The sequence below is a fragment of the Lygodium microphyllum genome, chromosome 18 (assembly GCF_053477565.2).
Source record: "Lygodium microphyllum isolate KBCC chromosome 18, Lygodium_microphyllum_v1.1.10, whole genome shotgun sequence".
Taxonomy (NCBI): domain Eukaryota; kingdom Viridiplantae; phylum Streptophyta; class Polypodiopsida; order Schizaeales; family Lygodiaceae; genus Lygodium; species Lygodium microphyllum.
The window spans coordinates 42,768,634-42,840,722 of NC_141152.1; the positions used below are offsets into that span (position 1 = coordinate 42,768,634).

General features: G+C 40.2%; 1 protein-coding gene across 1 annotated transcript; it reads right to left on the reverse strand.

Annotated features, from left to right (window-relative positions):
- Nucleotides 1–5,974: 5,974 nt before the first annotated feature.
- On the reverse strand, nt 5,975–22,987 carry LOC148020801 (uncharacterized). The gene is made up of 6 exons (XM_087698611.1): nt 20,785–22,987; nt 20,193–20,294; nt 19,702–19,980; nt 9,021–9,626; nt 6,729–8,921; nt 5,975–6,433 (listed from the first exon to the last, which is right to left on the reverse strand). Exons 1-6 carry the CDS (start codon nt 22,897–22,899, stop codon nt 6,386–6,388), a joined length of 5,343 nt encoding a protein of 1,780 aa, XP_087554737.1. The 5' UTR covers nt 22,900–22,987; the 3' UTR covers nt 5,975–6,385.
- Between the last annotated feature and the right edge of the window lie 49,102 nt (nt 22,988–72,089).

The window sequence follows — 72,089 nt, forward strand, 5'->3', positions numbered from 1 at the left end:
TTGGAAGATTTGAAGTTTTAGGTTCCAAACATAGCTCTCTATGCATAAACACAATATGCACCAATACCTCTTTTATGCTATTCTTATTTATTCCAAGCTTAAAATCTCGGATTCTACCCTTCCAACTAAAAGAGATGAACAAGCTCTCACATCTTCGTCTTTTCCCACATTTTGTTTGTTGCTACATGGTGATCCAATTGCCTTTGCTAATGATAATAGGAGTCCATCTTTCATTTATTTGCTAATGATAGTAGGAATCCATCTTCCATCTCTTTGGAATGAGTTAAACACTAATATGGATGTGATTTGGGAGCTTTGATGCCTTGTTGAAGGTTGAATTTCTATATCCATGGCATATATATATATATATATATATATATATATATATATATATATATATATATATATATATATATATATATATATATATATAGAGAGAGAGAGAGAGAGGGAGGGAGGGAGGGAGGGAGGGAGGGGGGACTAGGCTATCACAAAGAAGCAAAAAACACGAGAGATAAAAGAAAGCAGAGAAAAAAACGAGTGTCGAGCCTTTTACTAATTTGAATTTAGATTAAATTGGTCATTATTATTAATTCAAATATATCATTAAATAAAAGTGACCGAGACGATATGCCATTAATGCAAAGAATATCATAATCACAAATATAAGGGGCTAAAAATAGATATAATATAAATTCATAATATTATTATGTATATATCTTTTTGTAAAGTGATTTTTTACGTTTTTTTTAATAGAAGTTCCGTTATGGAGGCTTGCTCTTATTGGTCTAGATCACTTTCTCTATATCTCCTAAAAGATATTTTAGAGACCTCAAAACTCCCCTAATGTCCACCAGTGCATATATGACCATGTCCTTTTAGAAGTTCCAACATCCCGAAAAAGAAAGTCCTTAAAAATAAGGTCCTCAGGAAACAATTGTTTTGCTTGACTTGTACGAGGACAAGTGGATTACCCTTGATAGAGGCAACTTGAAGGCCAAAACAAGATCACTGAATGCCCAGTGCAACACCGACTTTTCAAAGACACAATGTAAGAATAACCGAGAGAGTTTGAAGAAAACTTTCATAAAAGAGCATCAAAAGGAGGCATTCGTAGGAGTAGAACCATCAAGATGGGAGCACTTTTGCAAAATGTCTAACTTGCTAAATGACACATCTAAGGTCTCAGGCCTATAGAAAGGCTTCACTGAGAACAACTTTGTATCTCCAAAGATTGTGTCCCTAACTAAGGACGAGGAATTGGTAGTGGAGGAGGAGGCAAGTGAAGCAGTAGAAACAAATGCAATTTCGAATGTGATCGCTCCTGTGGCATACTCCACCCCTTCTAGAGCTACTGACAATAATTTGGAAGATAATGCACCTAGTGTTGTAGCGGTCCAACAAGTTTGAGGCCAAAGGACCAAGAAGCACAATTTAGCAACAACTCTAGAGGGGCTAGGTGCATCTCTGGAGTGCAGTGTGTAGTCGTTTACAACAAGCATCAAGGAGGTGGAGCTGAAATGCATGGAGATACAACTAGCTCCTCGCTCCAACAAGGGAAACCCCTTGATAGCATAAATAGGTTCATGATGTTTATTCACCTTTCAAAACTTTGTTTGCAATTGATTTTTGTATACATTTAGTCTTTATTATTTTAGTATTATTGTTGTACTTCGCTCATAAGCAATTCTTCCCATCATGTTAATGCTTTCTAGTATCTTTGCCGTGTTGTTGTCCTAGAATAACACTTCATATTTTGGATACAACCCCAATGAGTTTGCATGTTCTTTTGGATTGAAGATGGTTGCTTTTTTTGTCATGAAGTCGATTGTACATTCACGATGCATACCCTCAACTTTCAACACATATCTCTATTCTTTCGATCCAATGTGTACCTTTAATGTCCAATCATATTTTCAATGTAAGCTTTGAATTTTCAATACACATTTCCAATCTATTGATGCAGTGTGCACCTTCAATGTCCAACTAAAATTTCATTGCAAGCTTTAAAATTTCACTCTGAAGTCCATTGTATATTCCTAATACATACCTTAAACTTTCATTACATATTTTGAGTGACTCAATCCAGTGTGTATCATGTTAGTCCAACCATATTTTCACTTTAGAGGAGTGGGAAATCAGTTTTAAAGCATGGAGTATAGAATGGTGTTAAAGTTCTTGAAATTCGGCAATGTATTATCATATCAACAAATGAAGATTTCAATGTAATAATGTACGATAGAGTCTACAAATGAACGTATCAATACATAAACATACAAAGCTATAAACATAACAACATAGCAGTGTTAAGTAAAGGATATCGTTGTGGAAAGAGAAAAGAGCAGGTGACATACTTATTATGAAAGTAACCATGACAAATACATAAAAACAAGAACAAGATTTGTATATTCAAAGATTTACACATGTGGACCATTCTTCAAAGATTGCTCGACAAAGGGCTTGGCCCTCTACACATTCTAACATTGTGACATTGCACACAACATTTGCATTGTTCAAGTGGGCATCAAAGTTGTCCTCTCTAAAGTCATCGCTTGTGTTCTCCAAAAGAAAATTGTGGAGAACACACCAAGCGATAATGTGCATGGGAACATGATCGAGATTGACACTAATGTCTTTGAGAATTTGCCAACAATTCTTCAACATACCAAACACATTCTCAATGTGCACACGATCTCTAGAGAGAGGCCATCAAAAAGCTTCCAATCACTCCTTGTTGGAGGATGGGACTCTCTAAATGGGGTGACAAGGTGCCGATAGGTCCCATAACTAAAGGCGTGATATGCACTCCCCATATATGAAGAGCAGGCTCTTGCAAGACTTCCCATTGCTTGAAATGCTTGTAGATGGATGAAGCTTTCCAATGCCCCGCATCATTGGCCACCCTAAGCACCACAACACAAATATCCCATATGCATCTATGTGCATCGCATATTTATTGCAAAAGAATGGAGAGGAAGTGGTGTCTACACCAATACTGGGCGGGTATGTCCTCAATGTTGACCTTCCTTGTAAGCTTAATATGGCTACTATTGATTGCCCCACATACACTTGGGAGCAAAGTGAGTCCGCAATGTTGAACTTCCTTACAAGTTTATTATGGTTACCATTGATTGCCCCACAACATACACTAGGGAACAAAGTGAGTGGTTGGAAGTCAGAATATATGTTTCTTAGGTGCTCACCAAATGGAACAGAGATGATTGGAGGCGGCAGCTTCATAGCAAGGATTTCCATAACTAGATGGCAATACTTCCTGACAATAGACTCGCCGATTGCAAAGGTGTGTTCAATAGGTAGGCAAACCTTATCACCATCACCTTCTGGAGGCTAGTAAGGCACCATAAGGCGAAGAATATGTTTGAAAGGATACAAAAGCCATCCTGAGCTGCCTATGAAAGAGGTCATTGCATGCATCAATTTCGTGAAGTTGAATGTTTTGCTGCAGCTCGAACCAGGAAGTGCGCTGCGGAGGGAATATCCACCAATCTTGAGAGTATGTTCGAGCACCAAACACGGCGAGTCTCTCTCTCTCTCTCTCTCTCTCTCTCTCTCTCTCTCTCTCTCTCTACTGTGACCTATTGTCTACGGAAGAGAAGACTCCCACCTATTGTCTAGAGCCACATCGCATAACTTGCTTGAGTACATGATGAAGTATCACTATCTTTTGAGACACTCCATGAACCACACCAAGTTCCTATTTTCTAGGGGTCCAAGTTAAAAGCGTCGTTGCCTCACACACTCTAACTTTGATTTAGTCAACTCATCTCAATCATTTTAACTTGCACGTGACTTGGCTCTAACATTGAAAATGTAACGTAACTAGAACTTCAACTTCAATGCTTGCATCTGCACATGGAGCCTTTTGGTTGCCAATAATGGTCTACCCTTTCCATGAAGTTGCACCCCCCTAACATCCTTTATTCCGTGATTAAAAAACATTATCTAACAAGAAAGTTGGCTCCATTGGCCTCGTGGATATTCTTTTTTCAAGTTTAACTGGGTGGATATTATTTCCTCAAGAGTTTGACTTCACTTACTGGCTTGGTCAATACTCTCTCTTAAAGAATTTGACTTTACAATGATTCATTCTCCTAGCTTTAAGCATTCCACTGTTAATTACTTTTCCACTTTAAGTCTGGAAAAATCTCAACTGCATTAAATGATACCTAATCCTAGATTTGCCTAAAGGTTTTCCTATTTTATGGCCATGGATTGAGTAGATGGTGTCGCTTTTTATGTGGGGTGTGATACCCAATCTTAGTCCTTCAACAAAGATAGCATCCATGAGCCTAGGACTAAATCTTAGTCCCAAGCTTGCAAGCCTATGTCTAAATGACCAATAGATGATCCTATACTCCCTCTACAAGAGACCCACCTACCCAGATTATGATTAAGAGGACTCTTTATCGCATAGCATTCTATAGAATTTTCAAATCAAAAGCTGAAATATTGTTATTCAGCCCCATCTCTTGACAATATATGTTATAGCCTTAATTTATTAAGGCCACATTTTTGGGAGCTTTCTTATTTCTTTCACATGAGCTTAATATGGGAATACAACCAAGTTGGATTGATGAAACCTTCAAAAATTTACCAACACTTTAGCATAGCTGCCTCAAATCTCCATAATACCTACACCTTATTTTACCCCCTACCTAACATGGATTGACAAATATGGTGGTCAAGTTATTTAAATGTTTCTTAACCATCCATTGTCTTGCACTTCTCCTTATCAATTCCATGGAAATGGAGGTAAGCGAGGATCTCCACTCCCTAATTTTGTCTTTAGCTCGTGTATTGCCTCTCTAGATTTCACTTCTTCACTACCTATTGGCATCTATGATTACATAAGTATCAACTCCTGAGCATCGAGGAGTAGTCTCATGAATTGGAGAGGGAAAGAAGAAAGTGGCCTTTCAAATATACCCAACACTGGAAGTGATGAGCAATAGGTACACTCAATTATGTGAAAGACAAGCGAGCCTAGACATCTTACCATAACATGAATTAACATACTGGAAACCTTCCATCACAATTTAAATTTGCTACTCATATACTAAGGGTAAGAGTTCAAAAACCAATACCCACTATTTCGCACTAAAATCATATCCAGATGTGTTCATCAGCCAGGGCTAATTGGAGTTCTTTCTCAACACTTGCACCTACTCCCCTACTGTGCCCTGATAAAGCCCCTCCAACAAACCCAACCAAATAAAAAAACAATAATCCATCCTTAAGAGACACCTCATTTACTTGTCCCTCAGTAAAGTTGCAGAAACTTAAAGCATGACGAGACATCTTTCAGCATGATCAACGTCAAAAACCCTGTTAACATTCTTGCAATTTGAAAGAATCATATGCAGGGTTCTTTTGTACCACCTTTTACTGGGGTGAAGCATAGGCTTCTAAAACATTGATAAGATGCTCCGCACAGTCACAACCAACCATGTGGCACATACAAAAAGAACGCATCGCCTCAGAATACTCAACGCTCAAAACTAATAACACTAAATGTAATTGGCATTGCTAGTGCTTAAGATAGTGACTTCACAAAGCACATTACAAACCAGTTGATTTGTGTTGCCAAGCTTAAATCAAATATCAACATAATATCATTCCTAGCGCATATTATAGCATTACAACACAATCGAGCATTACAAACAGCAGACATCCAGGGAAAATCATAACACACACTGCACATAATAGCACAGTATCCACATACAACTTGTCGCAGACGAAACGTCCTTGTTTTGTTCACCTGATGATAACAATGTAAAGGTGCTGACCAACCAAGCTCTCTAGCACAACCTGACTTCAACACTCCCTACTCACAAGATCTAGTATCAGCCCTCAAAAATTCAGCAGCCAATCAGAGAGCTACTACAAGAAAGCACATTCGACTTGTGCGAAGAAAACACAAACAAGCATGGGACTCCTGAATGGGAAAATGAAGGAATGAAACCAACACGAGTTGTGCAGCAGAAATGGCTGCATGATCATTAAATAACACACAAGGCAATGCCATTACATAATGGGCACTGAGTTAATCATAAGACCCAAGGTTTTGAGCGAGCAAGTATGAGCGATTGCCACAAAAGGAAGGGGCTAAGGTAGGTCATAGCAGCCAGTAACGGAATGATCAGAGGTAAACCAGTGCCCTTTCGGGACAAAAAAAAAAGCCCCAGCAAAAGGCACTTCAATAGGCCAATCTTCCTTTAAGCCTTCAAGTGTTCTTGACTTTGGACACTTACTTGAAACTATTTCACTCCGAAGTGCACCTTTTGCTTGCTGATAAAGAGGGGAGTGTTTTGCACTCTCTCAGAACTAGCATGTACAAAATGCTTCCCTGATGAGGTCATATTACTTAAAACCGTTGCCGCTTCTGTGCGTTGCCCATACTGACTTCATCGTCCTGTTTTGAAAACAAGCAGAGAATGAGTTTCTCTGGAAAAAAGAAGAATTAAAGCTACAACCACTCCTTTGAATAGGCCAGTGAATCTTATCTCACGTGTAAAACTGGCATACTTGTACCCTAGACAAAGCTCCTACATGGGGATAGTCCCTTCCCCCAGACTGCCAATCAACCAGGTTTAAATCTAGCCATATAGCTCACCAAGAAAACATGGTCCAAACAACTAACACTCTGCACAGTATTGACATCTTAAACTATAATTGACAGTAAGCAGACAAAGGTTTGAAAGACTTACCAAGCCAGAATCTTGGATCGAATCAGCTGCAGTATTACTTGGGACAGACTCTGAACGGCATTTTGCATGCACAATGGGACCCAGAGCTGCAGTATCTAGGCCTTCATACGACACACCTGAAGGAGCATTCATGTAGACTGCTCCTTTATACATCCATTCTTCTGTCTCGTCACTATAGAAGTCTTCAAATGGTTCGCCACACAAAGCACAAGCATTTTGATTCTCATCTGCCAAAACAGCTAGAACTTCATCGTGCTCCTCTGGATTTACAGTCACATCTTCAGAAAGGAAAGAAGGATCCACTTCTGAACCAGCCAACCCTGTACCAGTAAGCCATTCCTTTGCACTGACAAACCATTTCCTTGATATTTTCCTAAGAGACTTCTGCCTGCGATTTCTGGAAACGTGCCAATCCATGTGTTTTCCATGCTCCTCTTGGTGCTTAAACCGCAGTCCACATGTTTTACACTGACGAGGAAAGTCATTGTACAAAGCATTGATGACAAACTCATTTCTTTCCCGTAAAAAATCCTGTTTGAACTCATAATCAACTGAGCTGGCAGTTTCATTGGTTGCAATAGAAGTCATTGAGGTGGAAACTGCTGCAGAAGATACCCCCCCACCACCCAAGTTTCCTTTAGGAGGCAAAATGTTCATCGAAGGCAAGCTAGGAAGTAATCCAGCTGATTGAGGTGGGGAAGAAGGTGAGGCAGAAGCCACTGGAGCCATAGAAATAACTCCCTGTGCCATAAGAGATGACAAAAGACCGGTGAGATCAGCACCTGATGTGGGTGCTGGCCCAACAGAGGACTGAGACGTTGAACTTCCAACTTGTGAAGCCATAGGTGGTGGTCCTGGCGGAAGGGGAGGCTGCAAAACCTTTGTAGCCATGAAGGGTTGTGAGGCAGACAAAGGCAAAATCCCAGACATTGAGCTAGAGTTAACTGATTGAGATTGTGCAACAGGTGGAACTGGTGCCACATTTGCCCCTCCAGACGAATACAAAAGAGGGGGCGGGCCACTTGGTAGAGGTGGTTGGACCTGCACCGGTTGAGAAACATTGGCTTCAGATGGCCCTGATGAAATAGGCTGATGAGTCTGACCAGGTTGAAGAATTTGAGCAACATGCGATGACGGCATTAAACCTGTCTGTAAAAATGCTGCCAGAAAGCTGTTAGCAGTTCCATCAATAGGCAGTCCCAATGAAGTTGCTGTGGAACTATCAGTAGCATCGGACCCTCCTAAAGTGTTTGTTGTGGTTAACTGTTGCTCCTGTGTGGTTGGGACAGAGCTCTGTATCACCATTGGCTGCTGGGGTGTCTGAACAGGTTGAATGATTGTAGATGGCTGCTGAAGAGGCTCGATAGCTGTAAAAGGAGCTCCTGAAATAGCTGGCAAATGACGCTGCAACTGCTGAAGCGACTGTAGTAATTTGGCTGGCAACTGCGGCAACGTCGAAATATTTACTTGTTTACCAGCCGGTTGTTCCCCTCCTGGTTGAGGAGCTTGCAAAGCAGATTTCTGAATGCCAACAGATGGTCGAGGTCCAGGATGCTGGTTGAGGGGTGGTCGATGTGGTGGCTGCAGAACTGGTGGAAGCTCTACAGGGGGCTGCACCTGAAGAAGAGCCTGTCCAGATAATGGATGTTGTGGAGATGGCTGCATTACTGGACCCTGACTTGGGGACTGTGAAGGGTGCTGGTAAGGTGACAACTTCTGTTGGTCTTGTCCAAGGGAGTGGGAAGGAGGCACCGGAATATGTAAATTAGCTGTAGTGGTGAAGGAAGGTGGTGAATATGGCCTCTTGAGCTGCTGTCTTTGATGAAACGGTGAGACGGGTGTGACAGGAGACAAAGGGCCAAAATTAGGAACTCCGTGGCTTACAGAAGGACCAGCATTTGGATGTGATATTGGTGGTGCAGGACTGATCATCGACGGATTTGACACCTGAGAGCCCTGAATTGAAGAGCTAACAGCAGATGACTGAAAGTTTCGAACCACTTGCAAAGGTCGAGGCCTGGATTGCAAACCAGGGCCACTCTGTGGTGGAAAAGGGTGGTTCATACGGGCACCAAATGGACGATGTGCAGTCATACTACTTTGTCCCATCATTGGACCTTCCAGGATAGTATCTGCAATTGGCCTGGACCTGTTATCTTGCTGAATTGACAAGGGAAGCACTTCATCCAACTCCTGTGAGTAAGACCCATCACGAAAAGTGTGTCAATGAGAGTGGGGGGGAAAAGGTCCTACACAAACAAATATGACTGGAATACACAAATCAGATCTTACTCTTCCAACTCTAGTTTCTGAGGATGCAGGCCGATCTAACACAGACGCAATCATGTGCTTTCGCCAGTTTGAACCATCATTAAGTGGTTCCATGCCAAACTTCCCTGCACTTGGAATTCCAGAAGTTAAACTCCTCTCAGCATCTCCAAATAGCCTTTCGCTACACCCTTTCCGAAGGCTATCTTCGAGAGGTGAAACGTCTCGCAATCTTGGACTTGCATCTGACCATGTATAATCTTCTTCCACAATGTTTGACCAACTTCTAACGGCAGTTCTATTCCTGCTTTCTAACTCTTGTACAAGAGAGGCTGGAGCCATCCTGGGAGCTCTTATGCCCCTGATGTTTCCATAAGCATCTACAAGGGCCTCAGGAGAGAGCTGCTGCAGCTCATGTCCAATTCTGACTCCATGAGTAAGTGCAGTACTTTTCAGTGGTTCAAAAGGAACTTCTTCTCTGGACCATTTCTTACCCCATGGTTTCTCTGGTTCAACTGCACTATTGTCATCTGCTTCACTTGCTTGATCAATGACATGATCAGGAAAACTTGGACCAGACTTGTGGACATGAGTCACTTCAAGAGGCCCTTTCTGAATCTGCACCGGATGCTGGAACATCAACCATCAGAAGTCAAGCCAGAGGTAAGAAAAGCAATTATATGATTTTCTATGCTATGCTTATGTAAGTTTTCATGTGCACACATGCATGAGCAAAAGAGCACTTCTTTTGAGGAAAGCTATTGTATTAAATATCAACATATGGAGTACCTCGACAGACACTTTTTTTGTTAATACTGACTGGCTACATGCCTTTTTTGTGGGGAGCTAGTGTGTCAAAAATTTAATGTGCAAAGTGGCTAAACAGCAAACACTCTGAATGACTGCAGCCTTTAAAAACTCAGACATGCTGATGAACAAAACCACATGGACATCAACCCAATCCTCAAGTGACAAGGCAATACTGGCTACACATATGGTCTTCTTTTTATGTGCTATTTACTTTTATGGCTCGGCCAATAAGGTTGAATGTTAAAATGTGAAGAATGATGCTAACCAAGAAACATCAAGTAATGTTGATCGATAAAGAATCTTATAAAATGATTCAGACCTATACCAGCCACTTTACATACAAGATATACTAATCCATGTACCTGCATATTGTAAAACCATTGACCTCCTTTTCTTCAAAACATAGAGTCTAATTATATGGAGACTGAAATATAAGTAGATGCTGTCCAAATTAACACCATCCACTTTTATACAAGAATTATCAATCCATGTTCACCTTGCAAACCAGGAAAATATCTTCAAGAAATTGTACTTCCAAGTGAACAGACTTAGGCATAGTTGGATGTCTTCCAATGGAGGGCAACCATTTAGAAGCAAACGGTTTCTTGAAAGGGCAACTGAGCTAGAATGGAAAAGACAAGAAACCCTGCATCCTAGCTTTTATGGTCAAATTAAGGACAACTACAAGTTAAAGGGTGAAACGAAGAGAAACTTCAGAGAGCACCTTGAAGAGAAGTTTCCCAGAGAAGGATTCTGAAGAAAGTTCTGCAAATATAGAAATCTTGTTCCATATAAAATAAGGAACTTGAAAAACTGTGCAGATAACAATTTTACAAGAGCACGCACAGAGAGAGAGAGAGAGAGAGAGAATACATGCCATGATATTTCTCTGTTGTGCAAACTATAGTCACACAACTTTCTATAAAATTGATTATAAAGGCATGGATTCATAACTGCACAATGTAGTGTAATACTGATATTAAGAATCTGCAATCCTGTAAAGGTTCTAGATGATCCTGTGGTCGATAAGCGTAAACTACGTAAAAAAAAGCTATTTAAAAATTGGCATGATCTTGTTAAAAATGGATTGAGAAAATTACATCAAGTAATATAAATCGGGAGAATGCAAGTTTCAAAAAATGTGCCAGAACAAAGCTATTGAAGTGAGGATTCCCAAGTTGTTTCGTTTGGGGAATCATAAATGTATTCCAGCTGTTCCTAAGGGCTGAAATAGACATTCTGAATCATAATACTTCAGCAGTTTAAGGTCATCTATTTTCACCTACCTTAAAGGTGTTGGGCATGGGGAAGTTTGTTGAGCTAAAACATGCTTTACAACTGATTAGCATTTTTAAACAGCCCCAAAACATGCTCGATTGATGGAAAACGTAAATTTGGTGTGCAGTTCAAAAAGTTTCCGTAGTCTCCCAAAACCCTACTTTTTTGGAGCACCCTTCAACATCTATAAATAGACCAGCTGCCCACCATTCAACCTCATCCTTTGGTGCAGGTTCTCACCCTACCGTGCAAATTTCAGCCATCAGCCTCCTAACATCTGCTGTCCAGCCATCACCAAGTACAACCCATCACTATCCGGCCCTAGGCAGCCTGTTTTCAGCCATCACCCTGCTATTTGGAGGTCTCCATCTACTGCATCATTATAGCACTTGATAAGCCTGCGTTTTCAGCATCTAGTGCTGGGCAACAAGCTGCTGCCATCTCTCCCACCAGGCAACTACTACAGTACTTGCGTTTTTGTTGTCTCTCTCTCTCAACTTGGAGGGATTATAACATTCAACACATCTGGCAATCCGTCTCCTTTTATCTCCGTCAAGCCTTGTGTCAGGTTTGTATAACCATTTTGAGTTGTATGAGCCAAAACCCTCTTCTATTTCTCCTTTTGGTGTGCAAGATCCAAATGGTTTTCAGTATGTTAACTTTAATAGAGGAGCCTCTCAAAGCAAATACCCTTCATCAGGTATATCTCAGCCATCTGTTTCATTTGAGCAAGTAAACCACACTTCTCAACTTGCTCCCATCCCACCACTATCTTCTCCACATTCTAATCTACTTACATCCTCATTCCAAAAGCTTGGATTACATTCCACTTCCGCTCAAAGCACACTAGGGATTGGATCTTCCATCACCCCTAACACTTTCTCTTTCTCAATCCCACCATCTACCCACCCTCCAATCACTCCACCTCTTGGCGCATCATTAGGGGGAATGCCACCCTTTAACACCATACCTTCCACATACCCCCACTTTACCACATCCTTCCACTCTAGGATAGTTGTGATGGGAATCCCCCTCACAACCTTGCAAACACAAGGATATCCATCCTCTGCTTATGAACTGTCATCCCACATCCCTTGGGTCACTTCTATGTAGGGATTTTCATCCTCTGCTCCCCGTGTCCCTATCCCTCCACCATGGACTCCACAAGCCGTTACCATGCCCATACCCAATCCGCCCTTGCGCACATTTGGATCTAAAGTGCACACTTCTCGTATGCATGGTAGGTACTCTAGGATTCCTTCCCAAGACTACATGCCCCCACCCTATTCACCCTACCCCCATTACACACCTCCATCTCCTAGCACTACCAATCCTGTTGTGACACCCAAAAACACTTTCACGAATAAGACTCGTTTTAACGGTTTGAATTTCACCACTTGATTGAACTTCATGCAACAAGTGCTTGAATCTCACGGACTTTGAAACCCCTTTGTTGATACCGAGCCTATGATGGACCCTCGATTAGCTTACCCTGATCACATCCGTCAATAGTGAGCCCACAATGCCACAGCCAACGTTGAGGTAACGCAAGGGTTGCTTCTTGAGCTCCAAGCTCAATCACCATTTTCTCCTTGCATCTAAGCGTTGAAATCATCTCATTAACCACTATGTAGCACGAGATCGCACTCGACATATCAATCTCAATTTTGAGCTTCAAGAGTTTTCCATTGAGGAAGGGGATGATCTGAAAATAAAGTTGCCTGAATATCAACATTTACTAGCTAAGTTTGCCACTATTGGCTCCGCAAAGTCAGATGACAATTAGGCCATGTTCTTCTTGAACAAGTTGCCTAACAAATACTTCCATTTTATCCAACGCATTATCTCATTACCTAGATTGCTGACCTTCTACAAGTTTGAGTACCAATTCTTACGTTATCTAGATTAGTCTTGCGTTATCTAAGTAACCAACCAATCTAGGTAATGAGATTAGTCTGCTAGTGGCTCACATATTACACTTTACGTATCCATTCCTAGGACATCCACTACACCTTCAAGGACCACTTTCCTACCTCATTGTATGCAATGGTAGCCACACACTTGGCCTTTTCCTTTTTAGACTTCCACTGCATACTTACATTCTCATTGCATTGCACTTAGCTTTGCTTTCCTTTATTTTCAGCTTTGTTTTTGAAGCACCTCACTACTCGCCTCTATGCTTACAGATTTTTTCTCTCTTTTGCAAGGTTTTTTGTATTTCAATTAAGGGCTAACCTACAGGTTTGCACCAATCCTTTCTAAGCTGGAGAGAGGAGATGTGTGCCGTTCCTTTCATGGTTCCATCTACTCGCCTCTATGCTTGCAAATTTTCTCTCTTTTGCAAGGTTTTGTATTTCAATGAAGGGCTAACCTACAAACTTGCACTAGTCCTTCCTGAGCTAGAGAGAGGAGATGCACACCATTTCTTTTATGGTTCCATCTACTTGGAGTTTTGCTCTTCTACCAGTATGGAGGCTTCCCCTCCCACGACAGATCATGTAGCATCTCTCTTGATGCTATCATGGTGGTGACTTCTATCATTGCTCTTCCAATAGGGCTACTTCGCCATCTTCATTCACATGGTTCTCGACACCACATGAAGATCGACATCCTCAAGCTCCTCTTCCTTCTTCGGCATTGACATCCAAGTTGAGAGGAGATTCCTACCCTTCTTGGTATTCTATAGGTTTCGACACTTATCTTCGACATTGGCCTCCCTCCCCCCCTATTGTATCTTCCCTATGCATTGCATGATTTCATCATCTTTATTATCACGCGCTTGGGCAAGTGAACAATTTCCCCACGAGAGACACTATCTAAGTGGCACTTACTGCATGAGCATTCTTCACCATATAGCATACTATGCATCCCATTGTACAAAGCACCACTAAATGGATCCTAAGTTGTTTCCATCGGTGAATTACACTACCATTCTCTCTTCCCATGATACTTCATCACCTTTCCCTCATCATCGACATCCTTGAGTGGTTGGGTAAGCTTATACTCATTTGTGATGTGTTGGATGTACCATCCCTACTCCCATCTCCTGAGTCATTGTTACTTAATCGACCACCATCCCTAAAATTAACTTTTCATCCAAAAAAAAAAGTTCAATGCAGTTCCATCTGTCTTTGTAGGGCTTGGTAGACCACTAGGCAACTAACGAGCAACCTTTATTTAATGCCCTTCCCTCTCTGGGGTGACTACTTGGACTCCCTTGGTAAGATAACCATCACCTCTATAGCCTTGGTAGACCACTAAACAACCAACATGCACCCTTTGTCCAATGCCCTCACTACTTTGGGGTGGGACACCTTGGGGTAAACATTGTCAGCCTTCCCTTTTAGGCTTAGTTTTAAGCTTGAGAGGGGATGTTGAGTTAAAACACACTTTACAGCTGATTAGCATTTTTAAACAACTCCAAAACACGCTTAATCAATGAAAAACACAAATTTGGTACAAAGTTCGAGAGAGTTCAAGCGGTCCCCCAAAACCCTAATTTTTGGGGCACCCTTCAATATATATAAATAGATAGGCTACTCACCATTCAGCCTTATCCTTTGGTGCAACTTTCTCACTCTACCGTACAAATTTCAACCATCAGCCTCCTACCATCTGTTTGTTTTCTACCATTTCAGCCATCAGCCTCCTACTGTTTGCGTTTTACATTTAGGTTTTGGTTTTTGCTTGTCTCTGTCTTAGTCTTTGTGTTTCAATCTTGGTCATACATGTTGTATTTCCTCAGTACAAACTCTAGCACATCTTCACAAAGTTTTCATGGGTGTCCTTTGCAAACAATCAGTGTCCTGCCAGATATATATTACCTATGTTCCAGTAAATTTTGCGCTGAGCAAATATAGGCACACTCTTACTTCTGATCTCCTACATAACAATGAGAGCGTCTTCTATATTTTTAACTTGTGCTTAACAACCATTCAAGCATTTCCATAAAATATGAACATAACCTTCTTCAATTCTACAAGGCCTATATTCATATGCAGTGTCATGGATTCTATTTATGAGTCAATTAAAATTTTAAATATCTTTAAATCATAGTCCACCACTTACACACAAATTTACAATCTTAAACTCAAGACGACTTCTTAAATGCATAGGGTCATGCCCCTTTGTTTTGTACAACCATTGTTTGCTAAACAGCAATCTACAAAGGAATAGTCCTCTGTAATGCACCCTAGGCACCAACCATGTCCAGATGGTCATACACAAGGTGGGCACTGTGCTGCCACAGGTTGCAGGCAACAAAGCAGTCAAGCAAGGGCAACAATCATCTTGCTAAGCAACAAGCAGGTCGGCCAACAAATGAAGGGATATACTTTGATGATGTGGCAAACACATAAGAGTTGTGCCAGTTGGCAGATCTATGGGGAAAAAGGGCTTGCACATGCCTATTAAAGGCAGAGTCAACGTGAATATTAGGGTCACGATGAGAGGTCAGGAAGAAGACCTGTGCATATCTATTGAAGGTAGGAGCTATCGTGAGCATCAGATTGTCATTGAATTGAATTCTGCGCCTTGGTCACCTTCAGCAATTGTCATCTAGATCTAATCGTGATCTTCTCCTAGAGAGTCTACAGCAGAATATGGGCACCAGATGGTGCGAGCATGAGCACATGGTTTGAGGAGCACAAGCAGGAGTGTTCAGGACTGAGCAAGACTATTTAAAAGGCTGATTGTGATTGATCAAGGGACTGTACTTTTGGATTTGGCCAGCATATGCACTCTGACAATACAAGACAGCATGGAGTGCTAGAGACTGAAGTGCAGGGTAAATATGTCATACACATCTTAAATTGTAAACACACATTACTGCTTAATATATGATTAGAGGATTGGTTCTCATAATTCTCTCGGTTATACATCCTCAAAGCAAGGACAATTCAAAAAACATCAAAGTCGAAGGTAAAAGTTCAAACGTGCATGCATACGAGAAACATACATATCACCAACTTAGCAACTGTCATCAAGAAATTGCCAACATCAAAGAAACTATAGAGATCAAAAGACTGCTATTGGAATCATGTGAGATTTTCCGGCATCTCCATATGTGCTTAGGATTTCTTGCATATTTTCATATGATTGATCCCTTGACATTCTTTAGGCACTTGGCCTACTCATTTGGAAGCCCTCGTACAATGTCCCACTCTTGTCTATATATAGACAACCTTGTAGTCCCATACTTCATCCTACCAATACATTGTTTTTGGTACTCAATACGTGCCCATTTCCTCTTTTCTCCATTCTTGTCTCCAAACATCATCATTGCCTTCATCAAAGCAAGTATATTGACCTTTGACATTCGCTTTCACTTTCTCCCCAATCATCAGCTGAAATTTTGCTTTATCTTCTCTCCACCTCCCTCCCCCTCTGATATTTGTCACTATTTGGCTATTTGGCATCCTACTAATGGTGACAACTCGTGATAGCAACAATGCATCCGATGGCAATAGAGGAAATAGTTCACGATTTCGTTGCTAGTGGTTTGGTGTTATCTTACAAGTATGTCATGCAACTCATGTGTAGGTTTCAGCCATCAACTCTCCCTCCAATGCCTATCCAACCCATCACAATACTACCACATCATCAACGGCCCTAGCACCCTATCCACTATTGCCACCTATCGACTCGAGCTACTAGTGACTAGTTTTTGCACCTCCTAACAACTATGTTTACAATTTGAGCAAATTGCCCCGCTGTCCAACCACTTCTAATGCCCATTGCAGATTGCACTAGATACAATGCAAGCCCAGTCAGCATCGTCTTCACCTTCCTCTATTGTTTCCCAACTTCCTACAAACTCTAGTGATCAATTGCCATTATCTTCAACCAGTTACATTGTGCATTTATCGGTTCCAACCCCAAGGACTACTATGCCTTTGTTTCCAACCTGCTCTCCTTCCATTTTCAAGCTCATCTCAACTCCTACCAGTGGCTACAACACTCAAGGTCTATCTCCAGTGGATGCCACTCTCTAGAGGATTCCCTCAATCCACTCTCATGAGAGTCATCGACTATTTGATAGCTATGTCATTGAGCATCTTGTACACTCTTTCCTTTGTTTACAGCATTCATTTGCTCAGTTCAAAGTTCTCTTTCTTCTCTATTTGTGTTTTTGGATTTTACATTTTGTGTTCGTGTTGAGTTCTCTGCATTTTACTTGTGATCATACATTCAGTGTTTTCTTCTACAAACCCTCGCATATCTCCACAGCCACATCAGCATATTGCTGCGTTTTCAGTCAGCAATTGCTATTCAGCCTTCTACCATCATCCGAGAGTTGTCAACCTACCTAGGACACCTAAATTTTGCAACAACCTTGGTCATTTTCATCAAAAGCCTGTGTTTTCAGCACTTAGCAAACCGCCCTACTGCCTATTATCAATTTCAGCCAATCCAAACTCATCATCTGCATCTACAGCAGCTAACCACTTACAGAGAGTACTTGAAACATCCCCCAAGTATCCAAGCAGCACATGAGACACGACACAAGCCATGTCCATGAATAAAAGGAATTGGACATCAGAGTCACCTCCTAACCATAAAGCCAAACGTGCTCACCAGCTAGCAACAATCTAGGTCACAACCACATCCCAAGGGTTGGTGTCCCAAACCATCAGCCCACACCGTCCCCATGTACAAACGCATCGGCCAATAGGCCATGAATCCAAGATTGGTGACCACACAATGAATGTGCACAAGAGGGCCTTGAGTATAAATAGCACTCAACTGCCCTCACCTCAAAGTGCTCTTAGTGCATTCGCACTAAGTCACTTCATGACCACCATGACCAATGCTACTAGTGCCCATCCGAATGTCCAAGATGTAACACTTCCCCCCTTATGAATGATTGTTGTCCTTAGCAATATCCTTAAGCACAAAGTGAGGAAAACAACTATTCAAGGAACGTATCGACTCCCAAGTAGCCTTCGCCTCCGAGCGGTTTTTCCACTTGACCAAATACTCCAATTTCAAAATAAACGATCCTACAATATCATTTAGGACTAAAGTCAAGAACCAAATCAGATTTTAAGTGGAATATATCGAGCAGTATCCTCAAGCCGCAAGACATACAAGAACACATACGAAGGAAAATACTTTGCGAACAGGGCTTTAAATACAAAAGACGGAGATATTGCATTAAAATTGTCTACCACATCAATGCAAAAGGCACAACTATTGGAGGTAAACCATATCAAACACACACCAAAAACTCACACATGGTACTACATGATGCATCAACTACAAGAATTGCTAGCCCACAAGTTTGACACAAGTACAAAGGAAGGCAAAACATCAAAGACAATCAACATCATGTCAATCAATGCAAGCAACCATCTCTTACCCACATGTTACCCAAGAATACACATGAAACAACATACAATAAACACTTGAATACACATTAGTGTGACAATATCAAGTGTAATTTGAATGGCATATGAAACCAGGACCATTGTGTGTATGTCAACACCCACCAAGACATGACAGCCAACATCCATCAGCCATAGCCCAACCCATAGCCAAGAATGCATCAACCAAGACATGATACCACCAAGACATAACAAACATATAATAGCCCATAGCCAAGTATATACTCTCAGTCCTTAGCCTCACACAAGCCAGGCACTAGGCAGCCAAGGGAAAAGGCACTTCACTCCTACATAGACAAGTTACGATGCAACACAACCATATGTTCTAGACACCAACACATCCAAAATGCAACAAGCACACTACCAAAACAAGTGAACACATAACCACAAGCTGCAACATCATTAAACAAGCTTCGTCAACCTAAAAATATTGTCAAAATTGTGTAAAATGCAATAGAACATGAACATAACAAAAGAGACACAACAGAATGGGAAAAGAAGCCTCCCACACATGCAAAGCAATCGTGAAATGCGGTGATTAATATGGCCCATGCCCCCCCATATAGGCACAAACTATTTGGCACCGGCAACCATACACTACCACACAAGTCAAACAAAAGTGAGCACACATGACATCTCAAATAATGGTTGCTAGCACATTGAACTTTGGTGCTCAATGTGCTTACATTTCTTCCTCTTTCCCTCCCTCCATTTCTCCACATTCTCTTAAATTTCCAAACTTGCTTGGTTTGAATCTCTCTCTCTCTCTCTCTCTCTCTCTCTCTCTCTCTCTCTCTCTCTCTCTCTCTCTCTCTCTCTCTCTCTCTCTCAGCCTACAACTCCAGAGATGCCCTCAAAGCAAAGGAAACATATTTACACAAACTTCATTTCAAAACGTAAGTAGTGATGATGTCATTTGGGAGTTGATAGATAAACTGATATGCAGCACACTTAGACTCTTCTATTTCACCATAGGCATTACAAGTCCAAAATTTAATTGTTACCTTTGAGCAATAGTCTTCCAAAATTGGAGACAGTATCTGATCATCATTGATTTCATGCAAAGAGGAGGTGACAATTTCCTTTGAAGGACCAAGAAATGTGATAAAATTTCACAAATATTTGACTACGAGTGTTTGATTTAATAGACATGCTTGTTACGTGAATGCTTAGTATTACAACTAATGAATGTTCAAAAGCGGAGGTCATACTCGAAAGAAAAGGTAGCTTACATCATTAAATTGATTTGTTTGCTGCATTTTCTGCCTTTGAGCTTCAAGATACTTGGGATTAACATGAATGCTAGGGCCTGGTCGTTGAGAAGAAGTATCATCTGGCTTCACAGGTACAGTCGGAGGTGCACTTTGAGAAACAGTTCCCAAGATATTGAGTTCTAACTCCCTCTCTATAATCCTAAGTGGCTCGTCATAAATCCCACGCCATGTTTTGAACAGATGTTGCATGGCAGGGTGCAAAGACGGGTCCATTTGTCTGTATGATTTAATGAATACCTGACATAGATCAAAGCACCTGTCAGCTATGCATGAAAATGTTCAGAAAATGATCAGAACTTGACTGTCAAGTAACAGAGGGCTATGCATGAAAATGTTTAGAAAATGATCAGAATTTGACTGTTACTTTAAGTAACAGAGGGCTATGCATGAAAATGTTCAGAAAATGATCAGAACCTGACTGTCAAGTAACAGAAGCTTGATATTTATACCTCAGGTAGCCTGGCTCCAAATTGGCTGACGTAACTACTGCGAATATTTTTTACAATACTGTCGAGTAAATAAAGACAGGGTAGCTTTTGCTCAACTGGCACCTACAACCAAAACAACCAACTTAATAAGCAATAACAGGAATTCCTAATAAATCCAAATAATATGCAGGATTGATGGAGGTACACTTCCAACCACCTTGCTAGTTGCAGGAGAGAGGCTACAACAGGTTACCTATAGCCACAAGCAATAAAAGTACTACAGAAAAACGTATGTATACAATGATGAAATGAAAATACAACAGTGAAATATGAGTGATGATATATTAAAGCCATATGCATGAATCATTTCTGACACCTGGAGGAGCAGTGTCACATGTTTCAACATAGCAACATGTGCATGTTAGATTCCAAATGACATTTCGCTCACATTGAGGGTTAATAAAAGAAGATTGTAAGTCACCACAGTCTCAGAAACTCTTAGCACTTTCAGCATGACTTCAAACAAGTTATTTACTATCATAACACTTCTGAGACATGCATATTCTGGAACAGAGCTACATAATTACGTTCATAAAGTTTACATACAACTCACCTTCAATATGTGCTCACAAATGATGGAAGCTATTACATTTGAGGCATGCAAATTTTCCCCAGCAATAATTGTTAAATTGGTAATGATGGGTTTTGAGTTGAAGGTGAGCTCTGCCAGAGCATTCTTGTACTGAGAAACAAGTTCTTGTGTTGCTCCATCATCAGTGTCTTTTGACTTGTCATCATCTCTTGGCTTGTCCTTCACCTTATGTTTGTCCAAATCTCGATCCAGAGCTGTTGTCCTCGTTCTTTCGAAATCTGCATTGCGCAAGGGAATCCTGGAAGGTTTTCTTTCATCACCCTCTACAGGAGCAATCGTCTCTGATCTTCTATCTGAAACCCCACTGTCTGATCTACTATCCAATCCAGCTGGGTGTTCTGACCTTCTCTCATTACCAGTCTCTGATCTCCTATCAGATACAACCTTTGAATTACCCAAGCCTTTGCCAACTGCACTTTCTAACCATCTGTTTGCTGGAACCTTGCTGGCTTCAGAATCTCTCTCTACTGGCCCTTCCATTTTAATGTCTGCAATATGATTGGGGTTATCCCTGTCTGGAACTCCCTCGTTTCTTCTGTCACCCCTAGGGCCGAGCAAGCCTCTCTCTGAGGCACCGTCTACCCTCCTATCTGGTAGAAACTTGGGGCTATCCATGACACCATCATTGCCAGCATCCAATATAGCACCCGAATTCAAATTGGGGCTCCTCTCTGAAGACACTTCTTGAGGCCCATCAGCCGAATGCAATTTTCTCACCTGGTTCTGTGGTCTTCTTTCCGAACCAGGAAAGTTGTCAAGATTTGATAGAGCATTGTTACCATCAAACCGCCTCAACCCAATCGCATCAATCCTTCTTAAATTACCATCACTGTCGCTGTTCATTGTGCCATGTCCAGGCATCCGCCGACCAAAATTGTTGCCATCTGACCTTTGCATACCAGGCCCTTCCATCCGCCTAAAATCATTGCCACGATCTGCATTAAAACTGGGGCCTTGTACTCTTCTAAATACATCATCAAGTTCAGGACCGGGAATCCCAGTCCCTTCCATTCTCCTCAGAGTATCATCTTCAGGCTGTGACATACCAGGTCCGTCCATTCTCCTAAGAATGCCATCACCTTCAGGATGGAGCATACCAGCACCTTCCATCCTCCTTGCTACAATATCGTTTTCAGCACGCAGCATTCCACCAGCACCTTCGATTCTTCTCAGCATACTATCACCTTGAGAAGGTAATATTCCAGGTCCTTCCACTCTCCTGAGAGTCTTGTCACTAGCAGGTCGTAGCATTCCATGACTATCTATCCTCCTTAGAGCATTGACATTTTCAGGGTGAGGCACATCAGGGCCTTCTCTTCTGCGCAAACTGTTGTCATCCTCAGGGTGAAGCATACCCGCACCATCAATCATCCTTAAAGTGGGATCCCCTTCAGGGTGCAGTATACCAGGGCCTTGGGGGCGCAGAATGCCAGCACCTTCAGGGTGCAATAAACCAGGGCCTTCCATTCTCTGTAAAGCATGATTGCCCTGCGGGCGTGGCACAACAGGGCCATCCATCCTCCGGGGCTCATCCAAATGCAGCATACCAGGTCTTTCCATTCGGCGGGGCACATTTTCCCCATCCATGGGCGGCAAACCCCGACCATCCATTCTGTCCAGGTGAGGTAAAACTGGACCATCCATCCTTCTAGGCATGTTCTGTCCATCAATATGCAACAATCCAGGTCCATCAATACGCCTCTCAACCCCGATAGGCCTGGGGATGCCCATGGGCCTCTCTGCACCTGGGAGCCGCTGCTCTCTGTCATACATCCTCCCAGCAGGGCCAGCAATTCGGTAATGCATCCTGTCGCGCTCTGCAGCAGCAGCCGCAGCCATCATGCGGTCAGGGACCCGGCTGCTGCGTTCCAAAAGGAGGGCTCTTTCACGCTCCGCAGCGTCCTCGTCCATACGCCGCTTCATGGCGAACTCGCGCTGCTGCCACTCCATGGCACGCCGGTGCTCGAGGGAGGCGGCTTCCATTTGGAAGTTGTTGATCGCGAGGGCAGGGTGGTAGGGGAAGTTGTCGCGGGGGGGGTTGGGGGGGCGGGGGTTCAGGCGAGCCGTGCCCGCCATGGCGGAGGGGTAAAACGCAGAAGGACGCGTTCTCAGAAGAGGAGTTTTAGAGAAGAAATGAGAAGAAGAGGGGAGAGAAAGGACGAGAGGAGGGAGGGGGGGAGGGGAGGAGAGAGGAAGGGAAGGGAAAGAGCAGGGGAAAAAACAGAGTTTGCTCAAATCGGCTATATGAAGCCGCCCTTCGTTTTTCTTCCCCTAATTAACCTTTTCTCCTTCTCAATTTTACTGTATTTTTCTAAAATTACAAGCTTTTTAATCTCAGTAAATACCTTTTTTTTCCAAGCTTAAGCTTCCTTTCCTCACTTCTTTCCCCCTCATTGTATTTCATTCTCTTCATCGCGTGTCTCTTGAATTTGACACAACTTTTTTCTCTCTCATTCGCGTCCCATCTCTCTCTCTCTCTCTCTCTCTCTCTCTCTCTCTCTCTCTCTCTCTCTCTCTGTGGGCATTGCCAATATGAATCCGGTCAGTAGGCAAAAAATGGGTGGTATTTTAGGACGACCCTATCAAATTCACTCTCTCCCTATCGCTTACCCATTGGGCACTGGAAGCAACTTGAGGGTCAACAACCTAGACAGGGTAAAAGTCAAGCACAATATCCAATCACATTGGAGGAGGATGGTTGACAAATTTTTGAGCTTGTACACATTCGATAAGCCATCACCTGATCAAAAAAGTGTTAAAACACGATAGAAGTCTCAAAATCATGTGCCTGTGAAGGTGACAAGTCTACATGTCAAACCCTACTTATTGAAAGGCCTATCAAACTTATGCTCTCTCTCTCTCTCTCTCTCTCTCTCTCTCTCTCTCTCTCTCTCTCTCTCTCTCTCTCTCTCTCTCTCTCTCTCTCTCTCTCTCTCTCTCTCTCTCTCTCTCTCTCTCTCACAAGTTGCACCTATCATGACCACCTATACTTGGGCCACATTCTATTGTTGCAGTCATCTTCAGTTGTAGTGGCTATGGCCCACTCAACTTACTTGTTGCACCTACCCATTGCCCTCTTGCCACTAGGGCCTATAGATGTCTTTAGGTGCTTATTTTATTCCATAGAGTGCCTTCTTCAACTTGGACATAGATGTGGGATGCTCCATCTCCTCAAAACCTATTAGTTGCTCCACGGACACCTCTTCTTGTAGGTCATCGTGCAAGAAAGTATCCTTTACATTCATCAAATGTAACATCTGCCTTTTGGCTACTGCAATCACACATTTAACAGTTGCCATTATAGTTACTGGACTACATACTCCTCATAATGTATTCCATATATATTCAAGCATAGACTCTAGTAAGTAGTATTTCCTTATTCTTGTTAATAGAACCCTCTACATTGTGCTTAACCTTGCAGACACCCTTAAAACTAATAGCTATTGAACAACAATCTCTACAAAACATGTGGGCTTTACATCTTCAATAACTTTCATCATGCAAGCATAATGGTGAGTTGCATAACCCTTAAAACTAAATCTCTTAATAAGATATCTAACCTTACTACATTTTTGCAGATGACATCCAAAATGTTGCTGCTTACATTCTTTTTATCTAGACAAGAATGCCATGCTTGCTTACCAAATTGACATGTCTCATAAGTCTTTTGCATTTCTGTTTTCAATATTTGCAAAGCTGCACCTTTGCCCTTAGCATTCATGGTAATATTAAGGGCAGGAATGCTAACATCCAAAGTAACAATGCAATCAAATCTCTCTTTTTGTAAACAATATTTCCTTGTCATTGAAGTATTCTAGATAGTATCCCTTTGGATTATATCTAACTTGGAGTCCTTGTTTAACCATTTGCCCAATAGAAACCACATTCTTTGTGATACTCAATACATGCAAGATATATTGACAAACACTTAGTTTGTCCCATGATTCAAGCACAAGGGAGCTTTGCCAATAAGAGTGACATAGAGGCATAAATATCTCTTTATGCCATTTTGCATGGCTTGTCATATGGTTAGATGCACCTAAATCCATATATCAAACAACAACATTCATCATATGATACATGCCAAATAAAAGATCATTTTATCATCATTTTGCCTAGATAATGATGTACAATTCCCTTGCTACAATTTACAACTTTTAATGTCATCTTTCTTGTCATTGTAGTGTGTTGTAATATGAACTATTCTTCCACAATAATGATACACAATACCAAAGTTACCATAACTTCTATTTTGCCATCCACCTCTTTATTTAGAGCCCTCCCTGCCTCTAAACTTACCACAACCTCCTAGAATCCATATATCACCAGACTATTGACTCGATTTGTTTATTTGGTTACCACCGACACCATTCATATCATGACCTCTTGAAGAGGACTTGCCTCGACCTCTTCCTGGACTAGATCAAAAGGCTTAAAATATGTAGCTTGAACACTTTAAAGCAAACAATACTATTGAGAATGTAGTAGCCTAAAAACTATTGTCCACAACCTTGTGAGACCAAAGCAAGGCTCAAAATGGCCTCAGATGGCCCCAAAAACCAATAGTAGATTGGCATATATACAACATATTTCTTGCACACCAATTCTTACAGCGATTTGGGATTGTACTAGAGCTAAAAAAGAGAAATTGGGAAAGCTTCTTACCCTTTCCTTTCTTGATCAACTCCTTGATCCATCTTTATTTCATCTCCAAAACTATATCTAATAGTAGTGAGGTTTCAATTACCATGACAAAACTTGTGTTGAGAAGTCTTTTTTGAACCACCACACCAAATATTTATAAAGGATGCGAGGAAAGCTCGCTCCAATATACAAGAAGAGAGATGGAGACCAAAATGTTTTCATGCTATTCTTCTTCTTCTTCTTTCTCACCCAATAAAATGTATGCTAAGTGAAGATAAGGTACAACATAAAGAAAAGCATCCTACTAAGTGAAGCAATACATAATTGACTATAGTAATCACTTGGCACTATAAGTATGTAGTTCTAAATAAATGTAACTAGCTAAATACAATAATTGATGAGTTAATGACTATGTGAGGGTCACGATGACCATCGATGTGTTGAGACAATTCTCTTTGGTAGACCATGAAGCCTAAAGATTTCCTTGACAAACAACCTTCCAATATTAGAGGCCTTATAGTTTGTCTTGATCGGAACAAGGTGGAAAACCTTTGCCAACATGTCTAAAATTACCATGATAGAGTTGTATCCTCCTTGAACTAAAGGCAACCCTACTACAAAATCCATGCTAATGAATTCCCACTTTGTTGAAGGGATATCAATAATTTGAAGTTGGTTGGGAATTTTAACACGCTCAGGTTTCACTCTTTGGTAGCTTAGGCACTACTGATAGCTCTTTCTTATTGCATTGAGGATCTTAGCATAGCTAGGATGTCGCAAAAATGGAGAATCATGCATCTCCCAAGGTATATTCTTCTTCAAATCATGGTTAGCAAGTACACATAATCTCTTCTTGAAGTACATAAGCTCTTCCTCAACAAAGAGATCTTAGTACTTAAGTTGTGATTTAGGATCTTGATCCTTTGCCAGCATGTGTTTCCTTAGTTGTTGATACTTAGGATCCATTTTAGCTCCTTCCTTTTATATTTGAATTATGGGATTACTTGGCATTGATATTATAGTAGCTAATGACTTGGCTCTTGTGCATTCTTATGTAATGAGGATATTAAGGAACACCTTGCGGCCTAATGCATCTGCAACCACATTCCCCTTGCTGACATATATTTTATTTCAAAGTTGGATTCTTGTAAGAATTTGATCCTTCTTTGTTGCCTTGTGTTTAGATCTTGCTAGGTAAAGATCCATTTGAGACTTTTGTGAATTGTTATAGTAGGATGAATTTCTTGCCAAGCAGATAATGTCTCCATAGCTTGAGAGCATGGATGATAGTTAGCAACTCAAAGTCATGAGTAGCATAGTTCCTTTCATGACATTTCTGCTTCCTTGGGGAGTAGGTGATGGGATGCCCCTCTTGCATGAGTACACCACCTAATGTGAGAGAACTGGCATCGATCATGACCTCAAACTCTTGTTGTAAGTTTTGAAGCTTCAAGATAGGAGTTGTTACAAGGCTATGCTTGAGTCTCTCAAAACTAGGCTGCTTAATTGAAGTCCACATAATAGAAACTTGCTTCTTGAGTAGATTGGTAAGAGGTGTGGCTTTCAAGGCATAGTTCTTGATAAACACCATGTACCATCTAGTTAAGCCTAGGAAGCTTTGTGCTTCCTTGATTGAGTTTGGTAATCAGGACGATTTTAAGCGGCAAGTCTCGAAAGCGCTAGTGCTTATTTTCATGAAAATCAAACGGTGGGCAGATGGTTGAGCTAGAGTTTTCCTAGATGTAAAATGACGTCAGGAATCCAACGCAAGTCTCGGATCTCCGTTCCGAGGTCGTTTGATCCCCCATTTAATCCCCGCAAGGTTTGGGGTTGTGAAGTAGCTACTGGATCTGGAAGCCGAGCATGACAGGGCCCAGCTTTGTAGATTTCGACGCCACGGAGCCACCCATCCAGACGGAAAGGTATTCTATTTGCCTTTTTAAAGAACATTCATTTGCTATCTTTAGCATAGAGCTTGTGCATTCTTAAGGTTTCTAGCATAATTCTGAGTTGAGCCTCATGGGCTTCTTCTTCTATAGTAAGTTAAGATGTCATTGTAGAATACTAAAACAAACTCATTGAGGTAGGGTCTAAAAATATATTGCACGAACCTATTGAAAGTGTCTAGGGCATTAGTCAACCTAAAAGACATCATGATGAGTTCGTAATGTCCATACCTTATATTGAAGAAGGTAGTCTTTGGGACGTCTTCCTCTTTGATTCTAATCTGATAGTAGCCTAACCTTAGGTCAATTTTTGAGAAGATCTTCACCCCTTGAAGCTTGTCAACAATAAGCTTGTTGATCCTAGGGATTGGGTATTTGTTTTTTACCATCCCTTGGTTTAGGCCATGGTAGTCTATTCAAAGACAAAGGTTACCATCCTTATTTTTCTGAAATAGAATTGGAGCTCCCCATGGTGAATTATTGGGTCTAATGTACCCCTGGTCTAATAGTTTCTTGAGTTATTTCTCTAAATTGATGGCTTTGAGAATTGTCATCTGATAAGGTCACTTTTCCACTAGTCCAGCTCTTCGAATAAGCTCAATCTCATGGTCAACTTCCCTTTTAGGAGGAAGCTCTATTAATTCAAATGGGAAGACATTGGCATATTCCTTCATCTAGGAAGGTTCTTGCTCAACTTCTTTATCCTGATCAATATTATTAAGCTTGATCAAGTAGATTGATGAACCTTTTCTTAAATCTTGGTCAATACACGAGGCTTTTGCTAATTGGATCTTAGGGTTTCTGGCTTTGCCTTGCATAGTTACTTGAATTCCTTTTGCATTTTGAAATGTGTCTTGGCCTTTTCTGCAATAAATGCAGGCATCATTGGGAATGAGCTAGTTCATCCCAAGAAGGCACTTGTAGGCACCAAGATTCATGACACTGTACCTTATATTTGTAGCTTCATTGCCTAGATCAAATTCTACATTTCTAGTTTGATATGATGACATTAGCAAGTCCTACCAACAATTTATGTGCTTAAATAATTCTTATGTTTAATTTCTATGCACACTTGGGAGAAATAAAATAATGAGTACTTCCACAATCTATCAAGTCTTGGAAGGGTTTACCTTGATAGTTTGATGGCGTCTAAATAACCAAGAACAAACGATTGAGTTCCTTCTTGTCAAGAGTAGCATGAATCGTTCATCTTTCCATTTTAGTCTCCATTGATGGTTCTTTCTCTTCTTCTCCTATGGCAATTACTGTGGTAACTCTTTTCCTTACTTTTGCCCCTCTATTTTGACTATGAAGTTGTCCCTCTTGAGTTGGTTGATTTAGTTTATGGTACTATTTTTTGTTGTGGCCCACTTCATTGGTGTAATGGAAACACCTTTGGGCACCATTATTTTGATTTGTGGGAAGGTACCAGTTGTATTAACCTTTGTCTTCTTCTTTGCATCGAATTGCAATTGCCCTTGCACCCTCTTTATAAATGCACGAGGTCGCTTGTTGGGCAAATTTCAGCCCCAATATTTGGTGCTTCTTGATTGTGCTTGAAGGCTAAGAAGATTTGCTCTTATTAAGGCATCTTGCAGATCTATGAATTGAATGGCATCAAGTTGGGTATCTAAAGGAGGATCGAGGCCTCGATAAAACATGGTCACTTGTTGGGTAATAATTATAATTGGAGTGCACTTTGGAAGGATTACAAATTGGGAGTAATATGCTCTAGTTCAAAGAACTCGTTCATCTTTGAGACGTGATAGGAAGGTGGAAGATACCTCCCTTGGATAGGTTTCTTTATGAGTTCTAATGTGGTAGCAGCTTTCAAGACTATAGTGTCTATGCACCATGGTTTCCACCAAAGATGTGCTTGCCCTATTAGCTTTTGGCCAACATGGCATAATTAGGGATACTTGTCCCTATGGCTCAAAAATAGTCTTTCATAGACTCTGTCCTATAGAAATTACATGGCATAGTGGGCAGAATCTGAGTAAGGAGTAGAGAACACACATCAAATATGAGAAGAACAGAGACTGCTTTAATTTCAAATGAATTGATACAAAGATGGCTCTGTCCACCTATTTGCTTCCACTGTGAAGCTTAGATGGTGATCCAAGCAGATAATAGGCGAGGAGCTTAGGGTAGCTGGAAGAACTCTAACAAGGTGAAATATAGATTGACGATGGCTTTAAAGGGGTCCTCCTTTTATAGCCCAAGAAGATAGTCTAGTTGGCATGCCTAACCATATTATGAATCTTCTCTAGTTGGCCAAGGAATATTCCCTTTATTGTTAGGCCAAAGGCATTGCCTCTAGACCCCCATTATGGAGGCCATTGGTCCCCTTGAGACCCCCCAACCATGGGTTGCTTCCATGGCCCCTGGACCCCAAAATAGGGGCCCCTGATAACTCCCACACACTGCAACTCATTGCGTCATGCCTCAAGTTGCTACTAGCATAACTACTCTATCAAGCTCAAAGGCTAGATCCACAAAGATCACCTTTTCACCATTCGATCACGTAGACCTCACCTACATACAAGTCAAGACCCACCTAATATCCATACTTACACATGGCTTCTCCTCATAATGGGTGTGTTACGACTTAGAGAACCCTGGATCATTGGTGGCACCTTATGAGGATGGAGCATTGAACATATGTAACATATCTAAACATCCATATTAGTTTCCATACGAATTTCGGAGGTTTGATATGCTTAAGAAGGGATTTATTCTCTTGCAGTTCAATAGGATCAATGATAGGTGGAATGTCCTGGGATTGAAAATGTATACGAATGCATTCAATATGCGTGTAAAATTTCTCCATATGTTAACTTAAGATTTTCTTTTAGAACTACAATTGATGCATAGGTTGAAGAGAAATAAAACATATTTTATTCAATTTACTTACCAATAGCTAGAGGTGTTATAGCATAGATAGGGTTCTACCGTAAGCTTCAGCCATGAAATTCAGATACATCAATGGTATTGAGAGATGGGGGTTCAACTAATACGTCTAGGATTTTGTACTTGGAGGGAAGGTCAGGATAACTTTCTTTACAATATTTATTTCCATAAGAGTGGCCTAAAACAACAACTTTATTAGCTAGGATTATTTTGGTCACATTCTTAGATGTAACGATTCAAATGTACTTGCTATCCTCTTGTAAAAAGAGTCTCCTAAAAAATGCATATTTTAATGACCTTTAAATTTACCATCCATTGCAATATTTTGAGGTTGGTTTGCATATATGGAAGTTGATTAGCATCAACTAAGCAATACACTCCATTATGCATCCATCACCTTTCCCAATACAATAGGGAAGGGTTATAAAGTTGGTCTAGAATATGCATGAACTGATCTCTCCATCCAAAGTCAGAGGAGTTCAACTACATATAGATTTGAAACACAAGAAAATGATTCCAAGCTTTGTCATTCTAGAAAAAAATTTGTAAGATATTAGTGATAGGATAAATCATGAGAATTTCTTTCTAATTTGATTCTTATGTAACCTTTATAATCTTATAAACAATAATTAGCAACCTCGTTGTGATACCAAGTGTAATGTGCCTACCTAACAAATGTCAAAAGCATGCATTTTTGTAGCCCATTAAGCAGTAATCAAGACTACTATCATGCATAATTTGTTAAAATAATTGGACATTCGTAATCTCATTGAGCTACTTGAGTCTATCCCACAGGGGAAGCTCTACCTCAATCCCACAAGGATCGGCATAAAATCAAGAACATAATCTAATTTCTATAGTCTCCTATTATCAACCATCTAGCATCGACTTAAAGTTGACTGCTTTGCTAACATCCCTTAAGCTAAAGTGAATGATTGTTGCACTTTGTTCAAAGAGAGTGAGAAATGAGGGGGAGTAATGCACATCAACCCCTCTACTTGTAGGTAAAGTCTCAACTCCAGCCCTCTAAAATGGCATTGGTTGAGTTCTAATGATGACACATTATGATAGTTAACGTTCCTAGTCTTGTTTATACTAATGCTCAAATTGTAATGGAAGCCTCTTGAGATGAACCAAGATTCACCCTAACTTTGGCAAGATCTGTCAAGGATCTAGACTTGCTTTCCTCTAGGGTTTTCTTTGGTTTACTAATTATCCTAGCACGATTTATTTAACATATACCAATTGGCTTACTTAATTAGCCTTTTAAAACAATGTTCCTTCATGTGAATTAGGCACCAATAAGAATACGATATTTCTAAAAACAAAATATATAAATTTTTAATTTTATTTCAATAATTTTTTTTGTCAATGCCCGAACTGTGCTCAAAGGCCAAAATAAAACAATCAAGTCTACCCATAGTTAGTGCTAGGCCTTCTAAGAGATGAACTTAGGATTGTAGGGGGTAGGCTAGTCTTAGAACACCTATGGAATTATGAATAGATCCCCCTTGGCTCCTTAGCATCTCCTAGCCTATGATGGCTCCCTACAGAGAGCTCCCTTACATCATTGGCTAGTCCTAGCAATTCAAAGCAAAAAATCCAATACCCTTGGTCTAGAGCCTATGTAATTATCCTTGGGGGAGACATAGTGCATTCAATCATAGGTTTAACATGTATTTAAAGTATTCCTCTTTTAAAAAAATCACAAACATTTGTTCAAACAATCTTTCAATGCAAATTCTCTTGTGCATAAGTGCATGTATAGTTCTTGAGATTTACAAATATAGGTTCCATAGTTACAACTCGTGAATTTTGGGTCATTCTTCTTAGTTCCATCTAGGTAGTAATGATGCCTTGTTTTGAGTATTAGGGTCTAATTCCTAAGGAAAAATCCCTATGCCATTGGACCTAACAAGTTGCTTAACCTTTTATTCTAACATTAATTGAATATTTCATTGTAATTAGATCTCCAATAACCCATCACTTCTAAGGAAGCAAAGAAATTGTCTAAGCTCATAACTCCTTTCTAGAAGAAAATATCAAATTTATTTAAGATAGGGTATGAGGACTAAAATACCATCACGAGAGGATAATTCCATTCGAATTATCTCCTAAGTACCTAGTGTTTATCCTCCTACTTGGCAACTTAGGTATCCACACGAATCTTGGACTACCTAGTAGCTTACATTACTTAACTAAATTATCATTGTATCCATACTTTTTAATTAACAAGATTAACATGAAAAACGAAAGAGTAACCTGATTTGGGGTTGCAAAATGAGGGTAGCATTTGTGTGCGTGCAATCTCACATATGGCTCTGAACTTCTCTATTTAGGGGCCATCATTGTCAACACTTCCTTAAATTCCTCCTTCTATAGTCTTTTTTGGACTTGAACCTTCTTGAATTGGGATTTGTAGAAGCAAGATAACATGTATGAGGGAGGTGTGGATGGGATTTAAGAGATTGGGTTTAGAGAGGTGGGTTGAGTAATGAGATTATGGCGAAATCTTTGAAGGGTTTGAGATGTAATTCCATGGATATGGAATAGGATAGAGCAAGGTGTTGATACTAGGAATTGGTGAGGGATGGTGGAAGTAAGTGGGTTTTTAAAGATAAGTGAACGGGACGAAGAGAATGGTGAAATAATTCAGGTGGGATAGTGGATCTTCATAACATCAAGTGTGAGATGGCACGTAGTCTTTGCAATCCTTGACCTAACTACCCACTCTCTCTATCTCACTAAATCCTCATCTATCTCCCTTCTCACTCTATCTCACCCTATCTCCTCCTCCTCCTCCTCCTCCTCTCTCTCTCTCTCTCTCTCTCTCTCTCTCTCTCTCTCTGTGCATGGGAAAGGGGGGTAATTATTAGCATTTGATGGCTTGAGGCTTGAGACTTAGATATTAACCTCTAACCTATCCCTACACTTGCTAGCCCTTGTGAACACATGCTTGTGCTTTTCAATTGGAGGATCATTGGACAATTGAGTGTGAAGCATTTCCCTTGCTTTGTGGATCCATATGTTGGCTTGGAGCTTGTGTGAGAGGTGACGATTGTGATGATGACCTCAAAGATGACATTGATAACCAAACCTGATGACAACGGCGATTGTAGGCAGTGACAGGTATTTTGTTTGCCTTCCCTTTTAAATTTCTTAAAAAGCATGTTTTAAAACACACGAGTGGGAGTTTATCAACCTTGTTAATAGTTGAACATATCACACCTAAACATAGTCATAGTGGTGGATTGACTCCACCTACTAGCTCTTTGTTCCTATTCAAGTTAATATATCAAGTATGGTACAACCATAACTGTTAATACCTTCATAAGCAATTCAAATTCCAATAAGGACATTGGCTCTACCCATTTTAGGGCATCTATTGCTAATACTTAATGGTGAACCAAATGAAGATGTTGAATTACATATCAAGAACTTCAAAAAGTTGATGTTTAACTATCAATAAATGAGGAAGCCCATCACATGATGTTTTTCAAAATGACACTTAAAGGGAACACAACATAGTGGCACTATCACCTTGTGGCTAATTCCATTACCACTATGCAAGAGTTTTATACATCTTTTCCTAGGGAATTCTTCCCCAGAAAAGGTGGGCAATACAAGCTACATGTACTCATTAAGGCTTACCAAGATAGTAATGAAAGTGCAAATGTATATGCTAAATACATATGTAAGGTGTCTAAGTGCTTAGACACAACCATTCCATTAGCTACTACTGCTAAACTATAGTTTTGCTTAAGGGGGTTGGACTTTAAGATCCAACTTCACTTAAGTAATATTTTGCTCCATGATATAGATGCAACTATAAGCAGAGAGGGTAGAATCTAGAATCCAAGCATCTTATGGAGTGAGAGGAAAAGCCCTCTTGATCCCTATGTAATGCCAAATGTTGTCTAAAAGTTTACAATCCATTGCCTACACTACCTAGTAGTTCTATGAGTCAAACATAAGGACTTTTAAATCAAGGATTTTGACAATTACGTGCCCTTGGGATGCCTAATCTAATTTAGTCTATATCCATGTCATCCATGAGTAGGGAATAGGCCCTCATGGTAAATCAAGGAATTGCATTGTTAGCCAACCCTTTATAAATAGTGAAACCTAAGGTGGGGGTGAGTACTGAAGCTGTTAGATATGAATTTTCTATCTAATATCATAGAAGAAGTGAAAGACATGATGAAAGACTACATTGACATGATCATGGAGCAATGTTGCCAGATCATAGTGGATGTGAACTCTCTTAAGCATTAGCATAACTTGATTGGATACTAGGAAGCTCGATGAAGGGGGTTCATCAAGATTTAGATGAGTGGTGTGGCAATCAACATCTTGCATGCAATTGCCCACATGTAAAATGTGACATATGTGGGAAGTTTGGATTACTTTAACCAGGCACTCAACAAGGTGGGCTAGTCAATCATCAAGCAAATGTTGGAAATACTCGAGGGAAGGGCCCTAATAAAATCTTGCAAAAGGGAGAAAACCACTCTTGAGGAGATGCCCAGTGGGGTTGGTCTGTTTGAGACACTCCTAATCAATGAAAATTTTGCTTCTAATGATGTTAGGGAAATTATTAGGGGGTCAAAAAGTGAAAGAGAATTAGAAGCTAACTATTTTGATTTCCCTAACAATGTTAGGCCAATTACTAGGGGTTAGAACCTAGTACTAGTAAACTTAACAATAAATTGTGTTTTACAAAAAAATCATATATGAAAATATTCAAGAAGGTCCTCTAAAACCTAATGGTGGTGATTTGGAGGAGCCTATGTTTAAGAGCAAGCATAAATCAAAAGCATTATTAAGGCCCTTAAGAGTTCAAAGGAGAAGATGGTATGGAAGGAAAAGAAAGTGATACCTAACTTTCAGGAGTTCAACCTAGCAAATGCTATTTGTAAAGTTGAATGAAATGTAAATCTATTACAATTACTTTGATTGTTACCAAATATTCTTAAGAAGTTTAATAAGATCCTATGAATTGGTTATGTTGTGGAGCATGTAGGGTTTAATCGTGATAGTCTAAGACAATCAAAGGGGATGTTTCCTAAGTATGTGTGATTGTAGCTCATATCAAGTGTATTCTTGACTTTCACGCGATCTGATTTACTAGAAGGCCAAGCTACTAGTTCTTATTGGAATAAGCGTTGAACTTACATTTCAATTGCTTGGTTGATATCTCAACCACTCAATTGAACTTTGGGCATGATTTAAAGAGGACCATTCTAGATGCTTATCTTGAATGCCCAATGAATCAAAGGGCTTGACCTCACAGTGTAGAATGGGAGGCACTCGAGGGAACCTCCATGAATTGAAGTTCTTAGCTCTAACAAATTTGGTGAGGGCTCTACTATGGAGGAAGTCTATCAATTGTGCTTAAATGAGCCACTTGGGAAAAAAGATTGAATTAGCAATCCTAATGTGATAGAACTAGATCTTAGGAGATCCCTACCTAATTAAAGTTGGCACTATGTTACCTGAAGATAAACAAAAGAATTATGTGGAACTCCTACTAGAGTTTAGGGATGTTTTTGCATAGAGCTATGATGAATTGAAGGGGATTCCTCCCACAATTGTTGTGCATATTCCCCTTAAAAGAGGAGAATAAGCTAGTGAGACAAAAGGGTCAATGAATGCACTTTTGTGTACTATGTTATGGCCTTTGATTTGTGTAATGCAGTGAGATCTTGGAAAAGGACAGCCAACAAGACATTTGTAACATTTTGCCAAAGGAGCTTAATATATTTATAGATTATCTAGAAGCTGCCACAACCCATGATCAACAAATTGTTGTGCTTCGTAAAGGCTTTGAGAGGTGTCGAGAGTATTGCATCACACTTTATCCATGGAAGTGTCTTACAATTTATTATTGAGACATGTTATGAGTATGGCTCGCATTGCTATCCACCTTCAAAAGGTAGTTGCCATTGTAGTAATGAGCCCACCCACCAGCCCTAGGGAGGTTCATAGCTTCGCTTCATTAGTGGGGTACTATCAAAGGTTTAACCCTTTGGTTGGGCAATCATTTCCTTTTACGAATCCAAGATGCCAATCCCAAAGGCTATTAGATGAGGCAAAGTTTTCTATATCTTTATGATTGCAGTGATGCCTAGTATCGGTCCAAATGGTTGATCTCCTTGCAAGAATTTGATTATGAAATCTAGTGTAAGCCACCAAAGTTCTAGGGGATTGTTGGAATGCTTAGTGGACTTCAATGAGCCAAAAGAGGAGTGGGTTGATATCAGCGAGATTATGAGGATTTGTACAAGATTGATGTAGTCTCTATTCCCTTGTGGTATGCCTCCATTACACATTATTTATCCATAGGCAACCGAACTAATGATCTCCCTAAAGTTTAAAAAAAAAGGAGAGATTAAGCAACAAACACTTTACTTATCTTTAATACTAAGTGTTTTGTATAGAAGGGGCATGCATGAAGTATATCACTAGCATGTGGTACCTAAAGAGATGCCATTCATTCTAGAAGAATTCCACAACTTAGTATGTGGGGGTCATTTTGCTAGATGGCTTACCATCAAGAAGGCATTGCATGAGTACTAATGGCTGGTAGTCTTCTAGGATTCTTTTGAATATGTATTGTGTTGTGATATTTGCCACAAATATGATGCAAGAAAAAAATGCAAATGGCCACTTGACCCCATCTTAGTGACTTTGCCCTTTGAAAAAATGGACCATTGACTTTGTTGGGTCGATGCATCCTTTGTTGACCATGAGGAAATGATCTATCATCATGGCTCCACAAGGTACTTCACAAAGTGGTCTGAACCTTGTGCTACCATGAAGGATAATGCCAAGGTGACGACCAATTTCATTTTAGAATAGTTGGTATGCCATTTGAGTCCATTGAAGGAGCTTATTTTTGATAGTGTATGCACTCCTTGAATAAGGATATAACTGCTTTGACAAGTGTTAAGGATCATGCATAATAAGACCACTCCTCATAACCCCAAGTGAGTAGCTAAGTAGAGAGAACTAATAAACAACTTGTGGGGATCTTGTCAAAGATTGTGTTAGAAGGTAAGTGCAATTGAGACAATAAATTATGTGGTTGTTTGGGCATATAACATACTTTTAAATAGCAACATGACACACCCCATTCAAGTTAGTGTATGGGGAAGAATGTGTCTTACCCTTTGAAATGAATTAGAAATTAAGTTGCCTATGATAAGATTTACAATCATTCTTTAGGTGAAGAGGAGGTGCTAGAAGAATCATTAACTTCTCTATTGCATCTTGATGAGATCATGTTGCAAGCTTTATTACATTAGAACACAGGGAAGAAGCAGATATATGTGCATTTCACAAATTGTATGCAAATAAGTATAAATTCAAAAAGGGGTAGCTTGTTCTTTATTATGATGCACATTGAGAAATGTTCCCAAGGAAGTTAGAGTCCAAGTGGGATGGGCCCTATAAAATACTGCATATGGGGAATAATGGCTCTATAATCCTTCTTGTGGATTTATAGGGGATAGAGTTTAAAAACAAAGCTCATTTCAATAAACTTAAGCCCCACTATAAATAGCAAGCTATCATGAAGCTTGGTGCCTTTGCAAATGATTAATGTCACATTCCAAACTTGCAAAGAGCACCAAGGTTGTTGGATGGGGTAGCTAATTCCATATCTAGAGTGTCTATACTCAAAATAATGCTATCACCAAGGAGAGTCATTTGATGGAGCAAGGGTTATCAAATTACTGAGTGGCCACACAATCTTTTTGGTTTATATTAGTGAATACAAGCACAAGGGCTACTTAAAAACAAAGGTAGCCTATTTTTGAGAAGCGATCAACGTATTTGAAGAAGTAGGGCCTCACCTTGCTAGAAAATTAAGGGCATGATTGAGTCTATGCAATAGAGAGAGGAAGGATTGAATTTAGTTAGTTTATGGCTTATTTTAGAGAGCTTCAAGCTCAAGTCAATCAAATAGAGCTAGAGGATGTTGCAAGTGCAGGTTTTGTAAGCTTGTGTTGATTTTCATCATTTAGAAAATGGTTGGAACCCCATTTTTCTTGATAAGCCTATAAGTTGTTTACGTAAGGCTTATTAATCATTTATTAAAAAAACCTCTTTCACACTAGATTGAGCTAATTGAAAACCCTTTCCACACTACAAATATTGGATTAGATATTTTGCAAGTTTTGTTCACACAAGAAACTTGCAAGCTAGATATTTTCAAGTTGTTTTCACATTGGATGTGTTTGAACTAGTTTAAATTGAACCTCCTAGGAAAAATAACTATGTTCACACTAGAAGCAATTTAACTAGTTATTTTTTATCCACATGCAAATAACTACTCACATTGTGAATTCAAAAGTTATTGGCATATGCAAAAAACCAATCAAGCAAGAAACTCAACTATTTGCATGCTGAATAGTTCTAAGGATAAGAGGAGAAGCTTGAATCTAATGCACAAAAATGTATATTTATTGTGTATATGGATTAAAGAGAGATGGGATGCTATTATTGAAAAAGAATCCATAAACATCCCATAAACACAAATGATATACATAAGGTGGTATCCCACATGATGTAGGCCTAGGATAGCTAGGAAAAGTTGAGATGGAGTGCCATAGCCAAGTGTACACCATCACATTCAATAGGGTAGATAATTGGGATAGCAAAAGGTTAAATATGCATTGAGACAATCTATGAGATTCTCTAGACCTCCACAAAGATACATCCCATTTCTTAATTGTGGTATGGTGACAAATTGGGAGAGCCTTTATGTTATGAGAATTCTATGTTTAGGGATAATATTTATAAGTGGAAAAAGGCTATGCAATCACAGGTGGATTACTTGATAAAGAATGTAACTTGTGAGTTGGTTTTGTTGCCTAAATGCAATCATGCATTATAATGAAAATGGGTTCATAAGTTGAAAATATCATAATTAGATGCATTGCCTGAAGGCAAGTTTAGTAGCTGAGGGCTTTAACCGAGAGAAGGGGATAGAGTTTGATGAGATCTTCTCACCAATAGTCAAAATGACCACTCTTCATATAATGTTTGCATTGGTTGCCAAGGAGGACATGGATCTTGTCCCAATGGATGCAAAGACAACTTTCTTATATATAGGGATTTGTATGACATGCCAAAGAGCAAGCCACTTTTAACCAGGTTGCCAAGCCAACTCCTAAGAGTTGTTGCACTAGATAGGTAATTTTTTTTGCCACTAACACTACAAGGATTTGAGCTAGTAGCGACGTCGATTAGCGACGGCGGATAGTGGCGTCGCTATTGGCGTTGCTATTTGCGTCGCATTTGCGACGCAAATAGCGACGGGCCGCAGGGAAAAAACGCGGCTGAAACCGAGCGCGGTTTTCATTTCGCGTTTGCTCCATTGTGAGTTTTGAGAGCGAGAGCGAGGGAGAGAGCGACCGTCGTGAGAGAAGGAGAGGAAGAAGACTTGCCGCCGCCGCCGCCGTTGTTCGCGAAGGAGAGGAGGAGCCTTCATCGCAAAGAGGAGCCGCCCCACGCTCGCCATATCTCATCGGTGAGTCTCCCTCTCTCTTTCTTTTGCTTGTTCAAGGTTTAGATCACTCTCTTTTGCTTGTTTAAGAGAGAAAATGAAAGAGAAAGAGAGGGAGAGGGAGAGAGAGGGAGAGAAAGAGAAAGAGAGGGGGAGGGAGAGGGAGAGGGAGAGGGAGAGAAAGAGAAAGAGAGGGAGAGGGAGGGAGAGGGAGAGTGCATTCTCTCTCTCCCTCTCCCTTTTGCTTGTTTAATGTTTAAATCACTTTCTTTTTTGCTTGTTTAGGAGAGGAAATGAGAGAGTAAGAGAGAAAGAGAGGGAGAGGGAGAGGGAGAGGGAGAGGGAGAGGGAGAGAAAGAGAAAGAGAAAGAGAGGGAGAGGGAGAGGGAGAGGGAGAGGGAGAGGGAGGGGGAGGAAATGAGAGAGGGAGAGAAAGAGAAAGAGAGGGAGAGGGAGGGAGAGTGCATTCTCTCTCTCCCTCTCCCTTTTGCTTGTTTAATGTTTACATCACTTTATTTTTTGCTTGTTTAGGAGAGGAAATGAGAGAGAAAGAGAGGGAGAGAAAGAGAGGGAGAGGGAGAGGGAGGGGAAGGAAATGAGAGAGGGAGAGAAAGAGAAAGAGAGGGAGAGTGCATTGTCTCTCTCCCTCTCCCTTTTGCTTGTTTAATGTTTAAATCACTTTATTTTTTGCTTGTTTAGGAAATGAGAGAGAAAGAGAGATAGAGAGGGAGAGAAAGAGAGGGAGAGGGAGAGGGAGAGAAAGAGAAAGAGAGGGAGAGGGAGAGGGTGAGAGAGAGGGAGAGGGAGGGAGAGTGCATTCTCTCTCTCACTCTCCCTCTTGCTTGTTTAATGTTTGAATCACTTTCTTTTTTGCTTGTTTAGGAGAGGAAATGAGAGAGAAAGAGAGAAAGAGAGGGAGAGGGAGGGGAAGGAAATTTAAGATAATAGACTTATCGATAATAGTATGCAATGTGCTTTGCCATGGGCCACGTACATTGGTGACTCTTTAAGATGGCTTAAAATTGGTCACGTCCTTCATAATGTCCAAGTAGGGGATCTAATTGTGATATGCATAATTCATTCTTTTTGTATTAACTTTATAGGCATAACAAATTAGAAATCATGCCAACTAGTCAACGAAAGGACTAAAAGAAAATGATACCCTAGCTAATGGTCATTACGGTACTTCATCAAAATGAACCCAAAAGTATTGTTATAGAAGAAGAATCCCTTAAATTGAGTATAGGATATTTTCTCTCAAGTCTTATGACTATGAGTAGAATTGATTGAAATAAATTTTATTACTATAGTTGATAAATTTCATAGATGGCATTAATTTTAATACGCGATCCTAGGACAAAAAAACCACATTTCTAAGATGCTTTTTGTTGAGACTGATTTATTATTAGACTAAGAGATTCTCAATGATTCTCAAAATGGATTACTTATACTCAAAGCCCTCTAGTGCAGTTTTTTACAATAACAAATAATGATCTACCGGGACAAACAAATCCTTGAGCATGATACAAGGCCGAGATATAACATCGGAAAATCTCTCAACTACTATGTACAATGCAAGATTTATGGTCAACTTGCAACTTGACGTACATCTCTATAAAGCTATCCATTTAAGCCTCGTTTGCTGTAATGTAGATAAGATGGAAAACGAAGAATGTCTTATTGTTCAAGACCGCGAGACGTATCTTAATCAGCGTGTCCCATGTCCTTGCTCTCAATGCAAGTTGGCAATTAGACGAAAATGCCGATTGTCTATAGAACACGTACGACGATTTGGCGAGTTTCAATCTGAGATCATTGATCAGGCGATTGCGGATTTTCAGCAAACGGTAATTTGAAGTTAATATTAATCATGCATTGTACTCCCAGCTAATTGAAGACCATACACAATAAGATTGGGACTTGTTGGCAAATTTTCTATCCAGGGGGTGATGTCTCGACCCAAGGGGGAGTGCACCCTTTGCGGCCAATTAGAAGAGTTCGTGGACGTGCGATGGATGGATTGCAGGAGCCAATCCACCACTCGCAAGGCCCATCTATACCGTCAATGCCAGAGGAGATATACAACCTTCCCGACCTACCTACAATCTTGGAGCCTAAGATGGAGGCAATGATCGATGCATTGATTCCCATGGATGTTGAGACATCTGACCCGCTTAGAGAGGAACCATCCATACCATTATATCATGGGTGCCGAGTATCTCGGTTGAAGACATTGCTTGCACTCTTAAGTGTGCAAGCAAAATACGGTTGGAGCGATACGAGTGTGACTGAGTTATTCAGGTACCTTGCACATAGGCTTCATTGATTTATTTTTTTAACAGTATTATTGCAAACATTTGTGCTTTTTCAAGGTGTTTTATGATTTTTTTCAGGTTATTGAAATATCATATATTACTACCTGCAAATACCATGCCTGAGTCTCGTGATGATGTATGACATGTTTTACGGAAGCTTGGCATGGACTACAATAACATCCATGCATGTATCAACGACTGCATACTGTTTCGAGATGAATACGAGACTATGAAGACATGTCCAAAGTGTGGTGCTTATAGGTATCGACAGGACTTGCAAGGGCAAACCATCCCTCAAAAAGTTCTCAGATACTTTCCACTCATCCCCCACATAAACCACATGTTTCGCACGTCTGGCATGGCAAGCTTGACAACGTGGCATGTGCAGAATAGGTCCACGGATGGAGTTCAACGAATATCAGCAGATTCGCGCGCATGGAGCCACATTGACTCTACCTTCCCAGGCTTTGCACGAGAGCCAAGGAATCTTCGGCTCGGTCTCGCCATGGATGGTGTGAACCCATTCGGTCTGCGGTCGACTTCTTACAGTGTGTGGCCTATAGTGCTTGTCAACTACAACATCCCTCCATGGCTTTCTACGAAGAAAGGACATCTCATCCTTAGCTTGCTCGTCCCGTGCCGCTACAAAGTAAAAAATATGGCCGTGTATCTTCGTCCATTAGTTGATGAGCTTAAGATTTTGTGGGAGAAGGGGGTCACTGTGCAAGATATGAGCAGGCGCGATGGTCGGTAGTCAGCCAACATTCGAGCCATTCTCATGTGGACGATGCATGACTTTCCGGGATTGAGAGAGTGCTCAGGTGAGCAGACCTCCGTTCTCGCTGGTAATATCTATATTTTATTTCATTCAATCAAGTATTCACTAGGTCGTGGCTCACCTTACAGGTCTGGTTACCTCAGGTTATCATGCATGTCCATTGTGTGGGCCACAGTTAGACTCCCGAAGGTCACGAACCATGAAGAAGATGGTATATCAAGGACACGCCGCTTTCTTGCCGGAGGACCATGAACTCAGGGAAGGTTTTCTTGGACAACCTCCAGCACGTATGAACGCTGCAAGCTGGTATGAGCTGAAAATGGTAAACCCGGAATCACATCCAAATGGAATACGACGGTTCTTAGTTTTCTACGAGTTGCCATATTGGACCCACTTACAGGTCAACCACTTGTTGGATTGCTGAAGGGGGAGTGCAGCTTCCTCGCGCTCCCTGGGTTTTGTCTACCAAAGAAGAGCGCATTGTGAAGCAAGTAATCGTCTATCCGCACTCCGACGGGTATGATGCGTTCTCTCAGGTCGGCATTTTCTAAAGATGACCAATTGTCGGGGCTAAAATCCCATGATTGGCATAAGATATGTCAGATTTGTGAACAGAATGGATTGTAATTAGTGTGGGCAGTTTGCAATTTGAAAAGTGGCCATTATTCATAATGCTTTCTCATTTGTGGCAGTTTGTCCTACCGATCGCGATCGCAGGATGCCTTACTCCAGAAATTCGCGGGGCCATTTACAAGTTGTCGACTTTGGTGCAATGGATCTCACAGAAAGAGATTAAGACGTCCTCTATTGAATCCGCAAGGCGGGGAGCAGTTGAGACGGTCTGTCTCTTTGAGAAATACCTGCCCACTAGCATGCTCACGATACAAGTTCACCTTCTTGTGCATCTTGTGGATGAAGTGGAGATTGCTAGACCTGTCCATATGCGATGGATGTTCTTCCTAGAGCGCTTCATGAAAACCCTGAAAGGCTTTGTGCGACAACGAGCTTATCCAGAAGGTAGCATGGCGGAAGGTTGGTTGGTGTCAGAGGCGTTAGTGCATATCTCACAATGGCTACCAACGGTGGAACCAGACAATGAAATGTTATGGACGCTGAAGGACGATGATAGACTGACTGGAGATGTGGTGGTTGGAAATGGGGTAGAAAAAAGAATGGATGCCTCAATGAAAGAGAAGGTGAATCGCTTTTGTATGTTGCACCATGCCTCCATGGAGACGTGGCTCGCCAAGTACCAGATTGCAAGGCAAGATCGAGAGGAAGCGCAAGCTGAATTCCGACGCAATACGCGTCACCGACCGATTCGATATCCCGAAGGCATGGAGGAGATGCCGCGGTTTATGTCAACACGATGGTTGCATAGAGCCTTGACCGTAGCATCCAGCGAAGGGACAGAGGTCTCAATGGAGGAGTGGGAGTTCTCGAGGGGATGTAGTCCAAAGGTGATGAGGGGTTTAGAATGTGTCGTATCTAAATTTGCTTGCTACATCTAATTTGAGTGTTTCAATGTACAGTACAAAATATATAGTGCAGCGTGGTCGCGCGGACGGCATTTTCGCGTGGAGCGTATTGACAAAATGCACTCCACAATGGACTGTGGTATCATGGCAAGGTTTGAGCAAGAGAGTCGGCGACAAGCAACGGATCCGAGTACGGTTGTGGATGAGATGGAGTATTTTGGAAACTTGCAAAATATTATTACAGTGGATTACCGTAGCTTCTCCATGATACTATTCGATGTGTAGTGGTTCAAAATGGTACTTGGAGGAGCTGGAGCAACAGTTCGACGAGGTCCATCTGGATTTCTCGAATTAGATTCCGAAAAAAAATGGACGGATTTGCGCGACACCTTTGTGTTGCCGGCCCATTGTGAACAGGTGCAAAGAGTCATTTGCTTGCTAATTGTAATACGACATGGTTTATGTCACAATGGTTTGAACTCGCTTTGTACGTGTTTGTGAACATGTAATCTTCTATCCAAACCCCCGACAACCTCGATGGTGGTATGTTATACCTTCAACTCGTCGAAGTGCGAGAGTATATGATCAAAGCGATGTTCCAGGCATAGATGAAGAAAATATGCAAATAGAGGGGTCGATATTACAAGGGGTGGAGGCCACCGCAAGTTTAGAGCCTGCATCGGCTAAGAATGATGGAAATACAGAAGTCCAAGAATTTTTTGAGAACGAGGCAGACTCGTTCTTTTGTGGTGACATGTCTATCGACCTTCCAGTGTATGCAGAGTTGTGTCAGGAGATTAACATGGGACCATAGAATACTTCATTCTTGGAGAACTGTATTACTCAATTCGTTGTTTAGATCTTCCATAAAGGTACATAAGATATGCATTTTAAGAGGGATTTTTCAAAAATGATTTATATTACTGTGCTTTATAAGTTTAAATTGATTATTCTAACACCATTTTTTATCTGTGCAGGTGGCATTTTCAGGATGAGTCGAGGAATGAGCGATGAGGAGTTTCAGGACATGATGGCACGCATGTTTCCAGATCAGCTTGCGAGATTTAGAGAGATGGCAGACTAGGAGCTGTCTCGTTCTTCGTTAGGGCGCTCTGCTAGATCTGCTTCAGCGCGATCAGATGCTTCAGCTTCGAGCAGACGATCTCGACGCTCACGACTTGGGCTAGAGGGAGGGACTGCATCGGGATCAGGGGGGTGCTGCTGTGGAGACACGGACGTGGTGTCTCCGTCTCATCGTTCAGCTGGAGCTGTGTCACCTCCAGGATTTGTCACATCTGTGGGGACGTCTACTCCAGTTACTGCGGCTTTTGCGCAGCTGTCAGCAGGTGGCACCCCTTTTGGTGGCACCCCTTTGAGTGGCACTCCGAGAGAGGGTACCCCCGTCGATACACCGGATGTACAGGGGTCTCCTGGATATGCCCAGGAGCGTGAACGGAGATGGGAGAGGACCCATCTTAGGCAGAGTCCTAGGGGTTATGGATACCTAGTTGATAGTAGGTCAGGAGCCATCATCATGAATGATGAGGGGAGGAGGGTGATGGCTCGCATGAGGGAGTTGTGCCAACAAGTTTTTCGGCACAACGTCCTGGATCATTGGAAGAACATACCGGAGGGGAGCAAGGACTACATAGTAGCATCCTTGCACGAGGAGTTTCCGGTGCCAGCCATAGTAGATAGATTCTCTACGGGCTGGATGATGGATTGCATGTGTACATACATGTCACATAGACGATCCGACGTACGCAAGGCAATCAAGAGTGGGGTTGCAAAGCCCGAGTGGTTAGATGCAGACGATTGGCGCCGACTGAGGGAGGAGGCTACAGATTCGCCAGGACGTTGGAGTCAGCAGCGGGAGGCGACGAGGGCACGACTCAAGGCCGGAGTGGTGCATCATCTTGGGAGTGGCGGCCACAGGACATATTTGGAGGACTTTGTAAGTTTCTCTTTTGTTTTGCTTATTTGTTTTTTTGAAATATTCTTTCTACTAACAATCATGTTTCTAACAGTTAGCATTTTGTTTTCTTTGCAGCACTTCATTACAAATCGCGATCCGCAAGGCCTTGAGACTCGATATGCAGAGAGGCATGGTCTCAATGCATTGATCGACCGATTGTATAGACGCGGCGGCCCTGTAAGTCACTCATCTTTCTTGTCCGTAGTTACCATGAGATATTTGAATGCATTATTGTATGGTGGATTGATATGTTGTTTCTTTTTCTGCAGAATCCGTTCGATGCTCCTTTGCGGTCGGACGAGCTTTCAGGGGACGAGGATTTCTAGCTCGCCCTTGGATCCTTGGAGCTCACACACCTTTAGTTTTTAGTCGCCTGATCTATGTAGACATTTTCTATGTATTAGTGATATCCTTTCATGATTGTACCAATCACAAATTATGCGATCATGTATTTATTTCATGTATCAGTTTTATGATTTCAGTATACATTCTTTTTGTTTGCAAACGCTTTGTATGTAGTAGTGCAGAAACTATTTTGTATGGCTCTCTACAACACACAGTGCTATATGTGGCAGGGCAGCTTGCTGCCCTGCCACAAAATTTTTTCCCCTGTTACCGTCACTATTTGCGTCGCAAATTTACTGCTCGCGTCGCTATTGGCCTCGCTATGAGCGTCGCAAATTTACTGGTTGCGTCGCTATATGCATATAGCGACGCAAATAGCGACGCATATAGCGACGTCTATAGTGACGTTTCTATGGCGTCGTCAATAACGACGCTTTTTGCGACGACGGGGGCAAATTTTATTGTTTGTATTTTCGTCGCTTTAAACGTTGGTATAAGGTCTATATCTTGTAGTGTAACTGCGATAACTTTGTATGGCCTTCCCCGATATTTACGACATTCCTCTGTAGTAGTCCAACCAACCTAATGTCTAGAACTCAAGAAGCTTACTTAGTCTTGCACTTCGTTTTTTTAAAACCTTCACAGCTATGTTTCTATACTGGGCACAAGGATACTAAACCTAGGATGTTTATCCCTAAGGGAATTGGTTTTAGGGCATAGATCCAATGGATTTATCTACACATCTCCATTTAAGTTCCTTTTAAGTTATTTCTTCTCCACCTTTATATAATAATTTCATTTTATTACTTACTAATTAGAAAACATTCAAAACAATCAACCAATGTTCCACAAAGCCATAAATTTTAATTCCCCTTTTAAACATCTCCCCTCTCTATATTGTGCAATCCATCGTTGCTATTACTATTTAAATAATTAATTCATTTTTATTTTCCAATGGTAACATCCTTTCTATCCTCTTCTTTAACTAAACATCAAACATGATAAAAACAAATTCTTTTCACACTCTTACATGTCCACATACACAATTCATTTTAATCCTAGTGTCTCCCCTTAATTAACAAATTATCCTAGTGGCCCTCCACTCTTAATTCTCTTGATCGCTCAAGAACTGTTTATAGAAAATAAAATATAGAGTTCCAGTTTAGATGTTGAGGCTTCCCCTCATACAATCATATAAATCAATTGTTAATTTCATTATTGTTTATGATTTTTTATAATTGCAATTATTCCTTGTTAAGTTATTTATTTAATAATTTTCTTTAAAAATTTATCAATCTTAGAAGTAATTGAGAATACCCTTATGTTCCCCTTGTCCCATATGCTATAACTTAACACTTTGCGAACACTTTTAATTTGCGTAAAGTCGAAAACACCATAATTTTTATAAATATTTTCTTTAAAAAATAACATTAAATTAATTTTCCATTTTCTTAAATTCAAGAAAATTTTATAAAAATTTAGAATCCATACTTTCAGCTTTTCTATAAAGAACTTAAAATTTTTATTGAGCTAAAAATATGATTTTTATAAGTAAATAGTGTAATTTTCACTTTAAATAACTATTTTTTATTTTTAAAACATATTAAAAATCTTCCAAAAATTGTGAAATTTTTTAGAAAACTTTCAATAGTATAAAATTTATGAGAAAAATAATATATCTCATAATATGTCAAAAAAATTTATAAAAATTTATTTATGCTATTTTAAAGCAATTTTTACTGCTTTTTTATTTAAAAAAACAAAATAATACATACATAAATACTAACAACCATTTAGAGTGGAAAAAAGTATTCTAAGACATTTAATAAAAAATTGAAACCAATAAAACTATAACATCATACTACTTATTTTTATTAAACGGATCAGGCGCTTACTTAAAAATACGCAAGTCGAGATTTTGTCCTTGGAAGTATGCGTCTTGCAGTCCAACTAGGAAGTGAGGTCCATCCAGTTGTCTCGAACACAAGTTTTCTATTTCCCTTCTTTCGAGATTTCTAGTTTAGTAATTGTTTTATTACAATAAGAATAACATTTATGATGTTTAAAGCTTAAGATTTAATTAGAAGCTTAATGGCTATGGCTTCTTCTCATGAAACATGGCATCAAATGAAGGAGGAGAAGACTAATTCAATAACTTGATGATCTGTCCACCAAACTATGCCCGAAGTAGAGCGATTTGAGGCTGGTAAATCCTTCTACAGGTCTACAATCTCGATTTGCCTCAATGCATTGATGCTCCACATTGATCACAAGGGAGAAATCATGGCGATGGAGGAGAAGAACCACAATTGACATGAGCTTGGAGGTTTAATGGAGTAGTATTGGCTTCCTGATGTTGTCCAGGACCTCATTTTCCCTTAAATGGCATCAATGGGATGGCAATTGATGGCGCCCCCCATCTCTTTCTCTCCTACAAAGGTGTTGCTTGGAGAAGATGGTGTCTTTCATCCTTTTCCTCTCCTTTAGAAGATGCTTTTCCTTAAAAGGATTCTATCTATTTTGCAAATTGTTGTGTTGATTTTATGATATTTGATGTTGATGACAACAATGATTGCAGATAACCCTTTCCAATGCTGTGCCTGCTATCCTTCTGAATGATGGCCGCCATGATGTCATTTATTGGAGCCCCCATGTCTTGGAATTATGTAAATTGATGCCACCTCGATCAATTCAAAGGATACTTCATGGACTTGAGTAGAGGAAAGAAAATGGTGATGTATTACAGCACCAGCCAAAGTCCTTGCGGCTTCTATGTCATTGACTTGCAATAGAGTGGTGGTATATTGTTTGTTGTGGGCAGGTATTACACATCACTAATGAACCACAAGGAGGCAATAATGAAGGCAATGAACTCACTTGCCTTCATTCATGATTGGATTCCCTTCTTACCCAATACTTATTTCAATCTTTATTTCATTTCGGAGTAAATTTCCAATAGATATATGTGTATACCCAAAGTCCCTCATTATTGTTTGCATTGAGTCCCTTTACATGTGCATCTAAAATAAATAAATGAATTTGCATTGTCTGAATGAAATCATGTTTCTTATACACCAAAACACTCTTGGCCTCTAACCAAATATCTCCAAAGACCTCCAATTTTATTATAATGTTCCAACTTTGATCTTCCTAAACCGTCAAGAATGTAAAGCCCTAAGTGTGAAACTACATAAGGATACTCATAAGTAAAAGTATCCAAATGCTTTTGGATAATCTCAAACTTATCATCTACTCTCTCACCTCTTTATATATGATGTAGAAACCTTCCCTCTACTTTCCCTCTAAGGCACTCAAGTTAAACCACTATATCCACTGGCCTAACATCATTCTCAAAAATAATTGCTTGTCAAAATGTCTTAGAATGCCCATCCACTACACCATGGAGTTTTGTTTTTTTGTTAGCTTTCAAGAGACTGAAGGGGATGCCTTTTGAAACCAACTTTCCTTCCTTCACAAATTCTAACACTTGCTTCCCTATAATAGTGTTCTTATTTACTTCTACTCTAAGTAAATCCCCAATGCCTATAAGTAGGGACTCATACTCAGTCTTTCTTTCACATGAGGAAACCTTCCCAGATCCAAAAAATCTAAATTCCACCTACCCCTTGTACAATAACTTCCTTTGAACCAACATTTTTCCTTTTGCCTGGACTGCGAAGACCGTCTTTGAAGGGCAAGATCTCGACTACATCTGCATAGAATTAATATAAAATTTTGATAATAATGTGCTAATTGTATATAATGTTGTGAAAAAATTTGCAATATTGGGCATGTTTCTAGGTGTTGTCATTGTATGATGACATCTGCATGCAATAACTAAACGGGTTTGTTTTGTAGGTCTAGGAATATTTTATTTGTAAGCTTCACAATACCCTTTACTGATTGAAGTATGATTCAAAGGACCTGTACCATAAGCTTGATACTATTATGAGGTCCTAAGGCCATATATGAGCAAGATAGATTATTGTCTCTACACAAAGAAGCATGTGGATGATAGTCTTATCAACTCGATCCTTTATATGGATGATATCATTATTGCTCAAAAATCTATCTTGAATGTGGATGCACTTGGACAAATTATTGTCTCTATAAATGTAGTCTTATTGTCTTGTGTGGATGATATGCTTATTGTTGGAAAATCTGTCTTGGATGATGTTGATGCACTGAAAAAAAGGTTGCATGAGAATTCTCCTACAATCCATGCTTTGGTATGAAGCGAGGATGCCCTTGTCCTATATTACACTTATGATACTATTCCCTAGGTGCTTGCTTAAGTCTATAAAGACTCTTCCTCAACTTGCACACTAGGTGTTCCCTACCGTTTTCCTCAAAGCCCTTAGGCTGCTATGTATAAATGCCCTCATGTAAGTCCCCATGAAGAAAGGCATTTTCACATCCATCTAGTACAAGTTCATATCCATTTGTGCAACCAAGGCCAATACCAAGTGTAGGGTAGTCATCTTGACGACCACAGAAGAGAACATCTCATCAAAATTAACTCCCTTCTTCTGCTTAAAACCCTTAGCAACCAATTTTCCCTTATGTAATGGCTTGGGGCAACTGGGAATGCTCTTCAACTTGTATAGGTACTTGCATGGTAATGCATCTTTCTTAGTAGGCAAAGGAAGCAAATCCCATCTATGGTTTTTCTGTAGTGAATCATACTTTGATTGGATGGCCCTCTTCCAAGAGTGACTATCACCTCTGCACATGGCCTCCTCATAAAATAAGAGGCTCCTTAGAATTTTTCACCATAATATAATGCATAGATATGTCAAAATGATCAGGAGGATGTGAAGCTCTAGTGGAGTATCTCAAGATTGGCTATGGGGTGGCATAAATAACTTATCCTCTCTGTCTAACTTCATGATCCTACATAATAGGTAGATATCGGGTCACTACATTATCAAGAACTACAAAGGTTGTCTAACTAAGGCTAGCTATGCTGTAATATGAGGCTTCTCTTGAAAGATCATTGTATGCATCTCAATCACCTACTTTGGTCTCATATGCATCTTTTCCTTGTGGAATATAACATCGTGGCTATGGATAACCTTCAGAGCATTTGGATCCCAAAGGCAACATCCCATCTTACCTACATCACCATATCCAAGAAAGATATATTTGTTGGACTTCATATCAAACTTATTGTGCTTATCTCTAGGAATAGCCTCACATCAAAAGACTCACAAGTATTCATACGAGGGAGCTTTACTAGGTCATAGCTCCTTTACAACACTAAGAGCAATGCATGGGGATTTATTAGTGAGATGAACAACAATAGTAATTGCCTCACCCAAAAGTATTGTGGTAAGATTGCTTGACTAAGCATAATGCAATCTCTTTTTTGAATAGTTCTATTCATGTGCTTTAGAATACCATTCTGGGGTGGGGCGTATAGGATGGTCAACTCACACTTAATATCCCTCTCATTACAAACCTACTCAAATGACATCGAGACACATTCACCCCTATTGTCAGATTGTAGAAATTTTAGCCTATGCCAGACTACTTCTCAACCATAGTAAGAAAGCGCTAAAATATAGTCAAAACATCCGATTTCTACCTATTAAAATAGGCCCAAACCTTATGCGAGTAATCATCTATGAATGTAACAAAGTACTTTGCACCACCCAATGACTAACAAGGCATGGGGCCTTAACCACTTAAATGGACAAGACCTAAAGACTCATCGATTTGCATAGAGCTAGACTTTTTATGAGAGTTACACATCTATCTACCGTAAAGACAATGATCACACAAATCAAAACATGAGAAATAAAGAGACAAAAGATATTGCAAACGAGTAAGTACTTTCATTCCTTTCAAACACATGTGTCTACGGTGGTGATGCCATAAAGATACGTATGGAAGATTAATCATAGCCAAAATATGGTCAATAGACCTAAAGATAAGCAAAGAGTAAAGGCTGCCAACTTGATACCTCTAGTAAAAACAAGTCTACCACGAGTGATCTTCTATGAAGAATCACCAAAAGATACATGGTAGTTGTCATCATCCAATTGTCACAAGGCTTTTAGTCAAATAAGGAACATGACATACATCATGAAGCACAAAAGGAGCACCAATACCAAACTACAATATAACATCACCTATGCCAATGATATCCAATGCAGTGTCAGCTCGTAGTTAAATAAAACCCATAATAGTACAGTAGCTATGAAACCAATGATGATATAGGGTAACATGGAATGAATCCCTCGAATCAAGAAGCTAACATTGAGAGTAAGAAGATGGAGAATTGGTTAAGTGAGTAGTATCAAGTGACGAAGTAGTATGTAATCATCAAAATTGTACTCCATGGCATTTATCTCCTTTATCTTCACACTGGACTTAGGCACAATTCCAACAAAAGGAGCAAGATCTCTCCCTGTAGTGCATTACATTCCTCTTTCCCTTGTTGAAAACACTATGCATTGCCAACCATTTCACTTGGACCTCGCTAGCCATGAACCTAGCAAACTATGCTCCTAGAAACCCACATTGACCCATCCATTCATTTAGCAAGTTCCAAAAAAGCATTTGAACTTTGGTGTTTTCCACCTTGAACTCACCAATAGCAATAATAAGCAACTCTCGAACATATGAGTGATACACATGGATACTCATTGTGGTCCGTTTGTAATTGTAGTGAATATGATTGAAATACATAAATTGGCACTCCAATGGGCCTCTAGGTTTAGACTAATAGGGTCTACTCCACTTCCAAGACAAACAATAGACATCATAAAAACATGTGGCTTTTCTATGTGGGCCAATTGATTTGGAAATAAGATGTTGTGAAAGTAAGGATACTTCTTGTTTATTCTATCCTTCAACTCTAATAGCTCAAGGTCTATCATTAACCCATTTATATTATTCATGGTAATATCCATGGTCCTTTGAATCCTATGAAAATACAAAATGTTAGACCAACATTTAATTTCATGATGAATAATAACACTTATAAAAAATACTCATGGTGCGCAGATCGGATGTTGTATGCTCGCGTAGTGAATGCCGGAAGGTCCCCAAGAACAATGGAACTCTACTTTTTGCACACATTACAAGGTAAAAAGCATGAACGACAAGAGCAAGAGACCAATTGGGTGCAATCTCCCCCCATGCCTTGTGTGAGCGCTCCACAAAGCATCTATTTTATGTATATTTCATCTTCATGCTCAAATAATAGCCCAAATTACAAAATAGCAAGCTTTTAGCTTTTGAGTTTGCTTTTACACAAAAATAGGAATAAAGCTAATGGACGGTGCCCAAAGAGTCTGGCACGCCCAATACAATGTCCAAATAGAAATAACATAACCGTGTGCCCATGCGCATACAAAATAATAATAAATAATCGATGCCTCAATAAATAGGCATGACAAAATATAGGCGTGGCGCCTATCAAAATATAATCCATAAATCGAATACTCGCTATCCTCCAATGCTTTCCTCCGCCACTGTTGCTATCTCTACACATCAACTGAAGCATTCACAATCGTTAGTAAAATAATACAATTAAACCGACAAAAGTGAATACCTAGCAGTCTTCAGCTACATAAATAAATCAACTGGTTAGAAATAAATCCTAACCTTAATTTATTACGAGTGCACACTCTAAACTCATAAACGTTTATTAATTTAATATGCATTTTGCGGAATCACCCGCTATGGAATCGCCCATGTACACACTAAATTAATGAAACGCCCGAAAAGGACAGGCGTCCCCATCAACTTCTCGCACAAAGAATCCACTTTGTGTATGAGCCCCGGTCATCAAAGTTTACGGAATCCACTGTAAAACCTCACGGAATCCACCGTGGCACGAAATCCACCGTGAAATATGCCTCATGGCATCAGCTCACCTTTTACATTGGACAAGAGGAGTGACTCTCTCTAATAGAATCTCAACACTATGCTCACCCTCAGCCTTGTTGTCCCCCCCTCAATCATTTCCATCACAAAGTCCCTTGCAACACTTGTCTTCACATATTTGCACTTTGCATTAGAATGGTTTTGTCCTTCACCAAGGATTTCACAATTGCTATACTCTTCCTACAAACCCCTGTAGGGATGGGGTGATCATGATAGCCTAGGTGTATGGCACACTTGGTGGTATTGTCTCTATTGGCAGGAAAGCATTAGTATATGTAGCACTTAGAAATAGTCAGACACTTTGGGGTGGTGGAATAGTGAAGACACACCAATGTCCTATTTGCTTATGTCAAAATACCAATAGAAGGCACTTGGTGTAATGTGCCTTCCATTGTGTTTGATTGCATTGCTTGGTGTGTCCATAATACATGCTTTGTAAATTAAAACATCTCAAGTGTCTTGCACATGAGCTACATCGAACCATGCCTTTAAAATTATATTTGGTGCAAGTTTTGTACTCCACCCAAATATGACCATAATGCCTTTGCTCCATCCTTGACATTGGCTTTCCCTCTTGGGATGCAGGTAGTTCGAAGACAATGTCTCCATCATATTGAGATGGCAATTCATCAAGTTTCATAATAGTGGAAGCATTCATCACTATAATAAGTAATAGGAAGTTCACAGGCAACCTTCTGAGAAGACCAAGGACACTATTCATCTTGCTTTCATAGAGGATGGCATGGAGGATCCCATAAGTGAAAGTGAAGAAGTAGATGCAATTATTAAGAGGGAGTCATCTACAATACTATCTAGATCTATGCTTGTTGTGTTGTTAGTGTGGGTATAGAGAGAATATAGTTCTTTTGTATGGAGAGGTTAATTGAAATGTGAACTCACCATCCGCTTGTTGGAACCTAAGCACTCTTTCATTGTAGGATTGTAAAGGCAAGCATCTACCACACTGAGCTCAAAATATTATGGGAGCTCATTCTCTATTACCATTATCTCCTTTGACTCAAAACATGGAGAGAGAACCCAAACAGAGGTACCACTCCTAATGTCTATTGTGTGCACCATTTCTAGTATTTGAATGTGGCTCATAGGGTACAAGGCTGATGGCTAAGAGATTTGACCATTATTCCAAAAGGTAGAGCTCTAAAAAAATGAATGAAGTAAGAGGAAGTAAAAAAATTTGACATCAACAATGAGATGGTAGGACACATCCTTCTTGTCAAGATTGTGGGAGAGAAGGAAGGAGTCTCACTTGTAGCTTTCTTGCTTGCACAATGGGGAAAGACACACAAGGGTGGAGGCTGAAAACAGTTTTCCTCTTCTTAGTTGTGTAAGCCAAAAGAACTCTCTTACAAAGAAATAGAAGAACCCTATATGGGTCTCAAAACCAAACTCAACTAACTAAGGTGGCATACTAACTGAGCCACGAACTAGAGTAGATAAGGATAGCTATCATGTAGCTATTATTCATCGGCGGTGTACCAACCGCGTCTGCAACTGACAAGTCGGTGACATAAGTACTCAACGGTCACCCTGGCATATCACGAGTGGAGCTCGATATCTCAACACTCCCCCTCGAGCTCAATCCCAGTTTCTGCACACCAAGCAGGTCTCTGAACTTGCGCAGCTTCTCTGCGCCCAATGCCTTCGTGAATATGTCAGCTACCTGATCCTCTGTGCTGACATAAACTAGATCAATAAGACCTAGTAAAACCCTCTCCCGCACATAGTGATAATGCACCTCAATGTGCTTTGTTCTAGCATGATAGACTGGGTTATTTGCCAAATGTATACTGCTCATGTTGTCACAATAAATGACAACCGGCCCATCTGTAGGCTGATGCATATCATAAAGTAGCTTATGCAACCAAGCTGCCTCACATGCAGCCATTGCTGCACCCCTGTACTCGGCCTCTGTGCTCGACAAGGCAACTGTAGGCTGTTTCTTGCTGCTCCAAGTGACTGCAGCACTCCCAAAAGAGAACACATATCCACTGGTAGATCGTCTATCAGAAATGCTACCAGCCCAATCAGCATCAGTGTATCCATGCAACTGTATCTGAATCCCAGTCTCATAAAATAGTCCATACGGCAATGTGGACTTCACATACCTGAGTATGCGTCTAGCCGCATCCAAATGCGGTTTCCTTGGAGCCTGCATAAACTGACTTACCAATCCAACAGCATAGCTCAAATCTGGCCTGGTAATAGTCATATAAATCAAACTTCCTACTATGCGTTTGTACATAGTAGGGTCTTCCAGAAGCTCACCTGCATCTGCGCTCAGCTTCACATTCTGCTCCAAAGGAACTGAAATAGGCTTACAGCCTGTCATCCCATATTTGGACAGCATGTCCAATCCATACTGCCTCTGCAAGAGCTGTATCCCACTTGGTGATCTAATCACCTCAATGCCCAAGAAATAATGCAGCTCTCCCAAATCCTTCATCTCAAACTTCTGCTTCAATAGCATTTTCACATGAAGGATATCTTCATCACTGTCACCTGTCATAATCAAATCATCAACATAAATGACAAGCAGCATAATACCTTTCTCTGTTTTTCTCACATAAAGTGAGAAATCTGCCTTGGAAATCTGAAAGCCAATAGTGACAAGATACTGTCCTATCTTGTCAGACTATGCTCTAGGTGCTTGCTTCAAGCCATACAAGGCTTTCTTCAACCTACAAACAAACTCAGGATGAACATCATGCACATAACCTGGTGGCTGCTCCATATAGACCTCTTCTTGCAGGTCACCATGCAAGAAGGCATTCTTTACATCCATTTGATGTAAAGACCATTCATTTGATGCAGCCATAGCAATGACTGCTCTTACGGTTGCCATCCTTGCAACCGGACTGAATGTTTCTTCATAGTCAATGCCATATGTTTGTGCATACCCCTTGACTACTAATCTTGCCTTGTATCTGTTCACAGAACCATCTGCATTGTGCTTCACTTTATAAACCCACTTACAGCCATTTGCATTCTTACCTTTAGGCAAAGGTACCAATTCCCATGTAGCATTTGCTTCCAAGGCATCCATTTCTTCATCCATGGCTTTCTCCCATTTTTCTTTTCCCATGGCTTGCTCAAAAGAAGTGGGTTCTGGTTCATGTATTACTTTGACCATATATGCATAATGAATGGCTGTAAATCCATCATATTTCAGCCTATCCACAGGATACCTAGCTCTCGTAGACCTGCGCAAAGTAGGTTCACTCCCAGGTGCTCTCAAAACATCCCTGGTTTTCCTTACTCCAGGTGTAACAATAGAAGGAATGCCCAACTCATCATCAATGCTCTGTTCTGAGCCACTGGATTCACCATCCACATAAGAGTGACCTGCATTCAAATCAAACATGGGATGATCAACCTTCTCTTTTCCTTTTCGTGATACCTGCATACCACTATCTGCATTGCTTTGAGAAGATTCTCCTGATCTCAATCTACCTGTCCATGGTGAAGAATGTGAACCACTGCTAGAGGATGCTCCAGGTCCACTAATATTTTGTGACTGCTGCTGTGAATTCTGTGCAGCATTACCATTTTGTGCATCTACATCATCAATCACATTTACTGGTTTATACCAGCTACTCATCTCATCAAAAACAACATCTCTGCTCACTGTAAACTTACGAGTAGAAGGGTTATAGCATCTATACCCTTTTTGCTGCAGAGAGTAACCAATAAAGATGCACTTCTCAGCTTTTGGATCCAACTTGGATCTCAACTCATCTGGCACATGTACATAGCCAATGCAACAAAAAATTTTCAAATGAGAAATATCTGGTTTAAGATAGAAGGACAATGGGAAAAAGGGCCTAGGCTATGGCCGGCCATGTAAAAAGGGAAAAAGGGGATGACCGCCCAAAAGGGATTTAGGGTTTTGTATATAAAGTTGAAAAGTGAATGAGAAGCACATTCTTGTGTGTGGCCAAAAGTAGCTCTCCTCTTCTTCTTCTTCTTCTTCTTCTTCTTGCTTGCTTGAGCTTGTGCTTGAGAGAGGGAGTGTGAGAGTGTGAGGGAGTGAGTGTGTGAGGGTGAGGGACCGAGGAGGAGAAGCTCTCCATCTTCTCCTCTCTTCTTCTCTTCTCTTCTCTTCTCTTGTCTTGCTCGCGGCAATGGAGCTTGGAGCGTGGAGCTTGAGGATGGAGCTTGCTTGAAGCTTGCACTTGGATCGTGGAGCTACCGGAGTGCGCGGGAGAGGAGGTAACTCGAACGGCATCAAGGTAAGCTCACTACACCCGTAGATATGGATGGCGCGTTGGCTATGTGAGAGGTAGCCATTAGTGCTCGGCTTGGAACGCTTGAAACAATAAGCGGTCCGTGGGTCTTGGCGGTTGAGTGAAAGCCTCCCACAAACAACATCCAAATAAGTGGCTCTCTAAGGTATATAGCAGTAGACCATGTGCATAGATGGGTAAGCATACATAGCATCTGCTCTCTAACATGGACGGGCAACAAGAGCCCAACTAGCATAGAAGCTAGACAACAGAGGAGCAAGAAAGCCATAATTGTAAATCCCAAGCACTATCCAAGTCCACTGATCAGTAAGTATCCCGCATATCAAATGCAAACGAGCAATCACAACTCAATAGGCAACTGCCAAAACAAGGGAGCAGTTCACTGCTCAATACCTGTAAGTGCATCGAAGTAATAGCCAAGATCCATAATTGGAGCATCAAATCCCATATAGTATCCAAGTTCGTAATGGAAAAAGCCAAGTCAATGTCCAACTGTTCAAGGGAATACTCAAATGAATGTCGAGACGAGCTCAAAGTCATCCCTCGATGGTCAATACATCATAGCATAACCCAAGACATACATCCGAAACCAATAGGCATATGTCAAAGCATGAAAGATAGCTTCAGTCCAAGAGTATTCAACATGCATTTACAATTATAAACTATGTATTTCCAGCCCCAAAATCAGGCCAGAATCATAGCATTACATGTAGCTTCAATCCCCCAATCAATCGGGATGCAATAGGCATCAAACCGGTTATGTAGTCATGCCCAAACAAGCATAGGCATACAAATAGTCTCAAACCTGAAATCTATTGTAGAAGATTCTATCATCAGAATTTGGCAAATCCGACATCACCATCACGTCCAGAGCATCCCAAAACCCCAACTTAGACTCTTACCTTGCCTGAATCGGGTTCCGAATGCCCGAGATATGACAAAAAGAGTGATTTTTGGGCCAGATTTTGAAACAGGCGCAAAAAAAACGTGAGCTGGCTGGGGGGTCTGCTGTCCCACATGTCAACAATGGGGCCCAAAGGGGGTACAAATGGGGGCCAAAGAAGGCCTACACCAAGCCTTAGCAAGCCTTGATAGCCTAGAATCAAGATCTAGGTGAAGGAAGCTCCAAGAGGTGTGAGCTATGGCTACCCACAACCTGTGAAAACCCTACTGAGCTGAAAACTGAGTGAGAATGAAGATCTCATACCTCGTGTGGAAGGCTGGGATGAGCTCTTGAAGACCCGCTCTGGTACCAGTTGAAGGGGATGCAATGGCAGTGGAGAAGGAGAAGAGGAAGATGCGGGAGAGAAGAGCACACACAATGTAGGTGCTGTCCAATTGAACTGACAGCCTTATTGCACTATCATATTATATATGAATAAAGAATGGGCGGTCACAATATACACAGGTAGGCTCAGAGGCCTTTTACCCTAACATGCAACTTTGTACTTATGTGTGCAAGAGCTACATTTTGTAGCCTCCATGCATTTGTTTGCTTACTTGGATCATTTGGCACCCATAGGTTCTCAACATAATCAATTCTTCATTAGGGAGGGAGTGGAGGGAGAAGATTCTCCTTGAGATTTGATGGCCCTAAGACAATAGTGGATATTGAAAAATTGAACTTGATAGCGAATCTTGCTAAATGCTCCCAAAAAGAGCCTGATGTATGAAACATGATTAGTCATGGCTCTACCCATTGATAGTAGTCATCTCACATTTCACACATCATGAGGAATCCAAGTTTCCTAAAAAAGAATCATGGATCAATAGAGCTTGATCACACACAAGGATAATTTTGCTTTCACTGACGTTGATAATAATTATGAGTGCATCAACTATATTAGTAATCGATTATTCAGTTTGAGAATTTGATATTGATGTTGGCATTCAAATTGAAAGTCCCACAAGGTTTGATTTCATTGTGGATAAGATTTAAATATTATAGATGTGAACATTTAGATAGGTCTCCTCTCAAGGGTTGAACTCATTCAGAATAAGATTTGAGATTTGCTAGATGACCATTGTTCTATTGCGAGTCTTGTAAAACTTCATGACATAAATGATCTTTGATGAAATATGTATAGAAAAAAAAAGTGATGTGTGAAACGCGAGAAGGTGTAGGTTTCTCTTATCCAGAAGGCCCAGTTTGTGTTTCATATGTCTTGGACCTGCATTGCTTGATTGAAATTTTATCTTTGTTTCCATTGAGAAAAAGATCACATGGGTGCAAGTGCTCCTGGAATGCCAATCACAAATTTTGAATTTAGAATGTAAGATATTTCCCATTCATTTGATTTGGAAGTCTAAATTGCAGTTTGTATGAATGCGTTCTTTGAAATTTTCACTTAAAGTTAGTTTGGGTGTAGGTGATGGTCATCTAGAGAGGTATTACTAGATATGATAGAGAAAAACACATTGAGGGCATTGGAGGATGAGGTGAAATTGGTAGAAACTAAGGGGAATCCTCTAGTCCTTCCTACTAAGCCCTATCTACATGATTACTTCTCAAAAATTCATTATGAAGGCAAATAAACACATATTTGGAACTATCAAGAAGGTTGGCATGAAGGAAAAGACCAGAAAGAAGGATGATGATTTTGCATAGTTTCAACTAGATGCAGCCTCTTGTCACTTACTCTACAGGTATGGAAATATAATGGGTGAGGATGAATCCTTGCTACAATTTTCTATGTCTCTGATTGGTGGATACATTGCTATGAACATTTACCTTTGGCTTTTATGTTTCAATGATAAGTACTTCCTGTACTTGATAGATGTTAAGTTCATAGCATAATTTCCACCAATGGCTTGCAAGCTGTGGATTGACATTAGAAATAATGAATACACTATGTATGGGGATGTCATGAATGGGATTTCTAGGGATGATATTGAGACCTATCCATGGCGGTTCGATATGTTGAAATGTAATGTCTTGCCAAGTGAGAGATAAACACTTGATGAATTCAAATGGCTTGGTGGTGGTGCTTGTTCACAAGTATGAGGTATGAATAATTTGACCTTTGGAAACTTTTATTTGCCACCTTTTTACGCATATCTTTAAAGGTCCTTCATCTCGTTTTTCTTCTAAATGAGCTTGAGAGGGGAGATAGTGTTGCAGAAGGGAAGGAGAAGTTGCCACAACAAGAGAAACCTAAAGAGACTAGTAGGTGCTCGAAGAATTCATTTGTTTTTGGTTGAAATGTAAGGAGCTCAATTTGAAGTGTTGCATTTTTTATTAATAGCTGGGGTACATGATGACTTTGTTGAGCCCCCGATAGATTTGCCTTTATGGGAGTATTAATAGAGATTTGCTTCTAAAGATTTCATGTGAGTGTTTGGTGGTGCTCTCCACTTTTTTTGGAGTCATTATTTTCTCTTTTGCTTCTACAAGGCACTAGTCTATACACCCTCGTAAATCTAGCCATGTGCCCCTATCATACAATTGTGATTTTGCTATCTACATATTTAGGGTCAGTGATTACATATCTATGGGTAAGGACTTTACATCCTCTATCAGAAATGAGGACTTTGGAAATATTCGTAGCTTTTTTTCACACATAAATAAGCTTGGGATAAAGTATAAAAAGAGGAGACATGTTATGGCTTAGGCTGCTAACTTCATTCTCCTAGATTTTCCTATGGATGAATCATTGTGCAGAGATGGCATTCCAACATGGAATAAAGTGATTGAGTACCACATCATTCATGGGCTCAGGGTTGCTTTAGCAAGTTTGGTAGACTCAAGATAGGTCATTTGTCTTGCATCTATCTTAGGTTGGTTTTTGGGTGGTGTGGAATGGTCAGCTTAAGTTCTATTTTTACTCCTTAGTATTTTATACTAATGGCCTTTGGTCTTGTAATGATGTGCACCCAAGGATCTTCACCTTTGTAGATAGAAAGGTGTGGAATCTGCTCAGATATGGAGATTTGCATAGATTCGCATTGGATGACATTGTTCATGTAGGGGTGATGGTGGTTGATAGCATCTCCATTTAAGTGATTTTTAGTTATATGATTTCTTTCTCAATTTGCAATCTCTCCATGAGTTGGTATTCTTATTTTTTTATTGGTGTGTTGTGACAGTAGGTAGATGCATTCTTCCTATACATGCTTCGACATCGAGGGGGTTTGGCTTCTCTACAGCTCCTAGATGGCTCAAAATTGGCATAGAGGCGAGGTGTAGACTTTACCTTGCATGTACTTCAACACTACTTGCTAGATACAAGGAGAGCAATGGAGGCTAGAGAGGAATCTTACATTAGAGCTAGTGTGTAGCACAATGTTAACTTTATGTAGAGTTTTTTGGATGCATTGTGTCCTCCTTGGGGACTATCTTTGGAGATGGGCTATGGCATATCCCCATTGATATGGTGTGCATGGCTTCTGGACATCCATGCTACTCATTTGATAGTGACCTTGATATTATCAACCATATTGTGAAGCCTTTGGTAGACAGTCTCTTGCAACTCCTAAGGATGACAACAATAATGATAGTATGGAGAGTGACCAAGAGGATGAGGCTTATGGGTGCCCTTTCAATTAGTATATCTGGTTTTGTGGAGCGTTGAACTTGCTAATAAAATATTTGATACTTTGTGCTATCAAATCAATGCACATGATATTTATCTAATATGTGAATGATTTTTGTTGCTTGAATTGCATAATTTTGTATAGATATGGAAATGCATTGTCTTATCAATTGATGCATCATCATGGTTGCTACTTTTATAACAATCAATTTGCTTGCACTATACATTATTACATAGTCCAACCTAGAACTAGAAGTAGATGCAAGCTAGGCCAAAAATATATTGATGATGAGAGCAAGGAGTCTTCCTCTCGTTAGTGTGCTTCTGAAGGAAGGAGTCTTATAGTAAGCCGAATTGCATCTTGTGGTTGATATGTAAGAATCTTTGTAATAAATAATATATATTAATTCCACATTGCATTTGTCTAGTATATGCTAATGAACCTTATCTTTGGCTTTGTTTGTCGTTATTTCGCTAAATTCATCCATCTTTCTATTGATGGTCTTCAAATTTTAACAAAATAGCTCGATTTCTACCTTTTCTTTGTCATATTATGGTCCATTTAAAGTTCAACTTCTTAAAGGTTCCCACAATTTATATAGAAAATAGTACCATATTGTACTTAAAAAGGGTTACGCATTAGATTGTTAGATATGCCCAATGGCCCACCTAAGAAGATGCATCCATGGAGCATGTATTGGCATATTCTACCATAACAAAATAAGATATAATGACCAACATAGAAATCTACCTTGAATACTCATAATTTAGGCCATAGATTATTGAATTAGAAAAAGATAGAAAACAACAAGTATTCTTCAAGAAAATGGTACAAAAAATTAGATAACATTGTAGAAAATACAAGAAAAGTATTGTCTTGAAAATATTGCAGACTATATTCTTTCTAAATAAGAAAATGATAGAAGACAACATTCAATTTTTAGGAAACTAGTACAGGATTTAAGGTTGCATCATAGATAGCCAAGAAAAACTACTATCTTGAATATTACTTATCACATATTTCTTGAATAAAGAAACCATAGTAAACAACATCAAATTTTCAGGAGATAGAGAGAGACATTCAAGTTATGACCTCAACCACCCCAATAGGGTACCATTGTGAAGGATTTTAACTACACATCAAAGATAGATCCCAAAAGATGCATACAAGGAGTTACAACTAGGATAGTCACCCTTCACATGACATTCAACATTTATTTCATACATAGTAAATATAGCACCTACATACGTACTAAGGTTAAGAGTGTAACTCAAGCCTCAGTACTTGGCATAGCTTGGTGGATGGATGCATGATAGCCATGACTTGAAACCACATATCCCTTCATCGAAAGTGAAGTATAGTGCAACCATTTCAAAGCAACATGCCATGGTTGAGAATCCATTAAGTACAATAACATCCATAGAATATCATAGAGAATGGAAATATAGAGCCATGATTGAATAAGTGGATCACTACTCCAATGACAAAGAATAGTTGCATAATAAAAATATATATTGATGATGCTCTAGCATCCACATCATAAGAGATATATGGCAATGTACCACACAACTTGAATCTTGAATAAGAAATAGCATCACCAAAGAAATATGCAAGCTAATCCAAGAAAACTTGAAAAAGAAGATAGTACATAACTACATTTGCTTTTGCATAATAATCTTTCACAACTTCAATTTGCATCATGTCATCTATACAAAGTATTGCTTGGTATCAATCCAAACTAATAGAATCTGTATTTGTTGACTTTCAGGTCTATTTTTAGGTTCCAAAAGCTTCAGATCTTTAGGTTGCTGCTATAATTGTTGTTTTTAAGATTGTTGTAGCACCTCCTATTTTGTATCATACATTTTAAAGTATTGCAACACTTCTCATTGTTGTTGCAAGAATTTAGGTTATCGTTTCAAGAGTTTAGGTTTTTGAAATCCATCCTATAAATCAAACACTACTAGCAAACTTGAACACTCCTAAATTACTAAAATTTGATGGAAACCTAAAAATTCATCTAAGAAGTTGTACAACTCATGTTCCACGATATCATAAAAAAGAGAATCCATGAATGGGATCGAGAACATATAAGAAATTGTTGCTACATTCAACTTTCACTTTTGTATGATTAGTTTGCCATCCTTCTTCAAGTTAGTTCTATGTTAACAAATTGTTGGATCAAAACCTTTCATTCCACGCAAACATGTTTTGAAGTTTCTTACATAGCTCAATCAGGTCTTTCTTGAATGCTTCCTCCATATAGATACCTACTTTAATTGGTTTAGGCTCTCCTAATTCAATTGGGTTCACTTTGAAGCTCATCATCCACAATGCGTGTAGGCCTTCTCACAATGTGTTCATATTTGCTTAGTCTGAATAATAACCTTTTGTCCTTCCTCATCGCGCACATCTAAGTTGTCCATACACCGAGTTTTCTCAATTCCCTCATTTTTAGATATTTGGTGCTATTCTAATTCAAGATGAATAGTTCGATGGTTCTAAATCACTTTATACTCCTTAGTTCCTAACCTATCTTGAAATTCATATTGTTCCCCACCTATAAAAGGATCTTCAAGGATGTTGTCCTGACAAGTTTTGATATGTAGGTTAAACAATTTGCTATTTAGGAACTCCGTTTCTAGCACTTGTGGGCTACTCTCATACCCTTGAATAGTGTTGTCTGCATCTATTTTAAACACTAGAACTACGGATGAATTTTCCTAAAGAAATAACTCCTCATCACCCTTTGCTTCATCCACCAAACTAATTGTTTGTGCCTACATATACTAAAAAATAACATCCTGACTTGGAACATGAGAAAATTTTAATTGAGTATGCAAACCAGCAAGTTCGTTATCCTTCTCCGAAACAACTTCCTCAAGAGCATTAATAGTCTCAAAACAAGGTGAAACTTGCAATTCCATTGCACTCTTGACATGAGAAACCTCTTGTTGAAGCAAAGCTTTCTCTTATTGAAGCCCAATTGATAACATATAAAGCCTCAATTGCTACAATTTTTTATGCATTCCTTTCCTTTTCCAAGTCAAAAGAAAACCATTGAACCATCTCAATTGAAGATCAATCTATAGAGCATATCCTTTGCAAATCTTCAAGTAAACCACATGAATTGAACAATTTTCATAAATCTTGACATTCAATTTGTTGTTGTAAATTTAAACATTTCTGAAACTTGATCATTTGTTGCCTTAAAACTTACTATCTTGAAAGCTGCTCATATAGGCAATTAACATGAAAGTTTACAACAATATAAAATTGCTAGATCTCTCTAGGCCAAATAGTATAATGGCCTAAAATAATACTTAGCATGCTAGGAATATAGGTATCTTGAAAAAATACATTTAAAAATCATGCATTTTGCACTACAAGTAATGGCATTTCAAGTAGTTGCAAAGCCTCTTAATTGAAATTTGACTTCCTTGCTACATTAACCTTCTCAAAACTAGTAAGAGAAACAATAAAATCATCCATAATAGCATCTTCATTGCAAAAACCATAATGCTCATGCTTTTCATCCATGATAACATGATCTTCTTGAACACAAAAATGATCTTCTTGATCACCAAACTAATCAATCTTCTTGATGATAACTTCATGACTTTTTCCTTCTTCAACAAAACTGACTGGAGATTGATTATGATCGTTTGCAAGGCACCAAAATATTGAAAATACCTTTAAGTTATTGATGCAAGGTATGTGATGCTCCACTCTCCCATTAGTAAGCTCCTTTGTTGGGTTTGGGGCACTCAAAGATGTTATCTTTCATGGATGCAGAAAAGAGAGCAACTCAGAGTGAAGCAACATGCTTCCTCTCTACATTCTACTCATTATTCATTCCACACACACTTTAGTGCATATACAACCTAAGGTCATAAAGACCATTCACACCAGAAGTAGAACCGACTTATTTAATGTACCTAACTGATCTAGCCAGACTAGCTGCGTCCGGTCAAACACACATGAAAGAGCTTGATATTCTAACACTCCCCCTCAAGCTCAAGACAACATCTGTACTCCAAGCAGCTGTCTAAAACCATAGAACTTATCTTTACCCAAGGACTTGGTAAAGATATCCGCTACCTGTTCATCTTCTTTACATGCATAAGATCAAATCGTCCTGTAAGAACCATCTCTCTGATGAAATGGTAGTGTACCTCTATGTGTTTCGTCCTAGCATGATAGACTGGACTCATAGCCAGGAGTACGCTACTCAGATTACCACATAGTAACTTCACTGGAGCATCTACATGTATGTCCAAATCAGCCATAAGCTTGAGCAGCCGTGAAATCTCGCATGCTGCCAATGCAGCACCCCTATACTCGACAAAGCAACCGTAGGCTGCTTCTTGCTGCTCCAGCTAATCATGCCGCTACCAAATCCAAATGCATATCCACTCGTAGATCTACGGTCATATGAGCAACTTGCCCAATCTGCATCCGTGTATCTAGTCAATATCAAGGGTTTATCTCTGACATAGAATAGCCCATACTCTACAGTGGATTTAACATATCTCATAATACGTCTAACTGCATCCAAGTGTGGGTTTCTAGGCTTCTGCATAAACTGGCTTATGAGCCCTACAACATAGCTCAAGTCAGGCCTAGTGATGGTCAAGTAAATCAAGCTGCCAACCATCTGCCTGTACATAGTCACATCCTCTACTTCAGCCCCAGTGTTCATGTCCAGCTTGACATTCTGATCAAGAGGTGTATCCAATGGTTTACATTTAGCCATGCCATACTTCTTCAGCATCTCCATGGCATAGTGCTTTTGCATCAGCCATAACCCATTGTCAGCAATAACTACCTGAATGCCCAATAAATACTTCAGTTCTCCTAGGTTTTTCATGTCAAATTCAGATTTCAGCATCTTCATTACATGTTGTATGCCCAAGTCATCATCACCACTGATTATCAAATCATCAACGTATATGACCAGCACTACCAAGCCACTGTCAATCTTCTTTGTAAATAGGCTGTGATCAGCCCTGCCAATAGCAAAACCCAATCTCTGCAAGTAGTTACTGATCCTAGCATGCCAAGCTCTCGGAGCCTGTTTCAGCCCGTACAATGCCTTTTTCAGCCTGCATACATAATGCTGAAAATCAAGGTGAACATACCCTTCCGGCTGAACCATATAGACATATAACATCCTCTGCTAGGTCACCGTTAAGAAATGCATTCTTAACGTCCATCTGCTACAATTTCCAGCCTTTAGCAACAGCCAAGGCAATCACAGTGCGTATGGTTGCCATCTTGGCAACAGGGCTGAATGTTTCCTCATAATCAAGTCCATACTGTTGGGCATACCCCTTTGCGACCAGCCTGGCTTTGTATCTCTCCACATTGCCATCTGACTTGCATTTGATTTTGTAGACCCATTTGCAGCCAATGGTCTTTTTCCCTTCATGCAGTGGCACTAAATCCCATGTTTTATTTTCAGCCAAGGCATTCATTTCTTCGTCCATGGCTACACACCAATTCTCATCTTTCACTGCTTCAGCATATGTACCTGGTTCTTTGACCTCCATCACTTTTGCCATGTAAGCATAATGCTTTGCAGAGTAGCCACTGTATGTCAACCTGTCAACAGGGAAATTGACCCTCTGCGAGCGTCTAAGCTGTGGTGCACTACTCGATTCCCCTCTCTCATGAGGCGGAATATACCTGCTCTGCCTTGTGCCAGGCATATAGACAGTCGGAATACCAAGTTCGCTGTCTAGGGTATCACCAGACTCATAGCCAGAAGTCATTCTGCCAGGTGTCATCATACCAGATGCATCCTCAATAACTTTCTCTTTTCCTTTGCTGTCCAAGACATCATGTCTCCCCCTCATTGACATACTAGTGTCAGTGGATGGCGAGCTCCTCAATTGCCCTGTCCATGGAAATACTGTCTGACTACGAGGTCCTGTCATAGCAGTGCTCTGCTGTGTAGAGGCATGAGTGGAAGGCATATCCGCTGGCACTGCAACTGGTGATACATACCAAGAGCCCATCTCATCAAAGATAACATCCTTGCTTACCAAAGTCTCCCTGGTAGAGGGATCATAGCATTTGTATGCCTTCTTCTCCTGCGAATATCCAATGAAAACACACTTATGCGCTTTGGGATCTAGCTTTTTCCTTTTCTCATCTGGAATATGCACATAAGCAAGACAGTCAAAGACTTTCATGTGACTTACATCCGGCTTATAGCCATACAACTTCTCAAACAGTGTCATCTCATGAATACATGTAGTGGGAGTCCTGTTCAGAATGTATACGGCTGTCATAACCGCCTCTGCCCAATAGTAAAGCGACATATGCTTTTCATTCATCATGGCCCTAGCAGCTTCCATCAAAACCCTATTTTTCCTTTTAGCCACTCCATTCTGCTGCGGAGTGTAGCTGCAGGTGAGCTGCCTACGAATGCCATTTTCAGCCAAGAAATCATCAAATTCATTTGATACATACTCCCCACCACTATCAGATCTCAAGCAAGAGATGTAGCATTCAAACTCCTTCTCAACCTGTGCTTTAAATTGTTGAAAAACAGCAAAGACCTCATCTTTTGTTTTCAATATGTAGAGCCAGGTATAGCGACTATAGTCGTCAATGAAAGATACATAATATTTGGAACCTCCCATAGATACATTATGAGCTGGCCCCCAAACATCAGAGTGCACTAACTGCAATGGACGTGTACTTTGTCTTACATGCCTGACAAACGACAATCGTGACTGCTTACTGAACTGGCAAGCCTCGAATACATGACCAATATCTGAATATTGGAACTTCGGTAAACCTGTAACCAGCTGTTTCTTTTGCATAATTTGCAGCCTTTGCAAATTGACATGCCCCACTCTCTTCTGTCATATTTCCAAATCCCTAATGGTGCCAGAACCATGGGCAAACATAGCTGAATTCAGCTCTGGCAAAGAAGCATCAAGAGTAAACATTCTGCCATTCCTGTGACCATGAGCTATCAACTTGCAGCCATTGCCAAACTCTTCAATAAAGCAGCCATGCTTATTGAATCTAACCTGCAAGTTCTGCTCCATCATCTGACTGACAGATAACAAGTTCTTCGTAATTGAAGGGACATGCAATACATCATGAAAATTTTTCTTTCTGCCATTATGGACCACAAGAGGCACTTTGCCTTTATGCTCAATGCTATGCTGTGTGTCATCACCTGTGCATACATAGCCATGCTTTTCAGCCACCATATCCGTGAACCAATCACCGTAAGGGGTCATGTGATTCGACGCCCCTGAGTCAATGTACCACACTACATCATCAAATGATTTTTAAGCAGCCTTACCTTTGATATATTGCATGGCAAATAGTCTATCACCAGAGTCATCTGCCTGACTAGATGTAGCATAATGTCCATGCTGCTTGCCCTTCTGGTTTCCATGCTTCTTCCAGCAGTCCTTTGCAATATGCCTATACTTTCCGCAGTAGTCACAATCCTTATCTTTATTTGGATTGTCTGACTGACGCTGCTGCTGCCATGAGCCTTTGCCACGGGAGTTAGATCTCCCCCTGCCTCGAAAGTTTCCACCACCTCTTGTATTTGATGACGGCTAATTGCTATTACTATAGGATGCATTATGCTGGCCTCCTCTACCAGATCCATAGCCTCTACCACAGCTACCACGACCACGGTGATTCGAGTGAAAAACTGCATCCTTGTTCTTTGAACTGCTTGACCCTGTAGCTAGCCCAAGCTTCACCTCTTCATGAATCAATAATGCAACCAGCTCATTAAAGTCAGGCATCTCAGCCCGCACAGACACTGAAGTGTCAAAAGACTTATACTCAGGACCCAAGCCATTTAAGGTCACTGCAACCATATCCTCATCTTCAACCTGTGAACCAACAGATGCCAGCTGATCTGCTATGGTCTTAACCTCTGTGACATAATCTTGTATGGATCTGTTCTTCCTCTCCAGGTTATTGAATTTCTGCTTCAATTGTATCTTCCTTGCACTTGTGGTTGTGCCATATTATTTGACAAATATATTCCATGCATCTGCTGGGGATTTACAGTTCATGATTTGCATCACCATAGCATCCGAGATACATAATGACAACCAATGTAAAACCCTGCGAGCTCTTTCCGTCCAAGCTCGATGCGCTCGTCTTTGATCAGCTATAGGATTCCTTTCTGGAACTTCAAGTTCAGCCTCAACACCTGCACTAAGTCCCAATATCCTTTGCCTATCAGAAAGTTCTCCATGCGGAACTTCCATATTGCATAATTGTTGCTATCAAGCTTTTCTCCCACAATCTGGGTTACATTATCAGTTCTATCAGCATTTGCCATGTTGTAGACCTTGCCTGACTACCTGCAAACCAATATCTTCTTAACAGTTCAACTTCAGCCCGAAACTGTTTATGATAGTTTTCTGCAATTAACTGTAGTAAAAACCAGGGTATTTCAGCTCACTGAAAAACCAAAACAGCCCACAAACAAGTGGCTTAACCTGTGAGTAAAGCAGTCAGTGCAAATGCTATGTATTTACTTCAGTTTGAACTCCTGCAACCTCACTGCTAGGGTTCATATATGCAGTCTGAAAACTGTAATTCTGTGAGTGACCAGCAGTGATTTCAAGCCCAAAACTGAGTGGTATACATGTCATACGTGTCCCAAACTTCCAT

Excerpts from the sequence above, each read along its gene's own strand:
- LOC148020801 (XM_087698611.1), bottom strand. The coding sequence starts at position 22,899 with ATGGCGGGCACGGCTCGCCTGAACCCCCGCCCCCCCAACCCCCCCCGC. Across the intron at positions 20,295-20,784 it reads TTTGTGAGCACATATTGAAG|GTGCCAGTTGAGCAAAAGCT; the intron begins GTGAGTTGTATG and ends TTTTGGTTGTAG. Across the intron at positions 19,981-20,192 it reads TTGGAGCCAGGCTACCTGAG|GTATTCATTAAATCATACAG; the intron begins GTATAAATATCA and ends GATCTATGTCAG.